Raw genomic sequence first — 72,089 nt, 5'->3', positions numbered from 1 at the left:
AAATATAGCACAACTTCTGGTTTGTTGGTAGTTTCATGAGCGATCATAATCTCAAGGACTCTCCTTGCCCTAAGGCTGGTGATCCTATCAGATCTCAGCCTCCTCCTGAGTAACCATACTTGTCGAGGCTGCATTGAATTATGCATCTTCCTGATTTCCTTGTCATGTCCAAAACGAGCTTTACAACATCGGTGTGGGGGGGGGAGTGGAGGGGAAGGAGAAGGATTGGGATTGGGGAGGAGGGGGGAGGCTGGGAAGGGACGTGAAGGGTAAACAAAAGGAGGAGGCTGCAATGCTTGGTAAGAAATGTACACATTATCCTGCCCATGTAATTGTAACCCCTCTGTACACTATGTTCACAAATAAAATTAAATTAAAAAAAAAAAGAAAAAAAAAGAAAAGGGACAGAGTCTGACTGAGGAGAAGCTCGCCCGAGAGGAACCTCTGGTTTCCAGCTTCCAACACATCCTGGAAACAGGCGAGTTTCCAGGATCCTCTTCCCTCCAGAATACCCCCAAATCCTGAAATTGAAATCCTTCCCCTAAGAGCCCTGGCCTTGGTCCAATCAAACCTCTTTCCATAATCCTGTATTTTTTTTGGTTTAATTTCTTCTCCCTTGTCCTGTTTTTCTTCTTTTTTTAAATTTCTCCCTACAGATTATTGTCCCCAGGAATAAGGACCCAGCCTGTTGGTGGAAGCCCTTTATTCTGGGTGTATAATGTTCCAGGTTGGAATTAAAAAATCGCTCTCGAAGGAGGCTGTGGTCATAATTCACGTGTCCAAAATGAGTGTTTTTTTTTGGGGGGGTGGGTCACTTGGGGAAGAAGAAAGACAGAATGATGTGGGACAGGAAGCAGTGGGATTTCTTTCTTCTCTGCTCACTTCCTTCCTCACAGGTAGACTTCCCTTCACAGGCAGAAACTTGTCCAGGAATCTGCTTCCCACCCCCATACACCCCATTCCAGCAGAATAGTCCTCTGGGAAGTTGAACAATCCTTGCTTTCCAGAAGTTTTTTGTTTTTTGCTTTTTTTTTTTCCTCTCCTACGAGGTCATCTATCTTGACTTCCAGCTTTGCTACTTCCTCCTCCTCATCCTCCTCCTCCCCTTCTCCTGAAATTTGTGCTCCCACAATACTTAACCTAGTGATCCAGTAAACCACATCCTAAACATATCATTCTTACTTGGATGATTGACTCAATGTCCCCTGCCCAGACCATTCCAATGGGATGATTGGACAAACTGAATTCTAGAAAAGAACCTTAGAGTAGTTATTATTATTATTATTATTATTATTATTATTATTATTATTATTATTATTATTCAGAATAACTCCAGGCTCACGACTGCCATCCTAGCTACTCAGGAGGCTGAAATCTGGAGGATCGTGGTTCAAAGCCTGATTTCTCTCCTTACCCAACCATCAGAACCTAGGAATGCAGAGGATTGGGTTAGACTCAAACTACACCCTTTGGTCCATTCGTTGTTCAGTCCAAGGTGGGGATGGAGTAAGAATTATTTCTTATTAGCCCATGAAACAGGAGGAAATCACAGTGTGTGCTTTTCCTGGGTCCATCCCCAGACTCACAGGGATGCCCACCCCAAAAATATTAGCCGTAATTCAACATGGGTCCCCAAGAACTCAGGCTCACTCGACATCAGTGGTAGAGATTTTAACTCTGGTCATGCGAGTGGTGGCACAAGAAACCAATAAAGGCGCTGGAAGGGTTGGGAGAGAGAGCGGGGAAACTTCCACCAGGTCCAGGCACAAGAGGGTTTAGAACCAAACTTCTGCTGGGCCAGATGAAGGTGTGTACAGTGAGCACAGGGCAGAGAGAGAGGAAATAGTAGAGGTGAGCAAGGGGGTGTGTGGGTGGAGAGGACTCAGAACTGACCTCAGGGTCTTGGGGGTGGAGAACTTGTCATAGTCTGAGTGAAAGGTGATGGGGCAAAGGAGGAAGTGAGTTCAGAGGAAGAAGTGAGCTCAGTGGGTGAGGAAGTGACTTCAGAGGAAGAGACAGTGGCCTTAGAGGCAGAGGAAGTGAGCTCAGAGGAAGAAGTGAGTGAAGCCCCGGGGGGGCTGGTCAGTCTGAAGGAGGCATGATGGGGCAGAGGAGGAAGTTCCCCAGATGGTTAGGAAGTGAGTGCAGAGGAAGAGGAAGTGGCCTCTGAGGAAAAGGAAGAGGAAATGGCCTCAGAAGAAGAGGAAGTGGCCTCAGAGGGAGAAAGTGACTGTGGGACCTGTGGGGGACCCATCATTGTCTGCAGGAGGCATGATGAGGCAGAAGAGGAAGCTCTTCAAATGCTTAGGAAGTGACCTCAGAGGAAGAGGTAGTACATTCAGAGAAATAGGAAGTGAGCTCTGAGGAAAAGGAAGCACACTAAGAGGAAGAGGAAGTGAGCTCAGAAGAAGAGGAAGTGACCTCAGCAGAAGGGAAAATGATCTCAGAGGAATAAGAAATCACCTCTGATGCTTAGGAAGTCACCTCAGATGCTTAGGAAGTTACCTCAGAGCCTGAGATTCTTTGCCTACTCAATGATTGATGGTGACAGGTGTTTCTTTACTGGTTTGGGGCTGGTGATCTCTGGTAAGGCTACAGTGCTTCCTACTTAGCAATGGAGAACGTTGTGTCCCTCCTGGGGAAAATTCCTGTACATCCTCCCCAGCTGTGTGATTTCAGTCTGTGATCCCCCCTTCAGGGGTCAGTTTTCAAAGATTGTCCATAGGCTGCCCCAGGTGATTGAAGTCCAGACTCGAACTTCCTCCCTGGACACACATCATGATGAACTAATGTGCAGAATTGGAAGACAATGAGAGAGAGAGAGAGAAAGAGAGAGAGAGAGAGAGAGAGAGAGAGAGAGAGAGAGAGAGAGAGAGAGAGAGAGAGAGAGAGAGAGAGAGAGAGAGAGGAGAGGAGAGGGAGAGGGAGAGGGAGAGGAGAGAGAGAGAGAGAGGGGGAGGGAGAGAGGGAATAATTTTCTGATGGAGGAAATGACACAGACAGACAGCCAATATTCACTTGGATTCCTTCAAGAAAAACTGTGATCCTCGTATGGACTAGAGTATTTGGGGTGACTTGGTTTGTTTTTTGTTGTTGTTGTTGTTTGTAAATGACATGTGTGGGATTAGAACAGGGCCTGGGGGTGCTGTCCATGAATTTTTTGTTTGGTTCCAGACTGGCCTTCAATCACCTGAGCCATACAGCTCCATCTTCCAGTTTGGGGTTATTAATGGTCGGGCATGGGGGGGGGGTCAAGTCTCAATAGACATTTCCTGCTAGAGCTGAGTTTGTCCTTCAGCAGCTTCTATTCCCTTCAAGATGGGCAAAAGAGAAAGAGAAAATAGGAATGGTTGCTACTATTACATAAGAAAATGACTTTTTTAAGAAGTCGGCCTGTGTCTTGAAAGTTTGGTGTCTTTCTGTTCTCTATAGGCAGAAAGTTTTGCCCTTCCTTGTGAGGAATGTCAGAGGAATTGAACCTACACACCCAACTTAGTGAATATTTGGGGAAATTGAGACTGTAGCCTCATCAAAATGAGGCCTTAGGAATACCAGGAGCCTTCAACATGGGAAGACTTCCTCCATGTCCCACTACAAATAGCCCTCAACCCACAATGCAGGTGCTAGGCTTCGACTCTGTCAACGGAAGAGGACATTGGGAGGCCTCTTCTTTATTTCATAGGATACACACTGAGTTCTCACACTTATCTTCATTCCTCTAACTTAACTTCACTTGACCCCACCACACCTATTTCAAGTCCCCACTTCCATTTGTTTACTTGGTTGAATTTTTATTCTTTCTAAGGAATTACACTCTTTACTATAAGCCTTGAATCTACAGTACTTCCATAATACATGTGTGCGTTGACTTGCATGCCACCCAGCACATCAAATAATCCATGCACACTCTGTATTATATGGGGTATACTACACCAGAACACCAATGCATTCCCTGCATGGCTCGAAAAGTAAATCATTTTCTCAACACAAACAAGAAGATCTGTAATTGCACAGAGGACAATCTCAAATGCAAATGAGCATACTTCCAGAGATCATCTCTTCAGTCCTTTCTAAATCTGAGAAAGTCTGATCAGCAAAAGCATTGACATACATAATAAGGTCAATAAATAATGTAATATTTGCTTATGTGATACAGTAGTAATGTAACATTTGTAATAAAAGATGCTGAAATCTGGCTGTTTATTTGTATTTGGCTCACAAATACACTGACTGGTGTCAAGTTGAGGTTGACAGGTGAGTGTTACGTGACATCCTTCAGGAATCAATAGGAAACAAGGCCCAAGAGAGACAGTACTTGGTCATTTGTCCTAATGGCCACTTAACAAGGTTTACCTAAGGTCAGATAACAATTAGACTGATCCTAAGAAGATTTTTCTGGAAGGACTCCATTGGAGAAAGTTGGGATGAAATTCACACAGAGGAAAGCCAGGGAAAGAAATATTAAACTGAAATCCCTTCCATGTGAAATTCTAATCCTGTTGCTGGATAGACATCAAAAGTTGGACTATACACTGAAATTTTCCATGGTGTGGATTTCAAAGGTCGGAGAATGTACTGAAAATCTACATGTAGACATGAAATACATTCTGAATGAGAACAGTTTCTTAGTGAAGAGTGTGTTAGTTCTGCCTGCGATGAGAAAGAGTAATTAAGTAATACCACGACCACTACCTTTAGGACAGCATTTGCAAAAGACTTCATCCTAAACGAAGAGGTCACTGAGGATCTGAACTTATTCTGCGGAGCATAATTTGGGTCTATATTGTGTAGCTTATTTTCCATAAGTCCTACTTGAGCTAATGTTTGTACTCTATTGTAACCCAGAAAATCATTTGAAAGCAGATGTCTAATAAAGAACTAGAAATGGCAATAAAAGACATGAAGAAATGCCAAAAAGAAAAACAAAAAACAGACAAGAATCCAATATATATACATATACATATATATATATATATCAAATAAAGCATCTGGGTGGGTAGAGGAGGGAGGGGTGAGAATGTTCGAAGGGTAACATTGATAAAAATGTATTCTATTCACAAACTGTTTTATAAAAATAATGCATCCTTTGTGCAACTACTTTATGATCATAAATATGTAGAAATACATAAAAAATAAAGCAATATGAAATAAGGAACTCCTTTGTGAGTCTTGATGACTTTACCACAATCCTAGGGTAAGAGAGTTGGTAGGATTTGTGTCTCACCCTTACAGGATTTGAAACTAGGGTGCTCTTCTCTGCTTGCATTAATTGCGTTGGTGCATAAAAAAGTACTGAACAACATGTTAGATGACCGCAAGCCATTGGGAAATGCAATAGTTAATGTAGATACATATATATTTACATTTATTTATATATCGTTATATGTAAATAAATATATAAAGGTTATATATATATATATATATATATATATATATATATATATATATATATATATATATAAACCTTTATTCCAACAAGAACACAGGGAATTTTCATGGAAGGGTCAATCAGAAAATAGGATTAAGCAAGAAGGAAGAAGGAAGTAGTTCAAGGCTGACACTGACCTTATCTTGACTTCAAAAGATGCTGCCTTTTCCAGGTGTAACAAAGGTGTCCCAAAGACACCAGGTGTCTTTAGTGTATCTGGAACACTTTAGGCATCCATCAAAAAGAAAGGAAAATGATTTATTCAGTGCGAATAGCATAGCTAGATTTGCACTGGGTGAAAGATGAATTATTTTTGTGTTCAGAACCAAAGCATCTGAAAAACAAGCATAGGACTAACCTCAGAACAAAGTCATTATCTCATGAACATTTTGAAAAAATGTCCATGTTTCTGTTTCTGAGAAGCTTATGAACATCAAATACTTTTTTTTGTTTGTTTGTTTTTTGGGTCCGGTCGTGGGGCCTGAACACTGGGCTTGGACACTGTTCCTCAGCTCTTCAGCTCAAGGCTAGCGCTCTAACACTTGAGCCACAGCACCACTTCCAGGTTTTTTCCTTTTGCTTATGTGGTGCTGAGGAATGGAATCCAGGGCCTCATGCATGCAAAGCAAGTGCTGTACCACTGAGCCACCTTCCCATCCCCTCAAATACATTTTATCTCCAGGCTACCAGACCTCCAGTGGGACTGATTGATATTTAAAAATATCTATAAATGATAAATGGAGCGGCTGGGAAACTGGCTTAGTGGTAGAATGCTGGCCTAGCATGCATGACGCCCTGGGTTTGATTTCTCAGTATACAACATTCACAGAAAAAGTCAGAAGTGGTGCTGTGACTGAATTGGTAAAGCCTTGAGCAAAAGAAGCTGTGCCTAGGCTCTGAGTTCAAGCCCCAGGACTGTCAAAAAAAGATAAATACTTTTGTCAATTCGTGGTACAACTATTTTCTTTAGTTTAGATATCAGGGACTGTGAGAAGGTAAAAAATATTGAGATAAATGGGCCTTGGGCCACCAGAAATATGTTTGTGTTCCACCCATCTATTGCATGAAGAAATTTGATGCAAAAATAAAAATAAAAAAACAAAAAACTTTTGATCAGTCAAGATGGAGAAATCAGACCACCGAATTCATACAGAAATCTGTCCAGATCCATTGTGTAGCCATAACATGCAACTTTCTGTCTTTTCTGAGAGTGTTTTCTCCTGGTTTCCTTCTGCTCCACATGAACAACCATACTGGATGAATGAATAGCATGGGAAGAACAAATCAATAGGACCATATTCCTGAATCAGGTTAAGAATTGCCATTTGTGCCTTTTTCCTGTGCTTTTCTTTCTTCAGCAAGAAATGTAGTCTGAGAGAAGCATGGTAGGCCTGCAATTTATGTTATACATGATTTGTTGATGATTGGATGTCAACCCATGATTGGATTGAAGTGGGAGGCTGCTATCTTGGATTGCAGAGCAATGTTCTTTGGGTTCCACCAAGGTCATAGAGACAAGCTACACCCTCCTTTCCCCACCCCCCTGCCCTTGCAAGGTAGAAAGGAGACCCATGGATGTAGATAACCAATCTCCTGACCTAACTAGGACAGAAGGAGGAGTAAGAGCCATGCCTGTCCTTGCAACCCCTGCCTCCCATTGTTCTCCTTAAACCACCGTGAAGGTCACTGGGCTCCACTTTATTTTCCTCTAAGCTAATCCAATTAGTCTGAGAATCCCAGTCACTGCCCATCCACCCCCTTTCCGCCAGTGAGGGACAGTCAGAGAACAATTTCAGGAGGACAAATGGTCATTATGAATCAGGCCTGTGGATCAATGGTATAAAAGGAGGGAATCTATTCATATTCTCTCCACCACACCTGTCCTGCTCTGAGCTTCTGTAGGACAAGGACAACCAGCATCAACATGATGAAGGCTCTGCACTTACCCTGCTGTTTGGTGAGGCCTGTGCAGGCCAAAGATCTCAGGTCCAGCCATCAGAGGGATCCCTGAATGGGCATGTTCATCTTGCATGGCCCGTGTGTGTGTGTGTGTGTGTGTGTGTGTGTGTGTGTGTAAAATGTGCCAGTTTTGTGTGTATATGTGCATTTGTGTGTAAGAGAGAGAGATTCTGTTTGATAACATGTGGATTCAATGTGTCTTCATAATCAGGAAAATGCCTTTGCACCTTTCAACTCCCTGTCGTGTGACAAAGGTGTCCTCTTCAATCCAAAAGCTAAGGCAACAGTATCGTTATTAGACTGGATCACATGTCGTGCCTACATGGAATCCCTAACTCACTCTCCACATGCAATGGTTCCCAAGCATGTCTCTCTCGGTCCTGGTGTCACAGTGTGGGAGACTCCACACAAATTGGCAAGGCCTGGCCTCATTTTCTTCTCTTGCCCAGTCAGGAATGGCTTCTTTGGTGCTGGATAAAGGGAACTGAGCGGAATCAGGAGAGTGCTGGCCTTTTGCCTTTGGGACATGGGTCATTTACGTGACTGGCAAGTGGCACACCCTAGCCATCTTTGTGGACAAGCCAGAGAAGATCCAGGAGGGCAGACCCTTGAGAGGCCTGCTCTGACATATTAAGGCTCCTGAAGGTGGTAAATACATGACCGTGGACTTTTATAACAAGTAAGCAAAACCTTCTCTCTCATTCCCTGCCTCCATGCCTCTCCAGAATTGATTGACAGAGCCTGTGGCTTCTCACATATCTGGGACATTTGATCCTGCATGCAGACAGGGACATATTTAGATAATGACATCATTGCTGGTTTCAATCCATGAATGGATAGTATGAGCTCTGTGGAGACCACACTGTCTGGAAGAGCATTCTAGAAGAATCCTCTTCCCTTGACACTAGCACAAAACTATGCAACTAACAGCCAAAGCCCTGGTGGCTCATGCCTGTAATCCCAGATGCTCAGGAGGTGGGATCTCAGAGAGTGAGGTCTGAAACCAGCCCAGGCAAGCATATCCATTAGGAACATAACTATCAAAAACCAGAATGTAGAGCTGTGGTTCGAGTGCTACACCACCAGCCTTGAGAAAAACACAAGACCTGAGGATGAGTTCTCTGGTTCTGAGTTCAAACCACAAGACTTGCACAAAAATGACAAAGAATGGTGATGAAAAGAATCAGAACAAGTACCATAAGTTATTCAAAGCATTTCCCCCGGTTGATGTCCTCCTTGGCTACTCGAAAGGTCTGGAAGAAGTAGCTCGGATTTGTGGATAGGAAATAAAGACTTGGTTGTTGTTCTGTTGTTGTTTTCTTGTTATCTTACAGGCAAACTGGGGAGTGACAAAAATACACTGTTGTGGGTGAGCTGAGGGAGGATGGGGTCTATGTAGGAGAGTGTGAGTACAACGCGGTATAGACAGAAAACTGGACTCAAAGCAGGGGTGTGCACATGGTTGGGAGATTCATGGAGGTCACTTCAGGTGTTACATCAATAGCTTTGAATTCTAGAAACATCCAAGAGTCGGACATTATCAGAATTAAGAAAATACAATCGACATCCAAGTTGCTCAGTTCTTCCTAGAAAATTTTATTATTTTATTATTTATTTTATTATTATATTTATTTTTAAATATTTTAACCATTCTATTTTATTATTTATTATTTTATTATTCATTTTCAAAAATGGCCTCTGAGTGGTTACACATGGGAGTCACCATTTATGAGAGCGGCAAATACATCAGATCTTGATAGATGTCTCCACATTTGGGTGTATGTGTGGGCAGGGGGTGTGGATAGCTTTGGCAGTGGGACACAATTTTTTAAAGCATGCTGCATGTGTATTTAAAAAAAAAATCTGAAAACTATATAAACAGGTGATACAGATGTGATCAGCCCCAGCTCCTGACTCTTAAGTTATCAGCACATATATTTATTCATTGTAATAGGTTTTTCTTTTGATTGTGTGTTGGTGCAAATCAATTCCCTTTCAACAGAGTGAGAGGGGGAGGAGATGGATGAATTAGCATTGTAAGGAAATGTCCATGAATTAAATTCGGGGGGGGGGATATGTTCAACAATTGCTTTAACTAGTTGGTCAGGTATTATTACATCTCATTGGAAAAATGTGATTTGATGTCCATATGTTCAACATTGATCGAGACTCACTGTGTTCATAAAATTGCTTTGTTTTAATTAATTAATTTTAATTAATTTTAATTAAAATATACATCATAATAAAGTCTATTAGAGGTCTGATAGACAAATGATCGAAGGAAATGTGCTCCAATTTACTGAATCTCTGATATAAAAGTCAGAATGTCAATAGAAGGAGAGCATACCTGCACCTACTGAATTTTTATCAGTTTAACCTGTGACATGTGGGAGCACAGATTCAGGAAGATTCAGCCTTGAATGGTGTTTTGGGGAGCATGGAGAATTCAGAAATTTATCTATGGGGCCCATCACCACCCCAAGAAATCAAGATATTTGAACTTCAAGGAAGTGCATGAGATGGATTGATTAGGTTCAAAGTTATTGATTATTGACCACCAGCTTAATCCAGAAGGAGAGGAGAGAACAGTCTATTCCACACAGGACTAGGGAAAAGTGAAATGAGGTGAGGGAACTCAAGTGGACTCACCCTGGGTTCTTTCTCTTCCATAGTAGACTCTGGTACGAACACCTTCGAGCTTGTGAAGCAAAGCAAAGGCAATAACATCTTCTACAACGTGAATGTGGACAATGAAGGACAGATAACACACATGATCCTGGTGGCAGGTGGGTATAAGTGTGGGGGAGGACACCTATCCACCTGGGCCAGGGGAAGAATGGGGGCTGGACTGGGATAGGGCAGAGCAGCCCATGGTTGATCACCTTAGCCCTGTACTGTTGAGTGGAGGAGTCAGAATGTTTTTCTGTATAGCAGAAACGTCACTTTGGAAACACCTGTATCTGTCACACATTTAGTCCATCCCATTCCCATAGCTCCCTGTGAAATAGCCTGGGCCACCCATGCAGGAATAATTGGGCTGTCAGCTAGGGACCCACATGGCAAATTCTCATTTAATTTGACTGAAGCAGATTTAGTCCTTTCCTGGGGGAAGTGGGCTCATTTCCATGTTGAACTCGCCTAACATGTTCTCAACAGAGTGAACCGTAATGTAAATTTCCCGGCAGGTGTACACCAATGAGCCCCTCAAATATGTTGTCAATCCCCATGATATCTTGATCTCTGACCAAACATTTCAGTTTGATACTGAGGTGTCCATTATACTCAGGGAGAGCATCATATTGAGCATCTGGCTGAATGAATTATAAAGATGTGATTTCTAGTTTTGATTGATTTATTTTTTCAGCTGCTACAGAGCTAACATGGTTAAGTGAAGTTCAAATCATTTGGTCCTCTCCTTTTGTGAGGACAGGGCAAGAACACAGAAAACGTGGATGGTCATGCAGATGGGGATAAAAGGAAACTATAGAGTATGGAGTCCATATAGGAAATCTCAGCTGGACAGGGATTACAGGGGGCTCACGGCATTCACATAGTGACTCAGATGATTGAGATATAAGGATCATGGTTCAAAGCCAACCTGGGGCAGGAGTGACCATGTGACTCTATCTCCAATGAGTCACCAATAAAAGCCAAAACTAGAGCTGTGGCTCAAGTGGCATAAGACTAGCCTTTAACAACAACAACAACAAAGCTCAAACCGCTAGATTAAGCCCTAGGACTAGAACCACGATATAAATAAAAGTAATATATAAAATAATAAATAAATAAATAAAAATTAATTAAATTAAAGTAATAATATAAATAAAAATTAATTAAATTAAATAAAAATAAAATAAAAACAACAACCAACAAAGAAAAACAACTCAGTTCCACTATCACTTGATCACTGAGGCAGTGTTGAGAACACAGATGATTAACTGTCCAGGTCCTTGCTCAAAGAGTCACTGTAAAAACCTGAACAGTGGAGGGCTGGCAAAAAGATTAATGTCCATCTACCTTGCCAATGTCACTGCTACAGGAGTGTGGGGAACCAATTTGCTCTTCCTGGTGCTGCTGGGGACAGGGAGGAAATTGGGGGCCAATGAATGGAAACAGCCCAGTGGGAGGCAACATGCCTTTCATGCCTGTCATCCCAGCTAAGCCAAAAGGCTGAGTTCTGAAGTATCCTGGTTCTAATCCAGCCTGGGCAGGAAAAGTTTGTGAGACTCTTATCGCCAATGAACCACTAAAAATTCAGAATTGGCAACATATGTGTGTGTGTGTGTGTGTGTGTGTGTGTGTGTGTGTGTGTGTGTGTGTGTGTGTGTGTGTGTGTAAAATTCAAAGTGGTAGAGGGCCAGCCTTGAGCTGAAGAGCTCAGGAACAGCACCCATGCCTAGAGTTCAAACCCCATGACTGACAAAAAAAATTCAGAATATAACCAGACTCCTGCCACTAATCCTAGCTACTCAGTATAGAAGAGTTTGAACTCAGCTCCAAGAGACTGGGATGGCCCATTAATCACCCAAAACCCAGGAGTGGTGCTGTGGTTTACATAGTAGAGTGGTTCTAGCCTTCAACGCAGAGCCTTAGGGAGAATTCCCAGGCCCTGAGTACAAGCTCAGGACTGGAAAAACCCACAATGAAACAAGGACAGAATACTTGAGTGTTTCAGCATTAGGGCAAAAAAAGGTAACCTTCAAAACTGTAAGGATACCTTCATTTCTGTAGATTCCATATGAAATGTGAGGCCAGGTGGCTCTTTTTAAATTTTATTTTTAAATTTTCCTGTAACCACCATGAGATTTCCAGACCCATCAGATCCTACGGAAGTGGAGTATTGGGTGTATGACTTATTTGGTTTAAGCATTTTGGTGAACTCAACCTCCAGCCCAGGGTTGGGCTGGAATAGCAATTATTTCATATTAAAGTATGCCCACTCCTTATGCATATAAACTGAGCTATGTCCTGTTAATTGTGGGTTGGGGGATGTTTAGAGGTAAACAGATGAAGTCTCCCCACTGTGGAGTTGTATGTTCTAGGCATCTGGTGTTCCTAAGGCCTTTTTTTATGTCATTCAAGAGGCTCCAGCCTCTACATTCCTGGACTTACCCATGTCCATCCTTCCTATAGTTACCAGCAGTAGGGGAAAATATTTTTGCTTTTTGTCAGTCATGGGGCTCGAACTCTGGGCCTGTGCACAATCCCTGAGCTCTTCAGCTCAAGGCTAGAGCTCTAGCCACATATATAGCACCATTTCTGGTTTTCTGGTGGTATCACTGGAGATCAAAGCCTCATGGACATTCCTGCCTGGGCTGGCTTTGAACCTTTGAGATCCTCCAGATCTCAGCCTCCTGAGTAGCTAAGATGAGAGGCATGAGCCACTGGTGCCAGGCTGGCATTCTTTATTCTTGACACAGGACAGGGCTCAGTTCTGCTGAAAGGAAACCACCACATGGTTCAGGCAGAAGAGAGTTTATTGGGGGGGGGCAATCCAACCACTAGCCTGCACCAGATGTAAGCCATGCTGAGAGGTGGAGCTAATAGAGGAGACAGACTATATCTGGGAAAGAGGAAGAAGAGGTGTGGCCAAAACCAGATGTTGAAGAGATATGAGAAAGGAAGTAACCTCAGAGGAAGTGGAAGTAAGCCTAGAACCTGGAAATCCTTTGCTGATTCAGTCAAGTGATTGATAGCTACTGGTAATTACTGGGCAGGTGAATTCTGGTGAGCCTCCATTCTGTACAAGGACAAGTAGGGGAATAGAGAGGTTCTGTGGGCAGAACTAACAGCACCTTTACTTTGCCTTCCTGTATCACAATCTGTGACCAAAGCTACATTCTTGGGAAATGTGGGGTACAACATCAGTCACGGTCTTCAAGATTATTTTCTTTCCTAATGTTGAAACACTCAAGGACTCTGTAGTTGTCTCTGTGTGTTTTCAGGTCCTGAGTTGGTACCCAGGACATGTGCATCCTCCCTCAGGTTTTGTGTTCAAGGCTAGCACTCTACTACTTCTGGGTTTGGAGATGATTCATTGGAGATGAGAATCTCATGGACTTTCCTGCCCCCAGTCTGACTTCAAACCATGATATTTAGATCTTAGCCTTCTGGGTAGCTAGGACCAGGAGTGTGAGTGAGCCTGGAGTTATTCTAAATAATAGTTATTATTATTATTTTTATAATTAATAGTATAGTTCTCTTATACATTTAGTTTTCCATGATTCAATTGAAGTGGCTTATTCTGAGCCAGGGGACATTGATTTGAGTCTTCACAGTCAGAATTGGATTCTGGGAAACTGTTATTGAATCACTGAGTTAAGTCACAATAGCACAAATTTCCGAAGAAAAGGAAGAAGGCAATGAAAAACATCGAATCCAGATAACGACTTTCCAGGAAAGAGGAAAAGATGTATCAAAGTTTAGGATGGATTGTTGTCTTAGAGCTGATTCCATTTGAATGAGGAAGATGGATGTGCATGCATTTTTGAAGATGCTACTACCTATTGGGAGGGAGCAGTGGGCAATCAAATGCACCTGAGACCCTGTGAATGGCTTCATAGTGCAGATTACACATGGAAAACAAAGCGCCTACAGAAGGAGAACATGGCCAGGGCAAATTTATTTCTAACAGGACCAAATCTGTGCCTGGGGCCTGGTCTTCCTAGGACAAGGAGATGGTTTCCTCAAACTTCTATCCAAGATGCATTTTTGGGTGGTAATGGCTGATGGGTAGTTTCTACTGGAAATTCCATGTGTATCTTCATGCCCAAATGATTTCTGAGGATCTGCCCTATGGCTAAGAGAGTGCGCCAATATGACATCCTCCACTAACTCTGAAAGTCCCCCGAAGTTCATCATCTTCCATGCTTCAGATCAAACATGACTGACTGTGTCCTTCTCCTCGCAATTATGTGGAGGCCGAAGTCATCAGGGAAGATTTCTGTGATAAATGTTTTTTCTCACTCATGCAATTGTTTCTAATATATTTATAAGATGATTTCTATGCTGCTGTGTATGTCCCTCCCACACGGTATAACCCCTGCTTTCACTTGATGTTGGTATAATTTGTGGAAGGGAAGAGCAAAAACAAATCATTTCACTAAGGATACAGGTGGACCCATTGCAACAATGAGATGTACAAGTCGTTATTTCAAAAAAAGAATTTTACCACTTTGGTGGGGGGGGGAGGAAGGATCGGGTGGGGAGAGGTGGAGGGAGTATGGGAATGGATGAGAAGGGGAAACAAAGAGGAGGCAACAATGCTTGATAAGAAATGTACTCGTTAGAAAGAATGACATTTCCCCATTTGTTAGGAAATGGAAAGGCTTGGAAAAAATTATATTAAGTGAAGTAAGCCAGGCCCAAAGAAACATAGGTCCTATGGTTTTCCTTATTTGCAATATCTAGTATAGGTATGAGTCAAGCGAAAAAGGTCAGATAACGTGATGTTAGGAAAGTGAACCCTTAAATATGTATTTTAATGTTTTCGTTTCTTTCATGCATGTGTTTCTAACGCATTTATAAGATTATTTCTTTGTTGCTTTGTATGTCCCTCCCCCACAGTGTAACCCCCGCTTTCACTATATTTGATGTCAGTATAACATGTGGAGGAGATGGGGACAAACAAGTCGTTTAAGGATTCAGGTGGACCTGTTGCAACAATGAGAAGTACAAAATGTCATGTCAAAACCAGCTTTACAATGTCGGTGTGGGGGGGGAGGGGGGTATGATTGGGTGGGGGGGAGGGGGGAGGCTGGGAAGGGATGTGAAGGGTAAACAAAGGAGGAGGCTGCAATGCTTGGTAAGAAATGTATGCATTATCCTGCCCATGTAATTGTAACCCCTCTGTACAGTATATTCTCAAATAAAATAAAATAAAATAAAATAAAAATAAATAAAAAAGAAATGTACTCGTTATCTTGCCCATGTAATTGTAACTTCTCTGTACCGTATTCTCACAAAAAAAAAAAACAAAAAAAACAAAAACATAGACTAAGCCAGGCACCAGATGGCTGAGGCCTGTCATCCTAGCTACTCTGGAGGCTGATATCTGAGGATCACATGTTCAAAGTCAGGCCAGGCTTATCTCCAGTGAACCACCAGAAAACCAAAATAGTGCCATGGCTCAAGTGGTAGAGCACCAACCTTGAGTTGACAGTTTCCAGGCCCAGAGTTCAAACCCCACGACCACCACCACCAACAACAACAACAAAAATCAAAACAAAAAAAAGAGACTACGATAGTCTCCTTCAAGAGAGACTCTGTTAACCATGGAACTCCACTTATCCAATGAAAAATATAGTAGAATTAAAGTAGCAAATGGGTTGGGCCAGGTTTGTGTCTACTCACTTCAGGGAAGCTCAGTACTCATCTGTGAAAAAGTGCAAGGAAGGAAAAAACACAACAAGATCAAGGGAGATGTTCAATATGACAAAGTTTATGCACTCACACTTGAGTACAGTGCAACTGTAGACAAAGAACATACTGAGTCAGGATCTTAGATAGTGATTTCATTTCATGTTTTTTTTGGGGGGGTATTCTATAGGAAACAGCCCTGGGCCTCACCTGGAGATGGAATAATTTGGATGCTGGAAAATAGGATGTTGTTCTCCTTGGCGAGCTCCTCCACCTTCTTTAACTACCCTGGTCTCAGGGCCTCTAATCTCCCTGCATGGCATAGAGAGGAAATGAGAAATGGTGTGCACTGGAACGTGGCCTAGATTTCCATGTGTCCCCGAGCCACATGGGGCTGTCTCCCCACCCACTGCATGTCCCCAGCTGGCCCTCTGAGGATCAAGCTGGGTTCCCTATGGAGTGAAGGTGTGGTGACATTGATGGAAGTGAACATTTTGGGGTACACACACTTTTAGGGTCTTTAGGATCACTCATCTGTGGCACCCCAATAAAGTTACTTGTGGGAACTTTGCTCAAGTTCCCCACCAGGTGCCCCCAGGGGGCTCAGAGCGAGGGGGCTCCCGTGCTGCGCCCCCTTGTCCCTGGACCACAGCCACCTCCAGAGTTGCCAACACTGCGGGCATTCATGTGGCCGATTGCTACCAGAGCCCTTGCGGGCTGTCCTAGTCCTCCCCAGAGATTCCCCAGTACTAGATAGGAAATGTACTCATTACCTCACCCATGTAACTTTAACCCCTCTGTACAGTATCTTTACAACAAAAAAAATTAAAAAGAAAAGAGAAAAAGAAATCACAGATACTTTCAGGCCAGGGCATTTACCAATATTTATTAATTAAGCCCATGTCTTTTCCAGTCCTTGTTAGCCTTCTTCTATCTCAATAGAACTTTATAATGCAAAGACATTACCCATATGCCAAGAAAGATTAAAGCATTAAAGAATTAAAGTCACTTATACACAAGATTTGGCCAGTATAGACTTTGAAACAAGAGAACCCAATATCATTTGCTCAACCAGTAAAAATGATTTATTTTTTTTACAAAAAACAGTATTAATAGGAAACTAGCTAAATAAAAGTGTGCATATGCATCATTAAAAATCTACTTTCAAAAGACAAACAAAAAATCATACTACAAATTTAGTAAAAGGAGGAATTTGAAACTGTACAAAATTAATATTGCAACTTTATTTCAAAGTATGTCTGAAATAGATTCATGGCTCAAATGGAAAGGCCTTCTGTTCAAACCTCAGTGCCATAAAACGAAAATAAAACATAAAACAAAAACCAAACACAATGACTTTCTATGAAGATTTCTTTTTAACAAAGAAGAAGTGTATTATCCCATTAGCAGTTATTGATTTCTGGATGATACGACTGTGATTTTTATTTATATAATGTTTTTCAGTATTTCCCTAGCTGTCTAAAACAAGGATAAATGCATTTCATTCTACACTGTTTTAAGAAAATCTCATACACAACAGTTGCTTAATTTTTTAAAAAGTACCCTTCAGGAATTACATGTTACCCAAAAAATAAATAAGTAAGTAAAAATAAAAAAATAAACAAAGAATTTGTTGCTACAAAACTGGATTGAAAGAAGCACTATACTGAGAAGACTCCAAGACAATTTTTGATGTGTGATGGAAAAGGGGAAGAGGATGAGATTACTATCTCAGTAGCAGAGCACAAATACTTGGAACTATAAGCTATGAGGATACATCTACCAGTGTTCCCTTCTCATAATGAAGTGTGAAAAATTAGCCTTATGGAAATTTGTTTGAAAGCTGGTGAACAGGAAATGGACTTAGCACATAAAAACAAGAGGTAAGTAAGAAAAGAGGTCAGTGAAAGAAAACCAACTCCTAATGTTCCAACTCCTAATGCACTCTCAGAATAACTGGAGTTCTGCAACCATCTTGAAATTAACTGAATTGTGATTATTTGCACAGAAAGCTTGAAGACATTAACAAAATGCCAGAATCATGTAAGTAGGGTATTTGTGTACCATATTTATTCAGAACCTTTTGAAATTTGAAATTTTGATTCTGGATTTGTGTTTTGGGAGAGGAAAGAATTGAATAAATGCTTCGAATGTGTTTTTCTTTTGTTATTTCAAAGGATAACATTACAAATGGTTTCACTTTTGTGTAAAGAATCTGCGCAGTACACCTTCTAGGAATAAAGCTAAAAAGTTGACTTTTTTGGCGGGGGGAACAAATTATCAAAAGTTTTTTGTAGTGCTGTGGATATTTGACTTTTTTTAATTGCTTAGATATAAAATGTCTTAGAACTTTAGAAAAAAACGATGCATACAATTCTTAGGCTTCGGTGAGTGACAGGAAACATTTTAGAAGAAAACTGTTTCCACTCATTTTGGAACTTTGTCAAACAAGTCTCCTGAGTACAAAGGAAGTACAAGGGAATAGTCCAGGAAGGAAAATGTCCTTGCAAGCAGTATCATGCCCAAACAGCAGCATCATGAAAGAATTCTGCAATTATCTTAGAAGAAAACCCTGAACTGGATGAGATCACCCTTACATGTGCCTAGGCCAAGAACTGAACAAGGTTGAATGAAAATCTTCAGAAAAGGAAGCGAATCTCATTTGGGAACCTAATGGTAAGAGGGCCTGCCCACTTCCCCTGGTAAGGACACATTGCTATGGAAACCTCTTAACCCTTCAGATTCAGTAACTGACATCAGAAGATTATCCCCTTGTCTGGGGTAAAACTAACAGAGAAGCTGGGAAGGTTAAGGGAGGAGTTGATGGAGGGTTAAAAGGAGAAATTGTTTGGCTTGTATCAAAGAGTTAAAGAAGGAAGGCTAGTAACAGAAATTCAAAACACCATGTCCTGGGAGCTAGTCAAACTTTTTAGCTAAAGTTTAAACCATCAGAGATCCCAGCCTCCCTCCCTGTTGTGAAAGAAACTACCCTTTGTAAGCTCTTGTCTCAGAGAAAAGAACTAGTTTCATCCCATTACTAGCAACAGAATGCTTTTATTTTGTGAATCTAAAGTCCTGACTTTAGCTTTACATATTAAGTCAGCCCTCTCCAAACTGTGCAGCACCATGGAAGTGCTTAATATATTATATACATTATATATTATATAGAGATATAGATATAGTGTCTTCATGGGTCTGGGGTGTGATTTGGCTAAAATAAGTGCTAAAACTCCCGTGTAGCCAAGTTTGGGAATTACTGAACTTCAGCAGTGAGGCGAGGTGGCACGGGATATGTTTAAAAGAAAATGCAATATTACCTCTCTGGACCTTTTTAAAACTAAGAATGAGCTAGTTTGCAACAAGCAAAACTAAGACAATAGGCTGCTGGGTACACAAAAACAGACAGCACGTCCTGACAACACCTTCTTTGAGCTTTATCTCTTTGTTGCTTTGTATGTCCCTCCCCCACAGTATAACCCCTGCTTTCACTATATTTGATGTCAGTATAACTTGTGGAGGAGATGGGGAAAAACCAGTTGTTTAAGGATTCAGGTGGACCTGTTGCAACAATGAGAAGTACAAGTTGTCATCTCCAAAACGAGCTTTACAAGTCGGTGGGGGTGGGAGGGAAGGGGGGGAAGGAGAAGGATTGGGATTGGTGGGGGAGGGGGGAGGCTGGGAAGGGATGTGAAGGGTAAACAAAGGAGGAGGATGCAATGCTTGGTAAGAAATGTACGCATTATCCTGCCCATGTAATTGTAACCACTCAGTACAGTATGTCCACAATTAAAATTAAATTAAATTAAAAAAAAAAGAAAGATCGTACCAATGGGAGCCTTTTCTCCTCCAGGGAACAAACATCTTTCTCACCCAAAACGCCAAAACTTCAACATCGATTGTAGGAGAAAAGGAGCCACGAATGCCAGGACTCCCAACTAGGAAGAAAGGAGCCAGCAGCTCCAGAAGGAAACCAATCCTCGCAATCGCCCATCATCCATTTATATGGGGCCGGGGTAGGGGTCGGGGTGGGGGTGGCAACTGGGGTCCCCAGGGCTTTTGTCCGGAAAGCCCACACCTGCTCCTTCTCCCGTCCCAACCCCACACATTGTCTGTGGTGCCCCAACAAAGTTACTTGGGGGAACTTTGCTCAGGTTACCCACCCGGTGCCCCGACAGTCTCAGGGGGAGTGGGGTGAGGCCGCTGCTGCTAGCGAGACGCCCTGGCTCCCAGGCCGTGCCCCTGGGTCCCTGGACCACTGCCACCTCCCAGGTCGCCAACACCTTGGGCGTTTGTGGGGCCAATCCAGACCTGATCCCTGGCGGGCTGCCCTCCTCCTCCTCAGAGGTTCCCCAGGCTTGGGGCCGGCCAGGCTCCCCGCCTTGGCCCCCTGGCGAGCCCCAACTGGATCCCTTTCTGCAATTCAGCCCGCATGGCCAGTGCCGCCCAAGCAGGGTGGTCACGGGAGCCCCTGCCTCCCTGACCCCAAGGCCGACCACCTACCCACCCTATGGGTGCCATGCCCGGTCCCCCAGCGCGCGGCCACTCCGGCCAGCAGCCGGGCACGCGTGCCCTAGCCCAATATGTCTGGCACAGCACAAGCACAGAAGAGCCCTCCCTGCTAGCCCCCGACACTGGCACTCACCGCTTGCGCTCCTTGTCGCTTAGGCGCCACCTTTGACTAGCCGCCTCAGCCCGGTGCCCTCTCCTCAGACCGAGGCCGGCCGCACTCAAGAAACCTGCGCCTGGTGGGCTTGGAGAGCACCCACACGCAGGGCGTGCTTGCGTCCCCGGACCTAACGCCTGCACCTGAGCCGCGGGAGAGGCTGGGCTGCATGCACAGAGGCAGCCCTGGAGATAGAGCATGTGCAGTGTGTGCCCCTTGCCTGTAGGCCAATCCCCCTACCCTCCTTGAGCAGTGGGCGAGATCCTGCTGGAGGCAGGGAGCTGGATGGAGCTGGGCCAGCGCCAGCCTTCACTGAGAGGCACTTTTGCCCAGGTAGCACACCTGGAGTTTTCTTCCCTGGTTCCTATGTCAATGAATGTGTTATACTTTTATGGAGTACATTGAAAGGGATACAGAGTATTCTCTGCGAATAGGGGGCCCATTACATTTGGATTTTGGACTTCTTTGGGCACATTTTATCTGCCCTGTGTTCTAATAGGTTAATAGATTACGTATGCATAAACATCATGCAGTACCTAAAACCGTAAACCCTAATAAGGCAAGGAATAATAGATAATATACTTATTTCTAACTCCGCCCATTTTAGATTTCCGTCCAGTACTGTGAGGAAGGAGAAAATACATGCTTACTGGGGAGATCGTGAATACTTTACAAAGGCTGAAGTGGCACAGCATCAAAGAAAATGTCAGCCTCTGAAAGGAGCAAGTCTAACCTGATTATTAATTACAGCAAAGGGTTAAAACGGTGGCTGCAAAGACAGTTAAAGCTCATCTGGAAGTAAACTTTAACACTTATCCCAAGATTTGAGCAATAGTTCATGAATAACTTAAGAGCATTTAAAATGGTGGTCAGAGAAATCGAAAGTGCCTTAATTACAGAAAATAAAAAGACTAGACTTGAATGCGATAGTACATATTTTAGATGAGAAGCAATAGAATCTGAAATTCAAGTGTGGTTATCAGGAATGGATAACAGTACAAAGTTTCTGGAGATAATAAAGCACAAGATGACTTCTAGCTCTTTCTGGGAACTTATTGTGAGAGACACCTACCTCATTAGTTTGATTATTATCCTTGTAAATATTTATCAGTACATTAATGAAACTTACAAAATATATACCACTACCAATTTGAAAGAAATGTATAGGGAAAGATGCCTGGACTGTATTAAACGAACTCCTTTTGTAGAATGCAAATGCTCCATAATAAACTTTCTGTTAGTGTTATCATCAATGTTTCTGACCCTTAATGTGCCCATCTATAACATGGGATCATAATATTTACCTGTACAATGGTTCACTTTACGGTCAACTTTGGCTACAAATGGCACCCAGATAACGAAATATTATTAATTCTACAGGTTTCAATGAAGACGTATTTAAATAGGTAGCATTGTGAGAATATAGCACATTACCTTCCATAGTGTCAGTGGAAGGAAGGCCTAATATAAGCAAGGTAAGAAGGAACTCTGTCAGTTATAGATTACAGATCTTCCTTAGTTTTCAGGGCCCAGATGTTGGATTTGTTAAGGCTTCACAATCATAATGGATAGTGATGATGTATATTTTTAACATACACATGTATAACATATATCTGTTAAAATTATATTGGATATAATTGTATCACATAACTATATCATATATGCATGTACATATGTGTATGTATATGTGTTTGCATATTGAAAAATATAGCAGATTCAAATTAGAGTCGTTCTTACTGAGGTTCCACATCACCAAAGTAAAACCTGAATTATTTACTGAACTTCCAAAAAATATGGATAGAAATAATAGCTAAAGCTGTTTTTATTGGTCAGCTGGGGGCTTGAACTCTGGGCCTGGGCACTGTGCCTGAGCTCTTCAGCTCAAGGCAAACGTTCCCCACTTGAGCCACAGCACCACTTCTGGTTTTCTGGTAGTTTATTGGAGATAAGAGTCTCATGGGCTTTCTTGCCTTGGCTCACTCTGAACCAAGATCCTCAGATCACAGCCTCCTGAGTAGCTAGGATTACAGGCATGAGCCACTGGTACCTGTCTAATAGCCAAACCTTAAGCCAACAAGATTTGATTATAAAGAGGTAACGTGAAAGAAGTAATTTTTATTTGTTGAATTTGTTCCTTATCCCTCCTTTTCTCTGTCTCTCTCTCTTTGCCTGTTTAGTTCATTGGATGAGCTGGATGCTGCTTAGTTCATGAGCCACTAAAAAAAGCCAATCAGATTTCTGAAATCCAAATGAAAGTTTGTTTTTTGACCTATATATATATATATATATATATATATATATATATATATATATATATATATATATATGTATATGTATATATATGTATATATATATATATATATATATATATACCCAATATATGTAGTATATTATAATTACGTTGTGTTGTTTCTGTTTCTCTACAGATTTCTGGCTAATATACCTTGGAAGGTTATGAAAATAATATAAATTAATTATCATCTAAAAGCAATTATGATTTTTAACTTGGTAGGTTATAAAAAAATTAAAGTGAGTAAAGAATCTCATATATAATGTGGTCTGGATAAATAGCAGCTATTATTATCCATGAATGAATACCAAAAACAAAAGCTAAAGGAGTAGAAAAGGTGAATAATAGCACTTTAAAATAATTTTCTACGTTTTGTGGGTAATCATAAATATATGTAAAAAGGAGGTTTAAGAGAAGAAAAAATTTGTTTATAGCTCTGATGCACAAAATAGTTGTATATATCATATTTTAATTCCTTGCAAATAAATGTGCTAATGATCCATTAATTACAGAGAGCTGTACTTTTAAAATATAATAGAAAGCAGAGGTTTAAAATCACATCTGAAAATTATATTCCAATTTGCATAACAGTTCATTTCACTCTACTTGCTAATAGAAAGGAGAAATCTAGGGAAAACTTCCTTCTGAACTGATCTCCAATGTCACCAGGTAGTTACATGATATAGCACTTAACTAATATCAATGTTTTCATTCAGTGTCTTCTGGGGAAGCCAATAGCTATGGTGAGTGTGTAAAATTGGTTAAAACATTCTATTTAACCTACATATATTTCAATATGTTTGTTGTATACTAGGCAACATCCTCAATCCTCAGGGATTTGTCAAAAAGCTAAAAATAAGAATAGGAATATAAGCATAATTTAAGGCAGAATGTGTTATCAGGATGATAAACGACTTGGCCAGTCGTGCCACCCTCTGGTAGCTCACACTTGACCTACTTCTCCTAATCATGATTCTACTGTAATTCCCAACTTTGCATAGTTTGGTTTAGTGAAAGCCCAACCAAATGCTTGTACACACCAAAATCCTTTAAAAATATTTCTAATTGGTGAAGTATTTAATAACCTAACATTCTCAGTCCACTGGCTCTTTGGTTCTGAGTTTATATAAGATACTGAAGGACAGAGGGAGCAAGACAGAATTCATACAGATCTAAAACCTGTGCTCTTTTTTTTTGCTTTCTTTGTTGTACTGACTTTTTTGTTTAGAGGGGATTTTACTTAAACTATAAGAATTGAAGGATTGACTCCCAGGTCAAGCACAACACTAGGTGCATGCTCACAAGCTTGTCAGCAGGCAGGTCATTCCCAATTTGGCCTAAATGAAAATCCCCTCACCCCAGGCAGGGCATCTGATCATTTGCATTTTCAGTACTCACCAATGACAAAGCTATGATGGAATTGAGTTGTGTGTGTGTGTGCATGTGTGTGTTTGTGCATGCGTGCATGCGTGTTGCCAGTACTGCACTGGGTAACTTCCCTGAGCGTTTTTCTTTTTGCCTAAGGTGAGCATTCTACCCACTTGAGCTTCACAGCTCCATTTTTGGCTTTTTGGTGATTCACTGGAGAACAGAGACTCATGCACTTTCTTGCCCTGGGCTGGCTTTGAACCAAAATCTTCATATCTCAGCCTCCTGTTAAGCTGGGATGACAGGCATGAGCCTCCGGTTTCCACCTGAATGTTCTTATTTCCTCCAACCTCTGGGGTATCCTTTACCTTTTGTGCATTTCAGCACACATTTTCTGTGTTTTTTAGCCTCCCTCAAATGAAAGGATGAAATGAAGTGAACTTTTCCTTTACCATGTTATCCCTGGTTACTTATGAGAAAAACCCACATCAAAAAGCTAAATCCCATCTTTGCAAATGGTTCAACCAAGGCTCAATATTCTACCACCCCCCTGTGTATGACAGACACTCCAGTATAAAACTCAGGAGCGTGGTGCTAGGTGTTTAGTCAAAGCTCCAGTTATTTTCATGTTGGAGAACTTTACATTTGAGAGGCTCAATTCCCACCAATCTGTGAGGAAATTTAGATTTATTTTCATGCCTTGAGAACGTGGTGGGAGAGTTCAACACAGAAATGAGCTCACTCCACATCATGGAAAGAAGTGTGTATAAATCAAATTTAATAAGAATTTCCAATGTGGGTTCCTATCTGTCAGCCGCAATATCACTGTGTGAGTGGCACAGGCCACTGCCTAGCGAGCTGTAGCAATGGGTGTTTGCCATGGAGCCAGGTATCTTGAAAAAGACCCACGGAGGTGTTTCTGGTCTACAGAAAACTGATTCTGCACCCATTGTGCACCCTGAGGCCTCCTGCATGCACAGAGTTCTGTAAAGTGAGGCACTGTCCGTTCTTCTCCATCCCCAGCACAGCCTCTGATTCACCTGCCACCAGGATTATGAATGTGATATTTCCTTCCTTGTCCACATTCCTGTTGTAGAAGACGATGACATTTGCAGCAGAACTTGGCAATAGTTTTCACCAAAGTCTGCCATGGAAGAAGTAATCATGGTCCGTGCACTAGAGTTCCACCATCTCATTTCATAGTCCCCTGCCCAGTGTGGAGTGAACCATTCTCCACTCCTTCTGGATGAATCCTGGGTTAAGGAACCTGGTTTCTAATCAATCCCATGAACTTTCTTGTAGTTCAATCACTTGGAGTTTGGGTGAAGAATTCCACCCGCTCCATAAAGTGCACAGAAAACCAATTCCTGAATTCTCCCCTATCCCCAAACCATCATAGAAAAGTATTTCCACGAATCTTCACATTCATTTGTTCTAGGTCTAATTGAGTGCATGTCAATATGTGAACGTTTGCTCTTCTATTGATATTTTGTCTTCTATAGCTAAGGTTTCAGAAAATGAGACCAGTTTCCCTCGAAAGTTGAACTGTTGAGTACAAATGTACTCTTTAAAAAACATACATTTTTATTATTTTTTTTCTTTTTCTTTCCACCCCCCAACAATATAACCCCTGTTTTCACTGTATTTGATTCTGGTGTCCTGTATCTTGTATATACATTTTTGTAATTTGGGAAGGGGAAGGGATATAACTAAATGCTTAAATAAGGATACATGTTGACTCATTATGACAATGAGATATACAAGACACTATACTGAAAACGAACTTTATTATCTTTAAAAAATGTATTTATCTCATTTTAAATGTATTTTTATCTTTTTAGAAAACATATGATCTTTAAAAATATTTTACTATCTTTGAAAATATATTTTCATTATCTTTTTATATATTTTAAATTATCTTTTATCTTTATATTTTATTATCTTTAAATGTATCTTCAATTATTTTTCTACGTTACAATATTTTAATTTATTTTTACTATAGAGTTGAGGGGTAACCATTTCATACATCAGATAATCAGAACTATATTTCTTATCTTTTAATTTTTAAATATATTGTGTTATTTATAAGTGGTTTGATAGAGGAGTGGCCATTCAATAAAGCAATTTGTGAATATAATACAACTGGATCCACATGAAAAATACATGCTCTTTTTTTTGGACTGCCCTGGGTCTTGAATTCAGGGCCTGGGCACTGTCCCTGAACTTCTTCAGCTCAAGACTAGCACACTATCACTTGAGCCACGGTGCCACTTCTGTTTTTTTCTGTGTCTGTAGTATACTGAGGAATCAAACCTTGGGCTTCATGTATGCAAGGAAAGCACCCTACCACTGACCCACATTCCCTCCCTGAAAACATATGCTTTTAATTTTTTTCCAATTATTCCAAAGCACAACAATACCTGACTTCCTAGATTCAGCATGTTGCACAGATTTTATTTTCCAATTCAATCCATATAAATTGCTTTTGGATGTCTATAAAATTCTTGTATTCATAAACCGCTTTTGTAGAATAGCAACTGTTTGGTACAACCACTGAATGTTCATAAAATATTATTTTTTAAAAAATTCAGGTATTCCCCAGAGGAATTGGGATTACAGATCGGCCAGACTCTCATCTGTCTGTCCTGTTCAGACAATGTTAGAGTAAATTATTAAAACAAGTATTAGACTGTGATTATAAATTAATTAAGTAATTAGTTAATTAATTAACCCAAGATCGAGTTTGAGTGCTGGGAACTGCTTCTAACCACTAAAGCCATTCCCACCCCACACCCCAATGAAGTGACATTGATCAGGAAAGATCTTTTGTATTGGTCAACTGCGTGGATAAATCCCAACTCTTGTGTGCCACCAACCACTGACAGATCATTTTTTAATGCAATAATAAAAATAAAATACACTGAAGACTTTTTTAATGTGTAATTTCTGAATTTCCTAGGAAGAAGCAAGCACCTACAGAGTGGACATGAATAACCTACATCACTACTGTCCTGACTTGTGGATGATTCTAGATTTCAAAGCCATGTTTTGAAAGATCTGAAGAATCTCCCCCACTGAGTGCATGGCCCGTGTTTTGACTGATGTCCTCTTTGCACACCACAGTGTACTTACAGTTAGCTACGAAGACTCCATTCTCATTCTTCATGTGCATAACAGTGTATTTTTGCCACTCTTTCACTCTCTCTTTTGCCTGAAAATCAATAACACAAAGCAACCAGGAAGTCCTTGTTCCAATCAATACATTCCAGTAACTTTCTCCAATCTGGCTGAGTGGCAGAGGACTTCAACACAGGAGATGCTTTTCTAAAAACTCATGTTCCCATTCTTGTCATTATTATTCTGTTAATACTATAATAATAATAATAATAATAATTATTATTATGTGCATGTCTTGGAGCTTGAACTCAGGGCCTCAGCACTGTCCCTGAGTTTCATTTTGCTCAAGGATGGTGCTCTACCACTTTAGCCACAGCCCCACTTCTGGTCTTTTCTGTCTATGTAGTACTGAGGAATTGAACCCAGGGAATCATGCATGCTAGACGAGCACTCTACCACTGAGCCTCCTTCCCAGTCTATTATTACTATTTTTGTACAGGTCCTGGGACTTGAACTCAAAACCAGAGTGCTGTTTCTTAGGCTTTGATTTGTGCTTAAGACTCATGCTCTACCAATTTGAGCCAAAGCTGCACTTTATGTTTTGTTTTGTTTTAGGTGTTACAGGTAAGAGTCTCATAGACTGTTCCTTCCCCCGGCTGGCTTTGAACCACACGATCCTCCAGATCTCAGCTTCTTGAGTAGCTGGAATGACAGACATGAGCTACCAGGACCTGGTTGTGGGTTGAATATTTTTTATTTTATTTTATTTTATTTTATATGAGAACATACTGTACAGAGGGGTTACAATTACATGGGCAGGATAATGCATACATTTCTTACCAAGCATTGCAGCCTCCTCCTTTGTTTACGCTTCACCTCCCTTCCCAGCCTCCCCCCTCCCCTCCACCCACTCAGACCCCCCTCCCCCCCACACCGATATTGTAAAACTGGTTTTGACATGACATTTTGTACTTCTCATTGTTGCAACAGGTCCACCTGAATCCTTAAACGACTTGTTTGTCCCCATCTCCTCCACATGTTATACTGACATCAAATATAGTGAAAGCGGGGGTTACACTGTGGGGGAGGGACATACAAAGCAACAAAGAAATAATCTTATAAATGCGTTAGAAACACATGCATGAAAGAAACAAAAACATTAAAATACATATTTAAGGGTTCATTTTCCTAACATCACATTATCTGACCTTTTTCGCTTGACTCATACCTATACTAGATATTGCAAATAAGGGAAACCATGGGACCTATGTTTCTTTGGGCCTGGCTTACTTCACTTAATATAATTTTTTCCAAGCCTTTCCATTTCCTAACAAATGGGGAAATGTCATTCTTTCTGATGGAGGCATAGAATTCCATTGTGTATATATACCACATTTTCTTGATACATTCATCTACTGAGGGGCATCTGGGTTGGTTCCATATCTTAGCTATGGTAAATAATGCTGCAATAAACATAGTTGTGCTGGTAGCTTTAGTGTGGTCTTGTTTGTAAACATTTGGGTAAATGCCCAAAAGCAAGATTGCTGGGTCATAGGGGAGTTCTATGTGAAGTCTTTTGAGGAACATCCATACTGCTTTCCAAAGTGGTTGAACAAGTTTACATTCCCACCAACAATGAAGTAAGGTTCCTATCTGTCCACATCCCCTCCAGCATCTGTTGTTGTTAGAGTTCTTGATTTTTGCTGTTCTAACTGGAGTGAGGTGATATCTCAATGTTGTTTTGATTTGCATTTCTTTTATGGCTAGGGATGTTGAACTTTTCTTCATGTGTCTATTAGCCATCCTTCTTTCTTCTTCAGAGAAGCTTCTCTTTAAGTCTTTCGCCCACTTATTTATTGGGCAGTTGTTTCTTTGAGGATTTGTTGTTGGGTGGTTTAATTTTTTGAGTTCCAAATATATTTTAGATATGAGACCCTTGTCCGTTGTATGGCTAGTAAAGATCTTCTCCCAAACGGTGGGTTTTCTATTGATCTTGCTAGCTATGTCATTTGCCCTGCAGAAGCTCTGCAACCTTATGCAATCCCATTTGTCAAACCTTTCTTTGATTTGTTGTGTTTCCGGGTCTCTATTGAGAAAATTTCGGCCTGAGCCAAGGAAACCTAGGGTTTCTCCTATTCCATCCTGTAATGTTTTCAGAGTGTCTGCTTTGAGTTCAAGGTCTTTGATCCATTTGGAGTTGATTCTGGTGCAGGGTGAAATATAAGGATCTAGCGTTAGTTTTCTACATGTAGTTAACCAATATTGCCAGCACCATTTACTGAAGAGGCTGTCTTTCTTCCATTCTATTGTTTTAGCTTCCTTATCGAAGATTAGATGGCTAGAGGTCTGTAGGTTCATTTCTGGGTTTTCAATTCTATTCCATTGGTCCTGAAGTCTGTTCTTATGCCAATACCAAGCTGTTTTGATTACTATGGCTTTATAGGAGAGTTTGAAATTTGGTATTGATATTCCTCCAGCAGTGTTCTTTCCGTTGAGGAGCGTTTTTGCTATTCGGGTCTTTTATTGTTCCATATGAATTTTTGGATTGCCTCTTCTATTTCCTTGAAGAATGAGGGTGGAATTTTGATAGGTATCGCGTTGAATTTGTAGATAACCTTGGGAAGTATTGCCATTTTCACGATGTTAATCTTCTAAATCCAGGAGAATGGGAGGTTTTGCCATTTTTTAAGTTCTGTGTTGATTTCCTTTTTCAAGATTTTAAAGTTTTCATCGTAGAGGTCCTTCACTTCTTTAGTTAAGTTAATTCCTAGGTATTTTATTTTTTGTGGGGCTATTACAAATGGAGTTGCTTTCCTAATTTCAGCCACACTTTTCTCATTGTTGGCATACAGAAAAGCCATTGATTTTTGGAGGTTAATTTTGTAACCTGCTACTTTGCCAAAGTTTTGAATCAGCTTGAGTAATTTGGGAGTGGAGTCTATGGGATTCTTTAAATACAAGATCATGTCATCTGCAAAGAGAGAGTGTTTTATTTGTTCTTTCCCTATTTGGATCCCCTTTATGTCTGCATCTTGTCTTATTGCTGTAGCTAGGCATTCTAATACTAGATTGAAGAGAAGTGGAGAGAGTGGGCATCCTTGTCTTGTTCCTGAGTTAAGAGGAAATGGCTTTAGATTTTCACCATTGAGTATAATGCTGGCTGTAGGTTTGTCATATACAGCCTTTATTGTATTGAGGAATGTTCCATGGATTCCTAATTTTTCCAAAACCTTCATCATAAAGGGGTGTAGGATCTTGTCGAATGCTTTTTCTGCGTCTACTGAGATAACCATGTGGTTCTTGTTCTTGCTCCTGTTGATGTGATGAATAATATTAATTGATTTGCATATATTGAACCAGCTTTGCATCCCTGAAATGAATACTGTTTGATCATGGTGTATGATTTTTTGGATGAATTGTTGAAGTCGGTTGGCCAAAATTTTGTTAAGAAGTTTTGCATCAATGTTCATCAAAGAAATGGGTCTATAGTTCTTTTTCTATGATGAGTCCCTGTCTGGTTTTGGGATGAGGGTTATGATGGCTTCATAGAATGTGTTCGGTAGTGAGCTTTCTCTTTCAATTTCATTGAAGAGTTGGAGGAGAATTGGTGTGCGCTCTGCTTTGTAGGCCTTGTAAAATTCCGCTGTAAAACCATTTGGTCCTGTACTTTTCTTAGCTGGGAGGTCTCTTATTCCTGTTTCTATTTCAATGCTTGATATGGGCCTGTTAAGATAGTTTAACTCATCTTGGTTTATTTTTGGCATGTCAATATTTGCTAGGAAGAGGTCTATTTCTGTGAAGTTGTCAAACTTATTAGCATAAAGTTTTGAGAAGTCTTCCCTTACAATGTTCTGAATCTTGGTTGTTTCCGTGGTGATGTTTCCATTCTCATCTCTGAGTTTATTAATTTGGGTGTGTTCTCTTCTTTTTCTTATAAGATTTGCTAAGGGTCTGTCAATTTTGTTAAGTTTTTCAAAGAACCAACTCTTTGTTTTGTTGATTCTTTCTATAGTTTTTTTGGATTCTAATTCATTTAATTCTGATTTAATTTTGATTATTTATTTCCGTCTACTGGATTGGGGTTTATCTTGCTGCTCTTTTTCAAGGAGGTTTAGATGTGTCATTAACTTGTTAGTTTCAGATCTCTCCAATTTGTTGATGTAGGAGCTCAGAGCTATAAACTTGCCTCTGAGTACTGCCTTTGCTGTGTCCCAGAGGAGCTGGTAATTTGTGTGTTCATTTTTGTTGAATAGCATGAACATTTGAATTTCCTTTCTAACCTCTTCCATGACCCACTCATGATTCAGCAGTGTGTTGTTCAGCCTCCATGTGATACTGGACTTTCTTTAGTGGCTTTTGGTGTTGAGTTCTAATTTTATTCCCTTGTGGTCAGAGAGAATGCAAGGTATAACTTCAATGTTTCTGAATTTAGACAAGTTTGCTTTGTGGCCTAAAATGTGGTCTATTTTAGAAAACGTTCCATGTGCTGATGAGAAGAACGTGTATTTTGATGCTGCTGGGTGAAATGTGCAGTAAATGTCTGTTAAGTCTAGTTGATCTATGCAGCTGTTTAGATCTGCGGTTTCTCTGTTGAGTTTTGCCGAGTTGATCTATCTAGTGGGGAGAGTGGTTTGTTAAAATTCCCAACAATTAATGTCTTTGGATCTATATGGGATTTGAGGGAAAGTAGTGTTTCTTTGATAAATTTGGGTGCTCCCTTGTTTGGCGAATAGATATTTAGAATTGTAATATCCTCCTGAAGGAGAGATCCTTTAATTAGTATGTAGCGACCTTCTTTATCTCTTCTCACGAATTTTAATTTGAAGTCTATTTTATCTGATATTAGGATTGCAACTCCCGCCTGTTTATGGGGGCCGTTTGCTTGGTAGATTTTGTTCCAGCCTTTAACATTGAAAATGTGTTTGTTTTTACGGGCAAGATGTGACTCCTGCAGGCAGCAGATAGAAGGGTCTTGTTTTTTAATCCAAGTAGACAGTCTATGTCGCTTAATTGGAGAGTTCAGTCCGTTAACGTTAAGAGATAGGACTGAGAGGTATTTGGGAGTTCCTGCCATGTTATCCACCTTCTTGGGGGCTGCGAAAACTGGGTTCTTCCTATGGTTCTTGGATTCTCAGTTTGGGTGCAGTTTCTTGGCCTTTATTGTGGTCTTGTTGGTTTTCTATGTGTAGGACATCTTTAAGAATCTTTTGTATGGCTGGTTTGGTGGAGATGTATTGTTTCAATTTTTCTTTGCTATGGAAGGTTTTTATTTGGCCTTCAGTTATGAAGGAGAGTTTAGCTGGGTACAGTATTCTTGGTTGATAGTTGTTTGTTATTAGGGCATGGCATACATCATTCCAGGCTCTTCTTGCTTTGATTGTCTCTGCTGAGAAATCTGAGGTGATTCTAATTGATTTCCCTTTATAATTGGTTAACCGTTTCTCCTTGACAGCTTTAAGGATCTTTTCCTTGGTCTGAGTTGATCCTGTGTGGATTATAATGTGACGGTGGGATGTCCTATTCTGGTCTGGTCTATTTGGGGTTCTAAAGGCATCTGGTTTCTGAATAGGCCTATCTTTTTGCATGTTTGGGAAGTTCTCTGCTAGGATCCTGTTAAACAAATTTCCTAGACCATTAACTTCTGTTTCTAGGTGCTCCTCTACACCCATTATCCTTAAGTTAGGCCTTCTGATGGTGTCTTCCAGGTGTTGAATAGATCTATCATATTTCTTGGACTTGTCTTGGATGGTTGTATGTTCTTTCTCTATAATATCTAGGCTGTCTTCAATCCCTGAGATTCGATCTTCTGCATGGTCTAACCTGCTGTCAATACTCTCTACTTTGTTTTTTATCTCTTTTCCTTCTAATTGGTCAGCTTTGATGGCTTCAAGTTCTTTGTTGAAGCTCTGTTTTAGGTCTTGTATGAATCTCTTTACTTCCTTAATTTGGTGTTCAGTGTTTGTCCTCAAATCACTTAATTGATTGGATATGGTTTCTTTGGACTCCCATTCCTTCTGTTGGGTTCCATTCAGCTTTCCCTTTGTGGTCTCCCTGACTTCCTTCAGCTCTTTGTTAATGGATTCTCTGGATGCCTTTAGTGATCTTTGTGTGTTCTCTACCTGGTCTCTCAATTCCTGTATTACTCTTTGATTAGCTTCCTCGCGTTCGTGGGATTCCTGCAGTTCTCTTTGAGTGTTCCCAGTCTGCTCACGCCATTCCTCCCTTTCTCTTTGAGTATTCTCAAGTTGTTCACACAAATCCACTATTAGTTTTTGAGTAGCTTCATCACGCTTATGATATTCCTGTATAAACTTCCGGGATGCCTCCTCTCTCTCCCTATCACGCTCATACAGAGTCCTTTGTACATTGTCAAACTTCTCATTTATCATTTTTGCTAGTAGTGTTTGTAGAGCTATTTGGGAACTCTCCTCTGGATTACTCATTATCTGTTCTGTCCCCTGATTATCAGGATTGGGAATTGAGGTACCCGAATTTGCCATCTTTCTTGTGTTTTTCTGGCTTACTCTGCCCAATTGAGATGAAGATAGCACCAGTTTTGTGCTGGAACACTATCTTAAGGCAACCATCAACCAAAGTTTGCATTTGTACAGTCAATAGTCTACAGACACTTCAACAGATACATCTATTCAACATCAAACAACTATATGTTAAAGGACTTCGAACTGCAGAAAATAATTTGGAAAACCAGAAATTATTAAGATTAGGGAGAGATGTGGGTAAAAAATAGGAATAGATTGGTGTGGGGAGGCACAGGGAGAGTTAACTATGTCCTAGTCACAATTCAGGAAATGGGTTGTGTAGGATGCAAGTAGAGAGAAAGAGAAAAAGAAGAGAGGGAAAGGGGAATGAAAAGAGACCAGAAAAAAATAGAAACATAAAGATTAATGTTATTATAGAGATTAAAATACCGTCTATTTAGAGAGGAATGTGAATATGTTGAGAGAAAGGGAGGGACATAGAGGAGATGTGAAAAACTTTAAGGATGGGAAAGGGAGAAGAAAAGATCAGAAGTTCAGTAGAGCTAGACAAAAAACAAAAAGATAATTAAGAAAGAAAGAAAAAGAGGAAGAAGACAAAAAAAGAAAGGAAATCGCTCATTCACATATTCCTAAAATAAAAATTATAAGAGGAGAAAAAAAAGTTACTGGAAAACAATTATTTTTTCAGAAGAGGCAAAAATTAAAGATTAATTATAGTTTTAGAAGAGAAAAAAATTTTTTATACATATATAAGGTAACAAAAAACAAAAAACAAACAAAAAAGAAAAGAAGAAGAAGAAAAAAAATCTTTTGATTTTTTTTTGGGGGGGAGGGTTTGGAAGAATCCTGTATCGCCCTTTTGTCTGTAACCAGTCTCTTGTTGGAGTCTCTGGTCAGCTTGAGGTCCTGTGGCTTGATTGGTTTCTTAAGTCTGTTTGTTGGAAGAGGCAGAAAATGCTCTGCTTTACCCCTCCCAGGTTAGTTTTCTGGGAGGGTGATCTGCTTTGAGAATCACAAAAGAGGGGGATGCGGTGATGAGGCTAGGTTCTGGGTAGAGTTGAGGCCTTTCAACAAACAGTAACTTTTCCCTGGGGCTATTTTGTGATAAATTTCACAGCGTCCAGCCTGGAGCCATTCTCAGCGTTTCTGTTTTTCAATTGATTGTGGTGGCTGCTAGAGGGAGGGGCAGCCTCTGGATCTGGTTACCCAGTGAGTCAAGCCACTCCAATGGCTGGCCCCAGAGCTGGGTGACTTTTCCCTCATGGAGCTGAGTCTGGCAGGTCACTTCGCCGTTAAGTTCTTGTGACCTGCTAAATGACTCGTTTTATTCCAAGGCCTGAGCTGGAGCTAGCAGCTCCTCCGAGCTTTGTCGGTATCCAAGATGGAGATCACCGGTGCTGGGGGGGGAGGGGTGGCCTTTCCTCCTCTGCTCCCTGAGAAGGAGTGAGGACATCGGGCTTGTACTCACACCGAGTCTTGGATCCTGGGTCGTCTTTGGTCTGCAAACTGCAGGATGAAGATGTCCGCTCCTTGTCGGTTCTTGTTGGTGTTGAGTAGAATCCGCTCGTCCACTGCGTCTGGCTCCTTCGTCCCAGACTCTCTGTTTCTCAGGTATGACCCCACGGCGGTGGTCGCCGCCGTGACCCTGCCGCCAGCGGCAGCTCCTGGCAGGCGCTCAGATGTGTCTCCTTGGCTTCCCCTCTCTTAACTAACTCTCTGTCCTGTGATGGCACACTTGGTGTGATTCTTTGGCTTAGGACTGTTCACTGGAACTCTAAAACTGCTTTCTATGCGAGAGCTTGTTCAGATTCCAGCTTCTCCTCCGCCATCTTCCCGGAACCGCCCGTGGCTTGAATATTTTTATGTTCATGTCGAGACAAGAGGATTCATCCAGAGGGCTTTCCTTGGAAGCTGTTTGTCAATCTAACTAAGTCAAATTCATTTGCCACACACATGAAGCTAGCGAAGGATCAAACTAGATGCTGGCATTAAAAACACCATAGGCACACAGTTTCCCGGTGGATGGAGGGTCTGTGGTCATGGTCCACTCCATGATGAGCTATGTATTCAGTGGAGGAATGATCACAGGAGGGCTTGTGTAGAATTTCTGGTTCTGTGATCTCAACATAGCCAGTAATCATCAATCGATGAATGGAAACCATTCATCATATTCTTTTATAAACATTTAGATGGGTGCTTCCAGTCCAGGTCTCCATGGCTGTGAGAAGCCCATGGTTCTGTGTTATCTTGAGGGTCAGAGGTAGGGGAGGGAGTTTTTCTTACATGATATAAAAGGTATTAGGACTTGACCATCTTCATAGCTATGAGATGTCACATGAGGAGTCTCAGGGTCCTCCTTTCTGGATCTTCACCAGTTTGTCTGTGAGAAGGACCAGGGTGTGCCACTCCTCATCCACCTAAAGGACTATTGCACGCCTCAGCAACTTTCTCATCTTTTGCGTGAAAACTATTGCATCTTCAGACTTAGTAGGAAGGAAATGCAGTGCTGATATGACCCATGATGCAGTTAGTTGCCTTTAGCTTTTGCGCTGAAGAGGAAACAATCAGGACCTGACAGGGAGTTCAAAGGTGCAAGGGTATTTTCCTGTTTAACAAGGCATGCAAATCTACATTTTATTAAAAATAAACACACATGCACACACCCGACTCTGTCTCTCTCTCTCTGTTTTGTCTGTCTGTCTGTCTGTCTGTCTGTCTCTCTGTCTGTCTGTCTGTCTGTCTGTCTGTCTGTCTGTCTCTCTCTCTCTCTCGCTCGCTCTCTCTCTCTCTCTCACACACACACACACACATACACAAACACACACACACATACACCCACAAGTCATGCAAGAGGAACATGCCAGCAAAACTTGTTCATGGTACCTCAGCCTACTGCACCTTGGGGCCAACATAGACCATGCAGAATAGCAGGACAATAAACAGAGCCTTCATCCGGCATGTGCCGCTGCTGCTGCTTCTCCCTGTACTGCAGATGCTCGGAGCAAGGACAGCTGTGGTGAGTAGGATCCAAGTGGATCCTTCCTTTTATGTTATGTCTAGGTGGCCTGGTGCGTAATGCAGCCACTGTTGCAAGTCTGAAGTCCTTTTGTCATCTGAGTGTCTTCAGACATCTTGGGTTGTGGGTGATGGGTGGTGTCTGATATCTGGTACATTTGACAAGGGGATTAGTTATGCAGGGGAAATTAGGTGGATCTGAGTGACCTTCCTACTGGCATTGCAAGCACAAAGGTGGAATTCTGGGCCAAAGCCTGCAGTAGCTCTGTCCCTTCCATCTCCAGTCACTGCAGGAGGAGATGGGTGCCAAATCCATATTTCCAGAATTCCACCTCAGTGGGGGCTATGACAAATCACAGATTTCAGGACTTCTGTCAGATGCAGTTCTGTTTAAGAAATTATTATTAAAAAATACACAAAATCACTTCTTACCTGATATATAAACTATATTTACTAGATAAATATATATACATGTATGCATATTTAGAAAATCTAACATATATATACACGTGCACACACACACACACACACACACACACACATATATATATATAAATATATATATATATATATATATATATTATTGTTGATTCAAATGCTCATTCTCCCAGGCAATCCATTGTGCATCTGCAGGTCATTTCACAGGAGAAATGACACCAGAATTCCAAATAGAAAACAAAACAAAATACATGAAAGAAAACAATGTGTTGTTGGTAGTTTTGTTTTGGGGAGGGGTTAGAGGTATTCGTGTTTTTGTTTTATTTTGTATGGTTTGTTTTGTTTTCTATTTGGAATCCTGGTGTCATTACCCCTGTGAAATGACAGAGAGTGGATTGCCAGAGAGAATGAGGATGTCAATGAATATATACATATGCATATGAATATATATGCATATACATATATGAATATATAAATACATATTCATATATATAATTGATTTACTAGATATACATATGTGTATACATATATGTATATCTAGTTAATATGAAGTATATTTATATTAGATAGATAGATAGATAGATAGATTGATAGATGGATAGATAAATAGACAGACAAACAGACAGAGAGATCTTTAGGTGTAGCCACAGGCCACCATTTTCTTTAATTTAATTTAATTTTTTTTGTGAACATACTATACAGAGGGGTTACATTACATGGGCAGGATAATGCGTACATTTCTTATCAAGCATTGCAGCCTCCTCCTTTGTTTACCCTTCACATCCCTTCTCAGCCTCCCCCCCACCCACCCAATCCACCCCCGCCCCCAGCACCAACGTTGTAAAGGTCTTTTTGAACATGACAACTTGTACTTCTCATTGCTGCAACAGGTCCAACTGTATCCTTAAACGACTTGTTTTTCCCCATCTCCCCCACAAGTTATACTGACATCAAATATAGTGAAAACAGGGTTTATACTGCGGGAAGGGACATACAAAGGAACAAAGAGATAATCTTATAAATGCGTTAGAAACAAATGCATTAAAGAAAAAACATTATAATACATATCTAAGGGTTCATTTTCTTAACATCACATAATCGGACTTTTTCCGCTTGACTCATACATATACTAGATATTGCAAATAAGGGAAACCATGGGACCTATGTTTCTTTGGGCCTGGCTTACTTCACTTAATATAATTTTTTCCAAAAATTTCCATTTCCTAACAAATGGGGAAATGTAATTAAGTAGGCTAAAGACTTAAAGAGAAACTTCTCTGAAGAAGAAAGAAGGATGGCCTATAGACGCATGAAGAAATGCTCAACATCCCTAGCCATAAAAGAAATGCAAATCAAAACAACATTGAGTTAATACCTCAATCCAGTTAGAATGGCAAAAATCAAGAACTCTAACAACAACAGATGCTGAAGGGGATGTGGACAGAAGGGAACCTTACTTCATTGTTGGTGGGAATGTAAACTTGTTCAACCACTTTGGAAAGCAGTATGGAGGTTCCTCAAAAGACTTCACATATAGCTCCCCTATGACCCAGCAATCCCACTTTTGGGCATTTACCCAAATGTTAACAAACAAGACCACACTAAAGCTGCCAGGACAACTATGTTTATTTCAGGCCACCATTTTTGATTACAGAATAAGAGACCACACAGACACCTACATACCCTTCCTATATAAAGAAATTCTCAGATATGGAAACAAGAGAACTCTCTTCTTTTTTCTTTTATTTTTAAAGATTTATGTTTTTATTTTTGAGTGATTCTGCGTCCTTTTCCTCATTTATTGTGTATCCACGTGGATATCCTTGGGTTGGTAGCGGGAGAGCACAGAACTTAAGGGAAAAAGGGTGACTAAGTGCAGTAGTGGAGCTCAAGAGCACACGTATAGCTGAAGTCTGCAACTCTCTGGTGGAGACAGGAGGGAGGGACAGGGAGAGAGTGAGGGAAGAGAAAACACTGTGCCAAAGGAAATGCATGCTTTTATTTTATTTTAATTTTTATTTATTTTTTATTGTGGAAATACTGTACAGAGGGTTTAAAATTACATGGGTAAGATAATGAGTATATTTCTTCTCAAGCATTGTAGCCTCCTCCTTTGTTTCCCTTTCCCATCCCTTCCCATCCTACCCACGACCCCCCACCCAATCCTCCCCACCCCTCCCACCAAAGTTGTAAAATTCATTTTCGACATAACGACTTGTACATCTCATTGAAACGGGTCCACCTGTATCCTTATTTAAACGACTTGTTTTTCCCCTTCCCCTCCAAAAATTATACCGACATCAAATACAGTGAAAGTAGGGGTTATACTATGGGGGAGGGACATATATAGCAAAAAAGAAATAATCTTATATATGCGTTAGAAACAATCGCATGAAAGAAAAAAAATTTGAATACATATCTTAGGGTTCATTTCCCTAACATCACCTTATCTGACCTTTCCTGCTTAACAAAGAGATATACTAGATATTGCAAATAAGGGAAACCATGGGACCTATGTTTCTTTGGGATTGGCTTGCTTCAATTAATATAATTTTTTCCAAGCTTTTGCATTTCCTAACAAAGGAGACAATGTCATTCTTTCTGATGGAGGCATAGAATTCCATTGTGTATATATACCACATTTTCTTGATCCATTCATCTACTGAGGGGCATCTGGGTTGGTTCCATATCTTAGGTATAGTAAATAATGCAGCAATAAACATAGTTGTGCTGGTACCTTTAGTGTGGCCTTGTTTATAAACATTTGGGTAAATGCCCAAAAGTGGGATTGCTGGGTCATAGGGGAGCTCTATGTGAAGTCTTTTCAGGAACCTCCATACTGCTTTACAATATGGTTGAACAAGTTTACACTCCTGCCAACAATGCAGTAAGGTTCCCTTCTGTCAACATCCCCTGTAGCATCTGTTGTTATTAGAGTTCTTGATTTTTGCCATTCTAACTGGGGTGAGGTGGTATCTAAATGTTGTTTTGATTTGCATTTCTTTAATGACTAGGGATGTTGAACTTTTCTTCATGTGTCTATTGGCCATCCTTCTTTCTCCTTCAGAGAAGTTTCTCTTTAAGTCTTTAGCCCACTTATTTATTGGGCAGTTGTTTCTTTGAGGATTTGTTTTTAGGGGATTTAATTTTTTGATTTCCAAGTATATTTTAGATATGAGACCCCTGTCCATTGTATGGCTAGTGAAGATCATCTCCCAATCCGTGGGCTTTCTATTGATCTTGCTAGCTATGTTCTTTGCCATGCAGAAGCTCTGCAACTTCATGCAATCCCATTTGTCCAACCTTTCTTTGATTCGTTGTGTTTCTGGGTCTCTATTAAGAAAATTTCGGCCTGTGCCAAGGAGACCCAGGGTTTCTCCTATTCCATCCTTTAATGTTTTCAGAGTGTCTGCTTTGACCCCGAGGTCTTTGAACCATTTGGAGTTGATTCTGGTGCAGGGTGAAATATAAGGATCTAGCTTTGTTTTTCTACAATTTGTTAACCAATTTTGGCAGCACCATTTACTGAAGAGGCTGTCTTTCTTCCACTCTATTTGTTTAGCTCCCTTATCGAAGATTAGTTGGCTATAGGTCTGTAGGTTCATTTCTGGGTTTTCAATTCTATTCCATTGGTCCTGAGGTCTGTTCTTGTGCCAGTACCAAGCTCTTGTGATTTCTATTGCTTTATATTAGAGTTTGAAATTTGGTATTGATATTCCACCATCAGTGTTCTTTCTGTTGAGGAGCGTTTTTGCTATTTGGGGTCTTTTATTGTTCCATCTGAATTTTTGGATTGCCTCTTCTATTTCCTTAAAGAATGAGGTTGGAATTTTGATAGGTATCATATTGAATTTTTAGATAGCCTTGGGATGTATTGCCATTTTCATGATGTTGATCTTTCCAATACAGGAGCATGGGATTTTTTTTTTTTTTGCCATTTTCTAAGTTCTGTTTTGATATCCTTTTTCAAGTTTTTCATGTTTTCATCATAGAGGTCCTTCACTTCTTTGGTTAAGTTAGGAAATGTATTCTTACCTGACTCAGGTCATGGGAATTGCTCTGGGCATCACCTCCATAATTACAATGGAATAAATTAATGTAAACAAGAGATATAGCTAGCCCTACTTTGTTAGGAAAGATCAAGGAGACAAAAGGAAAGAAGAAGGCAGATACCTCCTATAGATGGGGTTAGGAGTTAATCATTGCTGGAGAGGAGCATCAGCCTGGAGGCACAGGCGGATCAGGGTTTAAATACAGTAGGGTATGAGACATGGGGATTTGTAATTTTGAATCAGAAGCGTCTGTATAAGCAGGTGAAATGAAGATACTGGATCTACCTGGCACTATCTTGCCTTCTTGTTGGATGAAGTTAGAGGCCACCTCCAGGTGATGGCTCTGCTTGAATCCCCAGAGGAAAGGAAATCTCACCCCCAGATGATGTGCATGCCTGAGTTCCTAGAAGAAGGAAGTCCCACCCCCATGTGATGTGTGTGCCTGAGTTCCTAGAGGAACTTGGACAATAGTTTCATCCCAGTCCTGTGTCTTGAACTTGAATCTTGAGCTTCCTGTGACCCTTATCTTGACCCTATTTAGGCCCCAACAATTACACGCACCATTTTTCACCATGCTTCATGTTTCCTGCGTCTCCTCAGATCACCATGGCATCTCACTTGGGCTTTTCACTGGAGTTGGACATTGCTTTTCTGTTCTTCATTATCCTCATGGCTCAGTTTCCTGATGGTACAAAGTGCATTCAAGGCTGCAAGTTTTCTGAGGACATGTATCTGCCTGCAGTTACTGACTAATAATGAACACTCTAATAAAGACTCCTAATCTGACCTCTCAAAATATGTCCAATCTGGATCTTACAAATGAATTTCAATATAACACAGATGAGGCTGGAGGGCAGAGGGCATCTGGCTGAGAACAACTCAAGAATGGAGATACGGATAAGATTCTGATGAGATTCTCTGGGTGGAGATAGCTGGGCAGAGACCCTGGGCGGCAGCATGGCCAATGGGCCAAGAGAGCTGTGAGACCTATGCAGATGCCCCTCAGCCATAATTGTTGAAAGAATGAAAGAAGGAATATAATAGATAATAGATGTATAGATATATCTATTAGATAGATAGATAATATAATAATAATAGAATTCTTACTCAAAGTGGTCATGGATTTCCTTGGACCATCTTTGGTCACAGAGGAAGCCATGAGTTGTCAACCTCTCAGATGGGACTGGAAGGACAGATCTGAAATTATCCAGGAGACATCTGTGAGCAGGAGGGATGGATGGGCAGAATTCATACACAGATCTCCCCCCACCCTCGCCCCGTGCAAGACATGAAGTTGAGGATCGTGGGCAAATGGACCAACTAAGGTTCCTGAGACTGATTCCTTCCAGAAAATTCTTTCTTTTCCTAAGCACTCCTGAAAAATAAAATTATGCTCCTGGAGGATAAGACTGAGACTGAGACAAAAAAATATTACCATGAGTTGAACAATGATAAAACAAAATCATTTCCATCCCTGAGGAATCCAGTATTTGACATTTCCTATTCGGGGCTTGGGGTTTACTCATTTGTAGAGATTCTGTGTCCTCACCTTTAGATGTCAAAAACCTTTCTTTGGGGATTAGTCGTTATGATGTCATAGTATTTTGAATTTTCCAGAGTTATGTACTGTGGATTTCCTTTCCCCAGTCAATTGAGAGGAAAAGGGATATGTGGAGTGGATTCCTATTTTCCTGCATTTACCACTTCAAACCACAGCCCTATTTTTCCACACAGTAGGAGTTGACACCAAGACTGGCTGGAGATTTCACTCTATTCTACCCTTTGACTAGCTGACTGTTCTCAAGTTGCTAAAGAATATAATTATGAGACGAGGTATTGGTGGCTCCAGGTTATTATCAGGAGGAGGGGATCTCATGATCTCATTTTGAATTAAACTACCCCCACCCCAGCCAAATCATCATCTCTCCACTCCTCATCCAACAAATAAACATACGATGAAAGTGAAGGTCAGGAAGTAGAGCTTCCAATAGGATTGGAAAACCTGAACATGAGTGTTGGGGTTTGTCATTTTCTGTGAGGCTGAAAACATTTATTTCATGTTTAAGTGCTTCGTGTTTGGGGACTATATATTAACCTATGTGATTGTTTCTTCATTGATCACTCCCTTTATCTGTAATGATCTTGTCTGTTCTAATTGGTTTTAATCAGAACTCTGTTTTATCAGATGACAGGGTGGATACTCCTGCCTTCTCAGAGGATGAATTTTCCTGGAAGATTCATTTCCATCCCTTTGCTCAGACTTGTGTTGATCTGTGACTATGATTTGAGTGTATTATAGAAAACACATGAGTGGATCTTGGTTTTTTTTTGCTCCAATCTGGTCCGCTAATCTTTTACAGGACCAGACTTGGCCCCATTGACTTGTTTCTGTGAATCAATCCAGCAGTCCAATTATCTATATCTCTATTCCATCCCCACGTCCCAATTATTTTTTTGACCAGTCGTGGGACTTGAACTTAGGCCTGGACTGCATCACTGAGTCTCTTTGTGCTCCAGGCGGGTGCTCCATCCCTTGAGACAGAACACCACTTCTGGCTTTTTCTGAGTAGTTGATGGATTCCTCCTGGAAAGGAAGAGGAGTTGCCCTTCTGTGACTTAGATCTGAAAACTCCACTCTATTACTTCCCATCATATCACTGTGAAGCTCTTCAGTCAGAAAATCATGTGCAAAGGTCATCAGTGCATGCTGTTCTTCCTGTTGTGTCAAAAGCACACATCCACTCTGCCAGTGCCTCTGCTTCTGCCCATATAATCCATATATGGACTACAGACTCTGCTACCTGGGGTTGACTGTGAACTTCATCCCATGGTTAGAAATTTAATGTCACCAGGTGCATTTCCCTTCAACTGTAATTTGAGGAATGTGGTAAGTTCATAGGAATGTCTAATAAAGAATATCCTGTGAGACATTTATAGAAATCACTGTTTCTCTAAAGGACATAGAAAGACATTGAGTTCATGGTTTCCTTTAATTTAGGACATGTCCTGGGACATGGACTCAGGGCTGGGATACTGTGTCTTAGATATTATTTTTCTCCCTGCTAACACCCTACTACTTGAGCCACATATGTACCTGTGTCCTTTGGGTGGTCAGCTGGAGGAAAGAGTCCAGAACTTTCACATGGCCTGGGCTGGTTTGGAACGTTCCATCTGATTCTGATGCTATCTGCCCCCAGGACTTCACTTCTTCCACCTGATAGCTAAATCAACCTCAGTTGCAAGGAAGCTTTGCCATTTCACCTTCAGCCAGAATGGAGACTTGGTTTCCCTTCCATCCATTTCACTAAGTGCCAAGTTGAAGAAAATAAATACTTGTGTACATGGAATTGATAATCAGTTCACTGCTCCCAGTGAACACAAGTGTACTCAGCTCACCATGTTCTTGCTGCTCATCTGCTTAGAGAGCTGGAATTCCCTCCAGACCACCTGTCCCAAGCAGGACTTTTTTTTTGGCATGGGGTGTGGAGGGGGGAGAGTTAACACCTCTGGATGGTGAGCACTGATTGGTTCATCCAGGAGATTGACCCACAGGAGACTCTCATAAAAACCAAGGAGCCACCATCCTCCAAAACCATGAAGCTGAAGACAGAAAGCCCCACAGCATGAGAGTCCTGCTGCTGGCTCTTCTGCTCGCATGGACTCACATGCCCAACAGAAATCTTAGAAGTCTTCCAGGTAACCTGAATATGGTGATGTGTCTCTGTGGGGAAATTGGTTTTCTGACAGTCAGTGTGTCTATCTCACATTGCGTCTGTGCATCGATCACAATTTATTAATAAGTTGCGCTGATTGTCCATAGTCATCCAAATCATCTTCCATTTTGAATTCTTCCTTTGCCATTCTGCAGTAAATATAAAAGATTATTAAGAACATGTGGACAGGGGCTGGGAAGGTAGCTCAGTGGTAGAGTGCTTGCTTTGCATGCATGAGGCCCTGGGTTTGATTTCTCTGCACCGTATAAGCAGATAAAGCTGGAAGTGATGCTATGTCTCAAGTGGTAGGGCGCTAGCTTGAACTGAAGAGCTGAGGTACAGCACGTGGCCCAGAGTTCAAGCCCCATGAGTGACAAAAGAAAAAGAAAAAGAACATGTGGACAGCATGATCTGTGATTTTTGCAGTGTTATTTCATATAGGCTTAGGTATTGAATTTTTATAATTTTGTGCATGTGTTACTTTCACTCACGGGTCTCCTTGTGATCATGCCAAAGAGGCCTAGAATCTCTCCCTGAAAATCCTCATCCTGTCTAGCTCTCTCTCTCTCTTCCAATTTATTAATGCCATGCAGCAAGAATCAGAGACTCTGAATACTTCCAGTAAATTCTCTTTTGAAAGAAGCAAAGTCTGGTAGCTCAGAGTCTGGAGAGAGAACTCTCCAGGTCATTGCAAGCAGGTTACTTGAACACCTGAGTGTTTTGGGAGCAAAACTGAAGATTCATGCTTTAACATGCCTGATGGGGTGTTTCTTATTCAGCCAGAATATTGGTACACATAGACCCTCACAGCTGATAATGAAGAGCAAATCCTGGAGGGTGTACAACTGAGATACTTAATGCTCTATGTCTGCACTAGTAGAGAACTTGATGTCATATGCACAATTGCTTATATCAAGGAAGCTGGGCTTCCCCCACAAAATATACACTCATACCCTCCCTGGTCCCCGTAACTGATCCATCCCCCCAGCAAATTTACATTTTAAATTTAATAAAATAGTTAATAAATATGAAATTGACTCATTTGCTATTGACCATTCTCTTTAAATTCTAACATTTAAACAATCACAAACAAGGCCACACTAAAGCTAACAGTACATCCATTTTCATGGCAGCATTGTTTACCATAGCTAAGATATGGAAACAACCCAGATGCTTCTCAGTAGATGAGTAGACCAAGAAAATGTGATATATATATATATATATATATAAATATATATATATATATATATATATATATATATATATATATATATGTGCGTGCACGGGCATGCACACACGCACGCACGCACGCACACATACACAATGGAATTCAATGGTTCCATCAGAAAGAATGACACATGCCCTTTTGTAAAAAAAAAAAAATGGAAAGACTTGGGAAAAAATCACATTAAGTGAAGTAAGCCATACCCAAAGAATAGGTCCCATGGTTTCCCTCATTTGTTAGTCCTATAGTTAAATAGCTATGAATAAGATTGAAATGAACTCCAAGGTATGAGAACAAGAGGGTTTTGTTGTTTTAAATGTACTGTATGAAGTTATTTCTTTTTTCTTTTACTTTTTTTCCTTCGGTTTATTCCTCAATCTCTCTCTCTCTCTATTTCTCTCTCTCTCTCTCTCTCTCTCTCTCTCTCTCTCTCTCTCTCTCTCTCTCTCTCTCTCTCTCTCTCTCTCTCTCTCTCTCTCTCTCTCTCTCTCTCTCTCTCTCTCTCTCTCATTGTGTGTGTTCTGGAACTGGGGCTTGAACTCAGGGCTTAAAAGTCTACCTTGCCACCTTTCTCCCAAAGCTGGCAATTGACCCATACCTCTGATTTTTGCTGGATAAATAAATGGTGATAAGAGCCTCACAAACTTTTCTGCCCTGGCTTTCCTTCCATTGTGATTTTTAGATCTCCGTCCCCTGAATAGCTAGGAACACAGTCATGAGCCACCAATGGCCCAGTTCTACTTTCCATTAATTGGCAGTTAGTTATGATATACATAGTTCAGATTCATACTTAAATTTTTTTAATTGTTACTATAAAGATACGGGTTACAGTTTCATAAGTCGGGTAAAGAGTACATTTCTTTTTGGTCAATGTCACCCCTCCCTCTTTCTGTTCGGCTTATTTATAGTGAGTCTATTGTAACCTTCATTCTTAAAGACTAGTTTATCTTTACTGCTGAGCCCTAATTTTTCGGAATTCACTCTTAGCCCTCAGGTGTTCAATGAAGTCTGTTCACTTTGGTTGCCTAGAAACCTGATGTTTCAGCATAGCTTGAGCTTTGGGGATTGTGTCACTTACTACTCAGGTAGTTCCTCTTCCAGCTTTGTGGAATTACCTAGTGCTTGAACAGGGTATTATTCAGATAAAGTCACATGGGCACATCTGTAGATTCTTGGAACATTTTACTTACATAGCTGCATCTTCTGAAGTTTTCTGACTTTCATGTGGTAGCTGCTTCAGCCTTCCCTGACTCCAGACATTATCCCTGACTTATTTTGCCTGTGAGAGTTCTGTTGGCTTTAGGTTCTCCTCTGTGTGTTGTGGTTTGGAACTTTTCTCTAGGCAGAAAGCACAACTGTAGGGTTCACTTTGTTTTTCTTTTCTCCTGGACCAAAGTCTTGTTCTGTCTTTTCTCCAGTCTGAAAATAGTTCTTTCTTCTATTTTGTCTGGTTTTCCAGTTGCTGTGTAGGAAGGCAAGTGTAATACAAGCTTATTTACTTTACTGGAAAGCAAAAGTTCTCTCCATAATACAGTATTTGATATAATATAGTTAAATTACTTGATGTACTTGTTGATCTAGCAAGAGATGTCTAAAGGCAAAACAGAACAATTATTTTTGAAACATATTCATTTTTGTAATGTATATTGATTCCCTTACTAAGAATCAGGATAGTCTTCTAGGACAAAGTTGAGCTACAATTTGTATACTGTTTCTTTTGCAATATGACACTGTATTGAGAAATAATATTTATGTTTATACTATAGAATCATAGTTATATTTATACTACATAATCACAGTATATTGTAATACACAAATAAAGAATAGTTCCTGGGCTGGGAAGGTGTCTCAGTGGTAGAGCGCTTGCCTTGCATGCATGAGGGCCTGGGTTCAATTCCTCAGCACCACATAAGCAAAAAGAAAAAAGCCAGAAGTGGTGCTGTGGCTCAAGTGTTAGAGCGCTAGCCTTGGGCTGAAGATCTGAGGGACAGTGCCCAGGCCCAGTGTTCAGGCCCCACGACCGGACCCCCCCGCAAAAAAAGAATAGTTTCTGTATGTATGAGGCTTACCTGAGGGTGTTCCTTCATGCCAGTTTGTAGCCACACCTTTGTGTCTGTTCTCAGCCCTTGCCAGCAATTGATCTGTTTCTGACTATAGTTTCCTCTTGTTTAGAAGGTCATGTCACTGAAACTTTTTACTCTACTCTTGTGTAGATCCATACTTTTTATTTTGCTAGTTCTGTGGCTTGAACTCAGGACCTGGCACCATCCATGACCCTTTTTGTACTCAAGGCTAGAGCTCTTCCACTTAAGCCACTGTACCACTTCCAGCTTTTTCTGAGTAGTTTATTCGAGACAGGAGTCTCATGGACTTTTCTGCCTGGTCTGGCTTTCGAACTGCAAATCTCCAATGTCAGCCTTTTGATTAACTATGATTACAGGCTTAAGCCACAAGTGCCCAGCTAGATCTATCTATCTATCTATCTATCTATCTATCTATCTATCTATCTATCTATCTATCTATCTATCTATCTATCTATCTATCTATCTAGTAATGGGGCTTGTACTCTGGACCTCGACACTGTCCCTCAGCTCTTCAGCTTAAGGCGAGTGCTCTACCACTTGATCCACAGCACCACTTCCAGTTTTCTGGTCGATTATTGGAGATAAGAGTCTCATGGAGTTTCCTGCCTGGGCTGGCTTTGAATCTAGATCATCAGATCTCAGTCTCCTGAGCAGCTTGGATTACAAGCGTGAGCCACCAGCACCTGACTAGATCAATACTTTTATATTTGAAATGAAATGAAAATTTAAGACTGCTTATCTTATTAGCCTTCATCCTAAAGTATTTTGTGTTTGTAGGCAAAAATGGCTCAATTTTTAAAAAAATAAATCACATAATAATAAAGCAAAAATGTCAATGAACCTTTCTTTTGTGCTTATACATCTCCCTTTTGTAGGAGAAACCACTGCCAAAGCGAATGAAAACTCCTTACCAGTATCTGTGCCATTTGATATCCTCTCCACCTTCTCCCCTGCTGTTGAGAGCACAGTGGGTAAGAAGTGCAAACTGCCTTACTCCCTTTCATTCCTGTCATGGGTTTCCATCTCTTTCCATTCTTTTCCTGCAAAGTCATGGGACTGCATATTCAAGGGTGCTAGATATTTGAGCATAAATCACTTCTGAGTAGTACAGTAAAAGCTATATATAAACTTCCCCTAAAAATATAGGAATATACATTGGAGAGTTACAGAAAGACCATGCACATAACATTTTATGGACCAGAAATTCTGAAGGTTTTTTTGGCCTTAGAAAATATCTGCTTTACAAAAATATTTTTTCTGATAATTTTTCTTTTTATTTTTTTTGGTCATGGGGCTTAAACTCTGGGCCTGGGTGCTGTCCCTGAGCTCTTCAGTCCAGGCGAGTGCTCTACCACTTGAGCTATAGCACACTTCTGGTTTTCTGGTGGTTTATTGGAGATAAGAGGCTCACGGGCTTTTGTGCCTGGGCTGGCAATGACCTGTGATTCTCAGATCTCAGCCTCCTGAATAGCTAGGATTACAAGTGTGAGCCATGGATACCAGGCTCTCATAATTTCATTTTTAAACAGAAGGGAAGAATGATCATTTAAAATGAGAGATACTTACACAACTGTACATGATTAGAAACATTTTAAGAGAGCACAGAACCTAAGTATCTTTCGTACATAAAGGTAGGTAGCTTGTGTGTGTGTGTGTGTGTGTGTGTGTGTGTGTGTGTGTGTGTGTGTGTGTGTGTGTGTGTGTGTATGTGTGTGTCCCAGTCTTGGGGCTTGAAACCAAGTCCTGGGTGCTGTATCTGGGCTTACTTCCTCAAGGCTACTCTCTACCGCATAAGCAGAAAAAAACCAGAAATGGCACTGTGGCTCAAGTGGTAGAGTGCTAGCTAGTCTTGAACTGAAGAGTTCAGAGACAGTGCCCAGGCCCAGAATTCAGGCCCCATTATGGACAAAAAAATACAAAAAATAAATTAAAAGGCCATACGAAAAGATGAAGTCACAAAACAAACCCTGAAAATAAAAGCAACTTGAAACCTGTGACTGAGGCACAGGAAGTACTGCTAAGAAGGATACATTGTTGCAAATATGGACAAGTAAGATTCAACCATGGAGGTGAAGGGGGAATCAGGAGGTAAAGCCAGGTACAGGATGCTTTTCTCTTCCTTTTGTGAATTTACCACATTTGTATGCACAATTCTTTCCTTTTATTCAGGATTCCCTGCACTAGGATCACTGGGTCACAGGGCATCTCTCCATTCTCTTTCACTTAACTTGGTGGTGAAAATAGGAGCAACTCATGGTCAAAATCCACTTCTGGTAGGAGTTACCAGTAGTCACTACCATCGATGAGGTAAAAGAAAACATCAACATTTCCTATTAGGTCCTCATCAATTGCTTTGTAATCAAAAGTGATGAAGGGTAGGGGCTAGGGGAGTCAGCTCAAGTACAAGATCCCCTGCAGAGGAAGAGGGATCTAGTTAGTAGCTAGAGGCTCTCAGTTTGAACTCTAGTACTTCTGTTTAAAAACCTTTAACTAGGGGCTAGGAATGGGGCTTAGTGTTAGAGTGCTTGCCTAGCAGGCATGAAGCCTTGTGTTCAGTTTTTCAGTACCACCTAAAAAGAAAAAGCCAGAATTGGGGCTGTGGCTCAAGTGGTAGAGTGCTAGCCGTGAGTTAGAGATGCTCAGGGACAGTGTCCAGGGCCTGAGTTCAAGCCCCAAGATTGTTTTCTCTCTGTCTCGCACTCTCTATGTAGACAGATAGCCAGATAGATAGATAGATAGATAGATAGATAGATAGATAGATAGATAGAGAGAGAGAGAGAGAGAGAGATAAAATTTCTACAGATAATCTGTTACAGATATAGATAGATCTGTTATCTTTAGCAGATAGATAATCTATAGAGTTTATCTATCTATATCTATATCAATTGGTATCTAGTTGTCATTTATATTCATGATTTCAGGACATCAAAGATTTACTCAACATAACCTCATTACTGCTTGTATTTCAATCTTGGGGTGTGTGTGTGTGTGTGTGTGTGTGTACCTACACATGCATGCTGGGGCTTGAAGTTATAGATCTGTGCTCTTGTGTGGCTTTCTGTTTTGTTTTTGTTTTCTTTCTCTCCTTTTCTCTTTCTTTCTTTAGGTGCTAGTTCTAGGCTTGATATCATGGCCTAGTTCCAGTCCCTGAGACTTTTACCCAAGGTAAAGCCACAGCTCTACTTTGGCTTTTATTCTTTGGTGTTGTGGTTAATAGGCAAGAAGAGTCTCATAGATTTCCCTGCCCAAGGTGGCTTTGAATTGTGATCCTCAGATCTCAGGCTTCTGACTATCTAGAATAGCAGGAATGAGCCACCAACGAATACCTAGCTTTGTTTGGCTTTCTGGGTTTCCATAGTACTCTGTCACTTGAAGCAAACCTCCAGCTCGGCATTTTGCTGCTTACTGGAGATAAGACCTCATTCATTTCTCTGTGTAGTCTAGCTTTTAGCATTGTAAATTTGCTGCACTTGTTGTGCGTTGACATCCTTGATTTCTTACGTGGAATTGTTCATAATCTCATTGAAGAAGTCTTGTGTGTGATGAATTGTGTGATTTTGGAGGTTCTCTATCTTTGATGGTTTAATTACAATGTGTTAAGTGATCACAGTTTGTTCTACTTGAAGTCTATTGGGCTGCTAAATGCTTGAATATATAGGCTCATGCTAGAAATCAAAATTGGAAAAGTTTTGATCATTACTCCTTCCTTTTTGTGTCGTGGGCCTTGAACTCAGAGCCTAGCTCTGTGCATGAGTCTCTCTGTGCTCCCCCCCACCACTTGTCAGAGTTGATCATTTCCATTTTGCTCTGTTCACATGTGTTCTGCTTGCCAAAATTTGCTGCTGAACACCTCTAGTCATTTATTTATTTCAGTTATTTCTTACAAGTTTTCACTTTTGTGAATTCCTGGTTTTACTGAAGATCAAAGGTTGGGCCTACATATAACCAGGAAATGATACCTGGAATTTGTGTGAGTGGCTCAGACCCCTTTAATTCTATTCTTACTGCCTTATCCTCTTTCCTGCAATCCACACCAGTGGCCAGTTGGGGCTTTCTTACAACTAGTTGACCAAAGCACAGCATTGGATCTAGTTTACTCCCAGTTCTGCAGGCTTTCTCTGAAAGATGGCCTCTGAAATCTTAGATTTAGAACTCTCTTGGCTTTCCATGCTTTCTCCTCTCTCTGTACCACACACACACACACAGACACACACACACAGACACAGACACACACACACACACACACACACACACACACACACACACACACACACACACACACACACACACACACACACACACCAGACATTTAAGCCATGATTTCTTAAGTAGAACTATCTTTTGATACTTTAAATAGTCCAAAATACTTGATGTGGCACAAAGTAAATAGTTCATATTTTCTTTTTGTTGCCAGTCCTAGTGCTCCATCTCTTTCTTGGGTGCTATCCCTGAGCTTTTGTGCTCTACCACTTGAGCCACAGTTCTACTTCCAGAATTTAATGCTTATGAAGGCCCAGGTTTGATTCCTCAGTACCACATAAACAGAAAAAGCTGGAAGTGGTGCTGTGGTTCAAGTGGTAGGGTGCTAACCTTGAGCAAAAAATGCTCAGGGACATTGCCCAGGCCCAGAGTTCAAGCCCCAGGACTGGAAAGAAAAAAAGGAGGTAAAAATCTCACAGACTTTCCTGCCCAGGCTGGATTTGTACCATAACCCTCCTATGTAGCTAGGATTTCAGGTATGAGTCTTAGGTGCCCAGTTTAGGCATCCTACTTCAATAAAGCTTCCTCAGCCATTACTTGTGCAGAGCTCCTATCCCTTGTTTTTCAAGAACTTATTAAAGGCTTTGCCACATTCTTTAGATTTGTTGTCATTACATTTCTATTATTATTACTTCCCCCCATCACTGCCTCACTCTCTCTACCTTTCTCTCTCTCTCTGCCCTCTTCTTTTTTTCTTTCTCTCTCTTTCTCTCTCTCTCTCTCCTTCCTGGTGGGTTTTGAACTCAGGGTCAGGATGGGGTATCATTGGCTTAGTTCTTTTTTTTCTCAAATATGATGGCCTATCATTTGAACAACAACTTCAATTCTGGCTTTTTGATAGTTAACCAGAGATAAGAGTCTCATGGATTTTCCTATCTAGGCTGGCTTTGAACCACACTCCTCAGATCTCAGCTTCCTGTGTCACTAGGATTAGAGGTATGAGCCATTAGTACCCAGTTTCAAATAATATCATTTTTAGTTTTTTTTTCCTGAAGTCATTCATAGCTAAGAAACAATGATGCTAATTTTCATTAAGGAATTAAGCCTCTTCAAAGCCCCTTAAATTCCAAATGTTTTTGAGTTTTCATGCTTTCTCTGAAACCTATGGACTCGGCAAAGTATATATGTGTAAATTCACATTACCCCATCTGCCTAGCCCAGCTTGGCTACTGCCAACTTGCTTATTCTCCCTAACATTTGGGAACGGTGCTTTCTGTGGAGCTAAGATGTGCAAACCAAAGGATTCAAGCATACTCGGTAAGGATAAATCAGCCTTCATGAGGCCTCCTGTCCATGGAAGACCCATGCTGCAGGGAAGAGTTTGTTCCCAAGAAGAAGGGATGCAGATTGGAAAGAATGACCTGGTGTGCTGTAATTTGCACTGTGAATTTTATTGCTCTTTTGAAAACCACAACCACACAGATAATTGTTCATGAGGCCACTGCATTCACAGCCCATCTCCACTGATATTTTTTGCCAGTTGTGGGGCTTGAACTCAGCCTGGGAACTGCCACTAAGCTTTTTTGCTCAAAGGTAGAATTCTGCAACTTAAACCCATCACTACTTCTGGCTTTTTCTGTTTATGTCACACTTCATGCATGCTAGGAAAGCACTCTACCACTAAGCCACATTCCCAGCCTTCACTGATCTTTTTATGCATTCCATTTTTCACATGTTAAGTAGAAACCTTGTATATCACCAGGAGCAGAGAGGGACTTATAGCCTGTAACAGACCAATGCAATCAAAATAGTTACCTAGAGGGTGAAATGTGTTTCAAACTTAAATTTTAAAAACCCTAATTTAATTAGAGTTGGGAAAAGGATTTCCTAAAAAGATGACCTCTAAAACAACAGGCCTTGCTTCAGGGCTTATTAATGTTCAATGTCCTATGGTGTAGGGTGGGGCCATGGTTTTAAGTCACAGATTTTGCCCCAAAGGATTTCATAGATCCATAGAATAAAAGAAATTCTCAGAGAATGATGAGAGACTGAATCATTAAATGCCAGTGGTTTAGTACTAAGTGTTATAAATAAAATAAAGAAGGAATTACTCAGAAAAATGAATCTATGCACAGAAAATGGGCAAAGCAGTCTTAACTGGGTAATGAGATGAGAACTTGGGGGTGTGCCCTGCTTGGGATGTGAGATGATTGGGAGAGACAAAGGTATGCAGTCTTGACTAGAACATGTATTGAAACATGTATTCTAAAATCTAACAAACCTGGTCCAACAGTGATGCCTAAGCCACCTTAGAGTGGCTTCATCAGTACATCCAAACCATGCCCAGCCACAACCATCCACTTTAGCATTGGTTCATCAACTTATGCATTTGTGGTTCCTTTGCTATGGACCAGGGATGGAGCGTGCAGACCCAGGGCAAAGTCAGCAGATCCTAGATGGCTGCTTCTGAACATACCCTGTGGTTTGTTGATAACTGGCTTACACTTACATCCAAGACAAGCTCCTTGGCTGTAAGCCATGGAAAGATGACTGAGGCAGGAAAGTCAGAAGGAAAACAGTAAGTCTGATCATGGAAGTCAGGAATCTTCCATGTAGGCACAGTACCTAGGCCCTGGGTTCAAGCCTCAGGAATGGCACACCTAAAAAAAAATAATACAATAGTTGTAGCTAGTTTCAGTGACTGTAGTATTTGACCACACCTAGTGATTAATGTGGAGACTAAGAACAAAGTTTGGGCAGTATGCTTGCTTCTTTTTCCTCCTTTGGTGATATTCCACACTTTCCAGGCTTTAAATGATCCCTTCCCCCTGGTAATCACCAAATGCAATTTCTAACTCAAAATGCTCTTTCCCAGGCTTGGGGACTTAAAGGCCTGTCTACTAGACAGCTCCAGTTAGCCAGGCTATCTCTCAATGGTGAAGCAAAATTATTTGCCTAAAACAGAATTTGAGATTCCTTTCCCTGCTTGCTAGAACATTTCTCTTCCTACCATCTTCTCATTGTAATAGTTCTACCATCTATCTTATTATTTGCTTCAGCCAAAAGCCTACATCATCTTTGGAGCAAGTTCTAATGTCTCATTTTACAAAACCATTTCCACAAGCTGGGCACTAGTGGCTCACACGTGTAACCTTAGATACTTGGAAGGCTGAAATCTTAAGGTCACAGTTCAAAGCCAACCCCTACAGCATAGTCAGTGAAACTCTTATCTCCACTTAACCACCAAAATGGCCAAGAGTCCAGCTGTCACTCACATGTTCAGCATTACTAGAGTGAAAAACTAAGTGAGATTGCTAGGCTTTGAATTCAAGCCCCAGTACCAGCAAAAAGAAAAAGAAAAACAATAAACAACAAACACTACTTCATCTACTACTTTTACTCTATTGTTGACATTCTAATCTACACTGACCTGTACTAAACAATGGCCACACAGGGCTCCTGGCTTTCACTCATCATTTATTCTCCACATTGCCACCATGGTGAACCTTGAAAAGCACATATCACATAGTGATACCTCCTGCTATTATCCACAGTGGAAAGTTCTAGAAGAAACCCACATTGATTGCCCTTGCTTATATGACCCTATGTGACCAGACTCTTCTCTGGGTCATATGCATCTGCCACCATCCCTCTTCACTCATTTCATTCCAGTGACACGCAACCTTGATGTTCCTCAAAAACACCAAGTCTCCCACCTCACAACCTTTGCTCCAAGTGTTCCCCTCTGCCCAAAATCATCTTTCCCCAACTCTTTCCTTCATGACTTGTTTGCGGAACTCACACCTTAATTCATTAGTCACCATTTCCAGGAAGCCTCTTTTATATAGTTTTTATTTTGTCGGTCGTGGGGCTTGAACTCTGGGCCTGGGCATTGTCCCTCAGCTCTTCAACTCAAGGCGAGCACTCTACCACTTGAGCTACAGCGCCACTTCCTCCAGGAAGCCTCTTTTGATCATCTTAAGGTAGCTGCACCCAAGGTTGTGGTTGAGGCAGAACTTAAATAACTCCATTTCTCCATTTTCTTTTGTTTCATAGTGTTTGCCACTGTTTGGATTGGGGGGGGGTCATGGGGCACGAAATATGGGCCTGAGCACTCTCCCTCAGCTCTTCAGCTCAAGGCTAGCACTCTACCACTTGAGCCACAGTGCCACTTCCCACTTTTTCTCCTGATGTGATGCTGAGGAATCGAACCCAGGGTCTCAAGCACTCTACCACTGAGCCACCTTCCAAGCCTGTTTGGATTTTTTAACTGTTTCTTTGTCAGTTAGTATCCTCATCTAGAACATCAGCTCTATGAAAATGAAGTTTTTATACATTTTAATTCCAGGCCATTCCTAGACATTAAAACAGAGCTTGGCTCCAAGTTTTCCTTCATTAAATAGTTGATGCAGGGCTGGGAAGGTGGCTCAGTGTTAGAGCACTTGCCTTGCATGATTGAGGCCCTGGGTTTGATTCCTCAGCACCACATAAGCAAAAAGCAAAAAGCCGGAAGTGGCGCTGTGGCTCAAGTGGTAGAGTGCTAGCCTTGAGCTGAAGAGCTGAGGGATAGCGCCCAGGCACAGAGTTCAGGCACCACGACTGGACCATAAAATCAATCAATCAATCAATAAATAAATATTTGATGCATCACTGCCAAAGATGGTGGATACCGATGGCATGAACTTTCATAAAATCGTTGAGCATGCTGGCATCAATTTACCTCTCTGTCTGAAGATGAAGTTAATATACTATCTCTTTCAGAATGTAATGGGAGTCATTATAATCAACGGAGAGGCTCAAGTCTTTACCAATCATTGTGACACAAATATTAGAATCTATGGGCAGGGAGCCATTTGAAAGTGGTAATCACAAAATAATGGAGAAAGAAATTTGTTTTATTTATGAACCTCCTGAGATCTGAGAAAGTGGGCAGAAATAAAATACTCCCATTTGCAATCTAAACATTCATAAACACAGTTCACACTAAATAAAATTGCACTAACATTTTAACTGACATCAATAGACATTTTGTTAAGTGTTTTGTTTTTTGAGCTCATTTATATATCTATGGTAAGAAGACTCCCTTCCATTTGAATATTTTAGTGGATATACTTTTCAAATGAATGTCAGTGCTACCTTCTGTGATATCACCCTGGACAGAAGCCTTTTGTTGATAACATTGGGGTATCATTATAAGCTTACACTATTATATCTGAGTAGGAAATAGCAATGCACTGTGAAATTATAAAGGCAAACTTTTATGTGCATCATACTGCTTTTTTTCCTCCTCTCTCCTCTGTTATGAATCCCTATGTAGGACACCCGGCTGGTTCCACTTTGGCTCCTAAGGATTTGACAGGACCCGCAAAAATAAGGGAATGGTTGGGGAAGCAGGGGGAAGATATTGAAGGGATGACACAGATCAAGATGCACTGTAGACATGAATTGCTTGGTTTTTGGTTTTGATTTTTTTGTTTTGTTTTGTTTTGGTCATGGGCCTTGAACTCTGGGCCTGGGTGCTGTCCCTCAGCTCCTCAGCTCAAGGCTAGTGCCCTCCCACTTAAGCCAAAGCACCACTCCTGGCTTTTTTCTGCTTATATGGTGCTGAGGAATTGAACCCAGGGCCTCATGTGAGTGAGGCAAGCAGTCTTCCAATGAGCCACCTTCCCAGCCCCGAATTGCTTGTTCTGAATTCCAAACATTCACTACATAATCTAAAGATTAAGAAAACTGAGGTCAGGGGTGGTGAGAATTGTGAAATGGGAGACATGGTTCAAAAGGCACTGCACCCAGGAACTGCTCTGCTGCATGGCCGCATCTCTGTACAACTACCTAACTAAAACACACATAGACACAGACACAGACACACAGACACACAGACACACAGACACACACAGACACACGCACACACACACACACACACACACACACACACTCTCTAATAGTGAAAACGAGAATGAAAAACTTAAACCTGGGAAAAAGGGGTACAGTCACTTCGGGCTCCTGATCAGAGTAGAGGTTGATTTTAAGGGGTGCCCCTAAATTTCTGAACTGGGTGATTGTCCACCTTGAAAGAATGAACTTGTGTCTCTGGGGGTTTGGGTTTTTAATGCAGGACATGCAGTACACAGAAAGGATCCCCCAGTTAACTAGGAACCACCTTCTCTTCCGCTGCCCTGTTCACCTGCTGCCAGCACCAATAAGCTGGGGAAGAAGAGGACCAGCTAGCCTGGAGGGGCCCAGGGCACTGACCTGGAAGCTAAGACGTGTTTGTGAGCTGGAGCCAGTGGCTCACCCCTGTAATTGAAGCTACTCAGGAGGCTGAGATCTGAGGATCTCAGTTCAAAACTAGCCGGGGCAGGAAAGTCCATGACATTAATCTTAAGCTAACCACCAGAAAACTGGAGTGGTGCTGTGGCTTACAGTGGTAGAACATGAGACTTGAGCAGAAGAGCTCCAGGACAGTGCCTAGGCCTTGACTTCAAGCCCCAGGACTGACTAGAAAAAAAATCATCTTTGATGTTTGTGGAACTCAAATTCAAGGTCCCAGTTGATTGAGTGTGTCTGGTTTTACAGGGCTCCAGCAGGTAGAAGAATTACTATATTGTTCTTTTTTTGACAGTCCTAGGGTTTGAACCCAGGGCTTGGGCACTGTCTCTGAGCTTGTCTCTGCTCAAGATTAGCATTCTATTACTTAAGACACAGCGCCACATCCTGCTTTTGCTGTTTACTGAGGAACCAAACCCAGGTCTTCATGTATGCCAGGCAAACACGCTACCACTAAGCCACATTGTGATTCCTGAAGAATAATTAGTATAATAATAAGTATATTTATAATATTTTTATACTTACATCATTATATTTCATTTACTATTGTAGCATGTATATTTTATCTATTATATATAACATTTATATTTATTTGTATATTTACTAGATATTATATAATATATAATGTATGTATGTTATAGAATATAATATGTAACATATTAATACATTTTATAAAAATGTTTTATATCATTGCACTTATAGCATTAATATAGTAATTATATTTATAATTCTAATATTTTGTAATAATAATTATTATGCTGGAAGAAAAACTGGGGGGTCTCCAGAGGACAAGAGGGCCCTGAGAATTGAGAGGGGACCCACTGGGCTCCTGTGCTTCCTTCCCATGAGTGACCATCACTGCTTGTGTTGGTGTTTGTGTGTGTGTATATGTTCTTATGTTTTTGTCAGTGTCAGTACTGGGGCTTGAACTCAAGGCCCTGCATAATGTGGCTGAGCTTTTGCTCAAGGCTGGTGCTCTACTATTTGAGCCATAGCCCCACTTCTAGCTGTTTCAAGTGGGTATTTGGAGATTAGATCTCATGGATTTTCCTGCCAGGTCTAGTTTCAAACTACCATCCTCAGAACACACCCACCAGAGTCAGTAGGATTACAGGTGTGAGCCACCATTGCCTGGCCTGTGTGTTTTGTGCTGGTACTTGGGCTTGAACTTAGAGCCAGGGCTTTGAATTTGTTGAGCTTGTTTTCTCAAAACCAACACTTTGCCCCTTGAGCCATATCTCCACTTCAAGTTAAGTGTCTCAGACATTCTTGTCCAGAATAGCTTTGTACCAGGATTCTCAGACCTCAACCTCATGAGTATCTAGGAATAGAGGTATGAGCCACTGGCACCCACTTTGTATATTTCTTAAATTAAATCCTGTACTCTCTCACTCCCAACCTTCAAGAGCTTCTGTTTCAGAATAAAATCCAAAGTCTCTACCATAGTCTAAGGGAACTTATCTTGGCTAGTGGTTCTCAAATACATCTAGAGGGCTTCTTTGAAGCAGGCAACACTGGACCCTAGCCCCTGACTAAACAGGTCTGGGCTGGACCTGCTAAAGTTCCTGGATGAGATCACTGCTTCTGGGTGGAGACCACACTTGTAACTCATTGCTCTGCACAAGCTGCCCACTGCCTGTCCTACAGCAAGCATATCCTCTACTCCACACACTGATTGTGATGTAGCCACACTGGTTTACTGACTCTAAGACAGGCCAGACACCCTCAACTTTGAGCTCATGACCCTACCTGATTCTGGGGCCTGGGTGAGTTGCCTTGATCTCCTAAGTCACTTTACCACATGACGCTTTTCTGAAATCATACCTCACTGTAAATTGCCAACACTCCTCCCTAGCACATCTCTCAATCTATTTTTCCATCATATATTCAAACATATTTATACATTCTCCACCCTCCCCCACCCCCACACACTAAAGCATAGAACTTCAAAACAAAGTTTTTCTTTTCTACTTGCTACAGTGTCTAGAACCTAATAAACTCAATAGATAAAAAAGAGTGAGATGGGTACTAGTGTCACACCTGGAATGTTAGCTATTCAGGAAATTGAGATCTAGAATCACTTTTTCCATTTATTTCCCATTTTGATTAAAAATTAACCATTAAAGAACTTTTAAAAAGAATCAAAACTTCCTTATTTTCTGCAGGTTTCCTTCACTCCCTTTCACCTAGTCTACCTCAACCTGTGTCCCCATGGGAGCTTTGGCATCTCAGAAAATGTTCAGTGCCCCAGACCCTAGTTAATTTCAGACAGAATCCAGCATTACCTTTAGTCATGTGGTGGGCAGAGCAGAAGGCATCTACCATGTGTGCTACCCAACACCTCTCATCCACACCTGTGCTACTTCCATACTCCCAGCCACACGAGCACCACTGTGTCACCATTGCTTACACTGGCCTAGGCATGGGCTTCCATGGTCATCAGGACAAATGTCCTGAGAGCTATTTTACCTGCAACAGGTGACATTTCCTGATCTGGGTAATCACTGGCACTGGAGCAAACCAGGGCCATGGCACTGCAGGATGCATCTCTCTGCAGCAAAACTTGGGGCCCTTCCTTCCCAGACACAATGGAGATCCTGGACAAGTCCCCTAGATGATTCCATGAATGTGTCTCACAGCCCTCATCTGTCAGAAATGAACAAAGAGGACAGAATTGTTCAAGTTATTTTCTTTCTTCATAGAAGGGTGCACTATCATCCTGCCCCCCAGAGCAAGGCAGCACACCAAATGGCGGGATCCACTTGGTTTTCATCCCAACCCAGGAATGATATTGTGCCTTTTCCTGTTGCTCAGGAGTCAGGATCACATCTTTGTAAACAATCTGTTACCAGGGCAATAGGTCACAGAAGGAAGACAGAAGGCATTATAACCATCAGTTCACCATCCCTAGCCAGGAGGCAGTGTATTTTGGGAGGCCATTGCTCAAAAACAAACACCCTTTTTACCTGCTAATGAAACTGCAACTCCACTGCACCCCATCTTTCTCATTATAACAAAAACTTAGAAGAAAAAGGAAAGAGTGTTTTGGACTTCTTGCCAGGACTGGCTTGAAACCACAATCCTCAGATTTCAACCTCTTGAGTAGTGCCAAGCTTTTCCATGAGACAATTCTCTCAAATTAACCACCAAGAAAGAAGCAAAAAGAAATAGACAAAATTCCAGACCTTGAGCTGAAGATCATGGACAGCACAGCACACATGCCCTGATTTCAAGCCCATGACCTGCACATCATCATCATCATCATCATCATCATCATCATCATCATCATCATCATCATCATCATCATCATCATCGACATCATCATTATAATGTGAATTAAAAAAGTATAAGACCCTATTAAGAATATTAAAATTGAGTGAGTCAGGCATTTTTTGGTGGCTGACATGTAATCCCAGTTAGAAGCATGAAATCTCAGGATGGTGGTTAAAAGCCCACCTGGGCAGGAAATTCCATGAAGCTCTGATCTCCAACTAACCAGCAAAAAGCCAGAAGTAGAGCTGTGGCTCAAGTGGTAAAGCAACAGCCTTGAGCAAAAAAGCAAAATAAGTGACCAGGCCCAGATACATAGGGTAGGACAACTAATAATTAATTAATTAAATACAAATACATAAATAAAATCAGAATGGAAGATGAGCACAAAGCGCCAATTCCAAATCTTAAAATGAGCAGAGAATTGGTGGCTTACACCTGGAGCTCAAGCTACACAAAAGACAGAACTTGAAGATCTCGGTTCCAAGGCAAACTAGGCAGAAAAGTCCATTAGGGATTTGTGAATGTGTATGAGTCCTGGGTCTTGAAGCCAGAGCTTGAAATAGAAATATGTTTCTTAAAGGTAGCACTCTACCACTTTTTCTCTTTAGGGGATTAAATGGAGATATATCTTACGGACTTACCTGCCTGGGCTTTCAACCTCAATCCTCAGATTTCAGGTGCTGATATAGTACCCTCAGCTTCTTATCTTCTATGAGAATTTTATCTTCCATGAACTGCCAAAAAGTAAAAGAAGCGAGAAGTTGATCTGTGTGGCTCAAGCCACAGAGACTGCTTCCTTTTAGGGAAAACAAACAACAAAAACCCTCATACACAGTGGCCCTGCCCTGCTTTCAAACCCAGGAAGTTATCAGGCCCTATGTTCAAGCCCTAGGACCATCACCAACAACAACAAAAGAATGACTCAGGGACAGGGACTAGGCCCAGAATTCAAGCCCTAGGAACAGCATCAAAAATAAAAGAAAAACAAATTCAGAGACTGTGGCTAGGCTCCAGAGTTCAAGCTCTAGAACCAACACCAGGACACACACACACACACACACACACACACACACACACACGAGAAATGAACAAAATAATGAGAAGATGGCAAAAAAAGAGAAAAGTCAATGAAATATTTTTAAGTAGTAGCTCATGCCTATAATCCTAGCTACTGTAGAAGCTGAAATCTTAGGATTGTAGTTCATAGTCAGCCTGGGCATGTGTGCCAGTACTGGTGCCTGAACTTGTGCTGTTTTGCACAAGACTAGAACTATACTACTTCCAAACACTTGGTGATTAATTGGAGATGAGAGTCTCAACAACTTTCCTGCCCAGGCTGCCTTTGAACCACTATCCTCTGATTTTAGAGCCTGGGTAATGTCCCTGTCTTCCCATGAGAATCTATTTTTTTGGTTGGTCATGGGGCGTGAACTCGGCCTACACACTGTCCCTCAGCTCTTCAACTCAAGTCTAGTACTTTACCTCTTGAGCCACAGTACCACTTCTGGTTTTTTGGTGGTTTATTGGAGATAATTGTCTCACGGACTTTCCTTCCCAGGCTGGCTTTGAACTGCAATCCTCAGATCTCAGCCTCCTGAGTAGCTTGGATTACAGGCGTAAGCCACTGGCACCCAGCTTTCTTTTTATTTTTTCTTTTTTGTGGGTGATGGGGCCCGCTCTAGCTCTGGATGCTGTCACTTAGCTCTTCAGCTCAAGGTAAGCATTTTACCACTGAGCCACCTTCCCAGCTCCCCCATGAGACACTTATCAGCTATGAATTACCAAATTTGTTTTACAAAGCCAGATGTTGAGATGCATCTCAAGGTTCAGAGCCTGTCAGCCTTGCTCAGGACAGGGGAGAGACTCCTGCACAGTGATCTTGCCCTGATTTCAGGTCTAGGAAACAGTCACCACTCCCTGTGTCCCAGCCCTAGGACCGGAACCAAAAAATAAATAACTCCCCCGTTTTCACTGTATTTGATGTTGGTATAATTTGTGAAGGGGAAGGGGAAGGGGAAAAACAAATTTTTAAAATAGGGATACAGGTGGACCTATTGCAACAATGAGATGTACAAGATATTATGTCGAAAAATGAACTTTACAGCTTTTGCCTGTGTGTGGGGGGGGGAACGGGGGGGGGAGGGTGGAGAACATTATATAAACAAAGCCATCAATGAAGCTGTGGCTCAAGCTGTCACAGTCTGCTAGTCTTGAGAAAAACAATACAAAAAATGCTTCATTCATAGTGGCTCTGCTCTGACTTCAAGCAGGAGAGTGGCCATGTCATGAGTTTAAGCCCTAGCACCAAAAATGAATGAATGAATGAATAAATAAATAAATAGAGCCAGAACTTTATCTGTGGCTCAAGCCATGGAGACTGCTAGTCTTGAGAAAGAAAGGGAAAAACCTCAGACACAGTGGCTCTGCCCTGATTTTATGACTAGCAAAAGTTAAGGCCCTATATTCAAGCCCTAGGACTAGCAATAAAGAAAAAACAAAACAAAACAAAAACAACAACAACAAAAACTTGGCAAAAACTCTGCAAAAAAGCCCAAGTCCTAAGTTCAAGCCAGAGGATCAGCACCTAAAATAAATGCAGAAAGAAAGACAAATGCGTAAAGAGCCAAAATTTGAACTGTGTCTTGAGGTGGGAAGCCTACTACCCTTGAGAAAAAATTAGGAACAATGACCAGCCCTTGAGTTCAAGTACTATAACAAGCTCCAAAACAACCAATAAAACTCAAAACAAAAACCTCAGAAAGAATGGCCAGGCCTAAATAATAAGCTAGATGACATGAACTTACAAAAAAGAGAAAAGGAATAAAAAATTAAGTGAAAAGGAGGGCAAAAATATTAGAGGCAATTCAAGATTTTAAAAAATATGGTTCATACCTATAATCCTACCTGCTCAGAGGGCTGAAATCTGAGCATTTGTGTTTTGAATCCAGCTTGGGCAGAAAAGTCCATGAGAATTCTTTTCATTTGTGCTATTCCTGGGCTTGAACTTGGGGAGTTTTGCTCAAGGGTAGAGCTCTACTGCTTCCTACCTATTGCTGCTTAATTGGTGAAAAACATCTCATGGATTTTCATGCCTAGGATGGCTTTGAACCTTGGCTCTCAACTTTCAAGACTCTGTATCGTCATCTTGGCTTCTTGTAGTACTCTTTTCCTTTCTGTATTTTTTGTCAGTTGTGGGGTTTGAACTCAGGACCTGTGTGCTGTCCCTGAGGCTCTTGTACTCAAGGCTTGTGCTCTACCACTTGTGCTATAGCATCACTTCTGGGTTTTGAGTGGTTAATTGGACATAAGAATCTCACAAGGGAACTGGAAAAGTGTCTCAGTGGTAAAGCGCTTGCCTTGCATGCTTGAGGCCCTGGGTTCAATTCCTCAGCACCACATAAGTAGGAAAAAAAGCCAGAAGTGATGCTGTGGCTCAAGTGGTAGAGTGCAAGCCTTGAGCTGAAGAGCTGAAGGAAAGCACACAGGCCCAGAGTTCAGGCCCAAGACCGGATCCCCCCCCCCAAAAAAAAAAAGAAGCTCAGGGACAGTGACCAGGCAGAAGAGTTCAAGCCCCAAGACCGGCAAAAAGAAACAAAGAAAAAAGAAAGTGAGTAATTAAGCTGTGGCTCAAGGTATGAAACCTGTTAGCCTGGAGAAAAAAGGTAAAAAACGTAAAGAAAAATTTAAAAATAAATTATTCCCAGTACCACACCTTCCAGTGCACTTTTCCCTACATCCTTAGTGTGCAGACAACCAGGCCAATGCCCCTGCTATATCCTATGTCTCAATGACAAAAATTTCGATTATTTGAAAACTGCCTTCCAAGAATTGCCACATGGGACCACATGGGGAATTATTGACCACATGCAATTATTGACCTCAAAAATATTTATTAACATGATTTCTTTGATTCTTGTGATTTTTCTATGTCCTTCTCATCATTACTTCCCTAGCACCTAGCAAATTACCTGGAATAAAAATAGAGAAACATGTCTGCTTACTGAACATCTGCATGTATATTTAGAATACTAAGCTAGTTTCAATGGGGTCATCAACACTGAAGATTTTTTACTATGAGCCTCATACTTTGGAAAAAACAAAACAAAACACATTTTATCCTCAAGAACTCTACATTTGCCAGTTGCCAGTCACTGATACTGTCATCCTAGTTACTAAAGGGAAGGAGGTGCTTGTGTTGTTCAAAAATATTGATGTTATAAAGATAAGGAAAAGCTGATAAATTATTATAGACTAAAAGAGATCAAGTATACACAACTACATATAATTCATGATCATGTATTTGTTTTTAGAGAAAAAAATTGATAAGGACAGAATTGAGCCAATTGGCAAAACTGGAATATAGACAAAAGATTAAGCAAAAATATGGCATTGTGATTAATTTACTGAAGTTGATAACTATACTGTGGCTATGTAATAATGGGACATTTTTGTCCTGAGATCAAGATTAAAATATGTAGGAATAGAGAACTACGAAATATACAATTTAATCTCAAATGTATGTCCACAAAGAGAACATACATGCAAGCATAAGTGATTAAGCAAATGAAGGAAAATATTAACCAACTGAATTTGCATAAAAATCACAGAAATAGTTTATATTCTTTTTGTAACTTTTCCTAAATTTGACTATTTTTAAACAATACTAGATTGAATAGTGAAGAGATGCACTTGAACTGCAGAAGATAAGTTCCTGAGGATTGTTCTGAGAAGGCTTAATGGAGAATGCATGCATTGGGGGATAAGAATAAAAGATCAAGTGGTACCATATGAAAATTATGGAAATCCAAACATTCAGACTACAACAATAAAGTACCAAGAGTAAGAAAATTCACAGATACAGAAAATAACTCAGGGCTACTGTGGATTGAGGGCTGAATGGTTTAATGGCCCCAAATTTTTGTTGAGGGTGATGGATATGTTTTGGATACGATAAAGGTGATGGTTCTACAATACTGGAAATGTACTGAATGTCAATGAATTGTGGTTATAATAATAAATGTTATTACTATTTCCCTATAAAGAATAAAAAATCATCCCAGTTTAGAGGCTACTGTTTGCAGGAAACTCCCTGACATTATATATTCACAGGAAACTGTACTCTTTATTTCTTACATTCAGTAGATTTTAAACATGTATTTCTTTATGTGTTTTTTTCTTCTTTTAAGGTAGAACTTTGCTAGCACAGGCCGGCCAGGAATGTGCAATTCTGCTACTTTGTTCCTTGAGGAATGTCTTTCTTCTACACAAGACATTCCATAATAAAATTTATTATCTAATAACAAAAGCAACAAGATCAAGTGTTACGTTCCTTACCCTAGGACTTAGGAGCAAACAGGACATCCTGACTTATATCAGCTCCCTCTGTCCAGAAAGCATTGTGTGCCTGGTGCTTACTGGTTTATAGAATGTCTCCTGAGCCTGGGAAAGATAGGCATAAAAGGAAAAAGCATCCCTTGTCCTGTGCATGAGCAGGCAACCGAATATATGTTGTATTAAATATTTCTCTGGATATAGAACCTCCCTACCCCTCTCTGACCTTAGATATGCATATAGCTCCCAAGTCACCAACAAAGAGCAAGGCTTTGCCCAAGGCTATTACTTCCATATGGTAAATGGTTACTATCTCAGTTTTTAATTCACTGAAGTGTCACAAATAAATGAATCAAAATCACCAAGAAGTAATAACTTACCCTGGCAAGTTTGTCTGGTTTGCAGGAGATGTACAGCTGGGAAAACAGCTCTGTTATCCCTTCAGAAAAATCTTCATCTCCTGAAAAAAACAAAGTCTCACATGAAAAATATTCCAGCAAAACTGCTGAGGTTCACAAGAAAGGTAAGAAGGAAGAGGAGTGAAGGCAGCAGAAGTATTCATAACAATTTAATGAGCATGGAATATGAGTGCTTATACAATTTTTTTCCTTTCCTTCTGAGGGTTTTCTGATGCATTGTTATCATTATCCAGTCTTTCAGTTAATGTCCAATTAAGACAAACATTTCTGACACTTTTCTTCCACCACTGGTTAAGCTGAAGCTACAGGTGCTACGGATAATAATATTCACTCGGCCTTCTGAGCTTTCTTGGCAGACTTGGTGACCTTGCCAGCTCCAGCAGACTTCTTGTCCACAGCTTTGATGCCACACACAGCAACTATCTCCTATTACAAACAGCAAGATGATCCAGAGGAGAATAGTCAAAGAAGCTCTCCACATACACAGGCTTGCTGGAATCATATGAAGCATGACAGCATCACTACACTTCAGGAATTTAGGACTAGCTTCCAGCTTCTTACCAGATCTGCGTTCAAGCATCTCTTTCCACTCAGTAAACTTACAAGCAATTTAAGCTGAGTGCCAATCCAGGACAGAGGCATAGGAAGCACTAGTTTGGCCTGGATGGTTCAGGAAGGTCACCCAAGCTGTGAACCTAAATGCTTCCTTGGGTGGATCATTCTTGTTGTCACCACCAATGTTGTCATGGCAAACATCTTTGGCTGACATGCTTATAGAATTTTTTTGTGCACAGTATGTCAATGGATGTTCTTAATGGGCTTATAAGAGAAGTGGGTATTATCACACTTGTGTGATAAAGATAATGCAGGCTGGAAGAGGTCAAGAATTTTTACAAGATCTCCTAGCAAAGATAAGAAGTTAAACCTTGGCCTCCACTCTCAATGTTCTTTGCACCACATTACAGAAGAATGAATGGAGAGTATGAAGCAGATATTATATAAAGAAAATGGAATTCAGGGCTGGGAATGTGGCTTAGTAGTAGAGTGTTTACCTTGCATGCATGAAGCCCTGGGTTTGATTCCTCAGTACCACACAAACAGAAAGAGCTGGAGGTAGCACTGTGGCACAAGTGGTAGAGCATTAGACTTCAGCAAAAAGAGGCTCAGGGACAGAGCCCAGGCTCTGAGTTCAAGCCCCAGGACCAGAAAAAAAGAAAAAGAATAAAAGAAAATGGAATTCAAGTTGGGACAGTAAGACTCCAGGAGAATCCAGGTTATCCAAGAAAATGGGAAGAGTTTCAGGCAGAGGAAATGAGTGCCAAGATTAGGGGGATGAAAGCATAGCAGGAAGTTTAGAATAAGCAAAGGAAAAAAGAACAAAATAGGATCCAGCTAAGACTGAGCCTTTATACCCTCTTAATATCTCAAAGTTTCTACCAAAGAGATGAGGAACTACTGATGATTTTTAAAACAGAGACAGGTAAGATCAAATTTAAATCCAAGAAAGATCACTTTAGTGGCTGAGTACAGAACTTATCAGCACTAATCTAGGAATAAACAAGAAAGTAAAATTGAGTCAATAATCCATGATCCAAGTAAGAGACGGTGATGTGTAAATCAGGGGGAGAAAGGATTCTTAAATGTTGGAAGGGTGCTAAGGAAAATGTTGAAATTATCATGAAGATGGGAACACAGAACACCTTAGTAGAGAAACATGCAAACATAAGGATAAGTCAAGAGCAAACTATAATCAAGACAGACAAACAAATTGTCAGGAAATATTCTTTTCCTCTTTACACACCTAAATCCTATCCATTCACCCACTTTGAAACCAGCCTAATGTTTTAGACTTTAGAATCTATATATTTATTAATCACCAGTCTATAGCTTCAAAGGGCAAATTATTACTTCTTTATACCTGCCATTGTCTCCAAAAGTCCCTGGTTGGTGGGAGGGGGGAATGTATCATGGCTCATTTGTCCCTCTCAGTTGGCATTTAAGAGAGAGAATTAAAATGACTTAGCAATCCAAGTTTAACATGGATTGTGAAGGTGATCTCATTAATACCATCCTTACCTATGTACCTCATTTAAGCAACATTTAATTATTCCAACTAAATCCTGCTGGGTGCAAGAAATTAATCTGAAAACATAATGAGATAACAAAGTATTGACAAAATGATCCAATGGCATGCAGAATTTTTTTTTTATATTTATCTCACTCTGTTCTAAACATATTTAATATGTACTTAGAATATAATTAATATTTGAATATGTACATTGAATTTACAAATGTACAAATATACAATGTATTATGTTTGAGTTTATTTAAATAAACTTTTTTTGGTAAGAGTTGTGAACAAAAAGGAAATGGGTCACTGTTGTGGCTCATGTCTGTAATCCTAGCTATTTGGGAGGTGAGAATGGAGAATTATAATTTGAGGTCAGGCTTAACAGCACAGTTTGTGAGATCCCCTTCTCAGCCATAGCCTGGTACAGTAGTATCTGTTCATCCTCTTACATTAATGTGAGAGGCCAAAATTAAGAGGATCTCAGTTCCAGCCCAACCTGGGCAGAAAATTTTAGGAGATTCCATCTCAACAGAGAAGCTGAACACAGTGGCAAATGCCTGTGATCCTAACAATGACAGGAAGACTGAAATGGGTAACTCTAGTTCAGGCCTGCATCCAGGAAAAACCAGACTCTCCCTGAAAACAGTCAAGGGAAAAAAGGGCCCAAGGCATGGCTCAGTGGTACTGTGCCTGCCTATTGACTTTGAGTGAGTTGAGCTCAAACCCCAGTACCACCATAAACAAAGGTAAACAATGGTGGAAGATCACTGTCAAATGCTTTCCACTGAATGAAATATATATTAGGCAGGAGTGTGGCCCAGTATTAGGCTAGAGGTGGAACTCTGTCTTAGAGGACTTAGCTGAGGCTCTGTGTTTGGGGACTGGCACTGCGGTAAGGAGAAGTTGCATTGAAAGTATGTAGGATGGTGCTGGTGGTTCATGGCTATAATCACAGCTACTCAGGAGGCTGAGACTTGGAGAATGGACCTTTAAAGCCAGCCAGGCAGAAAATTCTGTTTAGATCTATCTCCACTTAGCAAGAAAAAGACAGACTGGTATCTTGGTTCAAAGTGGTAAGACATCAGCTCAGTTCAAACTGTGGTCCTGGCACCAAAAACAACAATAAATAAATAAATAAATAAAATAATAAAGTGTGGGCTTTGGAGGAACTTTGTAAGAAGGAAGGGCTCTCCCAAAATAGGAAGACATATTCTTAGGCAAAGGGATGGTAAGGACCAAGGATGCTGATGGAAAAAGATGACCAACACTGCCACACCACCAGGTTCCTAAATTTATCGCCCATTAGCTACTTCCATTTTTTCCATACTTCATTGAGATATCATTAAATGCCAACATCACTGCTGAATTCTCAACAAATATCACTGAGGAGGGCTGGCACAGAGTGTGAGAGGAGCTGGGAAGGAGTCTGTTTTCGGAGTCATTTCTGGTGAACATAATAGACAAAAATCCAACTGTTTAGAAAATGCCTCCAAGTCCTCTGAATGGTATTTAAAGATCAAGAGTCCCATTCGTGGGCAAAACGAGATGCTGATTACATGAACGAATGCTGTTAATTGCACAAATAAGTTTATAAATAACACAATTGTCATATTGAGGCCTAGTTAGAAAAAAATGCAACTATCTAAACACATCACAATGGCTTTATGTGTTTCCTAAGTTAAGCCATCTAAAAAGAAGATTTTTTTATCTATTATATCTTTGGAATCATGAAAATAATTAGTATCTCTTAGTTAAGACTATTATACAGTATTTATTTTTCTGTTTGTGGAGCCTGAACTCTGGGCCTGGACACTGTCCTTGGCTCTTCAGCTCAAGGCTAGCATTCTACCACTTGAGCCACAGCGCCACTTCAACTTTTTCTGCTTATGTGATGCTGAGGAACTGAACCCAGGGCCTCATGCATTCAAGGCAAGCACTTTACCACTGAACCACCTTCCCAGCCCCTGAATACAGTATTTCTTTTAGTACTTATTTTAACAACCTGTGAGGAATTAGATTGGGTTACCTTATAGATGAGAAAACAGCTCAGTATCAAGGAACTTTTCAAGGTCACCTGGCTTTAGTAAATGACAGATCTTCATTTTAACACAGTGGAAAACTCCAAAAGCCCATCATAGTTAACTGCAATCTCAATATTTCAGAACAACATTAAGAACTTACATTCAAAAAACTTTTTTCTTTTGTGCAAGTCATGGGGCATGAACTCAGGGCCTGGGTGTTGTCCCTGAGCTGTTTCA

The 72,089-nt window shown here is 40.8% G+C and overlaps 1 long non-coding RNA gene across 1 annotated transcript; it reads right to left on the bottom strand.

Moving 5' to 3' along the window:
- Positions 1 to 42,361: 42,361 nt before the first annotated feature.
- Positions 42,362 to 67,795, bottom strand: LOC138824475 (uncharacterized). Its single transcript, XR_011371095.1, has 5 exons — positions 67,722 to 67,795; positions 62,652 to 62,744; positions 61,207 to 61,383; positions 47,317 to 47,588; positions 42,362 to 45,050 (listed from the first exon to the last, which is right to left on the bottom strand). It is a non-coding gene; the product is annotated as an uncharacterized lncRNA (long non-coding RNA).
- Between the last annotated feature and the right edge of the window lie 4,294 nt (positions 67,796 to 72,089).

This window comes from Dipodomys merriami, unplaced genomic scaffold, assembly GCF_024711535.1.
Source record: "Dipodomys merriami isolate MVZ:Mamm:240054 unplaced genomic scaffold, mDipMer1.0.p SCAF_1292, whole genome shotgun sequence".
NCBI lineage: Eukaryota > Metazoa > Chordata > Mammalia > Rodentia > Heteromyidae > Dipodomys > Dipodomys merriami.
This window is presented reverse-complemented; position numbering and strand designations above follow the sequence as displayed.